The sequence below is a fragment of the Rutidosis leptorrhynchoides genome, chromosome 3 (genome assembly GCF_046630445.1).
Source record: "Rutidosis leptorrhynchoides isolate AG116_Rl617_1_P2 chromosome 3, CSIRO_AGI_Rlap_v1, whole genome shotgun sequence".
NCBI lineage: Eukaryota > Viridiplantae > Streptophyta > Magnoliopsida > Asterales > Asteraceae > Rutidosis > Rutidosis leptorrhynchoides.
In genome coordinates, this window is record NC_092335.1 from 189,830,868 (window position 1) to 189,902,956 (window position 72,089).

The window sequence follows — 72,089 nt, forward strand, 5'->3', positions numbered from 1 at the left end:
AGTCCAAGTTCATGGACTTGATTAAAAAAGTTAACATAAATATGCCTTTTATTGATGTTATTGCAGGTATGCCTAAGTATGCGAGGTTTCTTAAAGATTTGGTGACTAACAGGCAGAAGCTGGAGAACGTGTCTTCAGTAAGGTTGAATGCCGCATGCTCAACGGTTGTTGCTAACAAGCTTCCCGAGAAGCTTGAGGATCCTGGAAGTTTTACCATTCCTTGTTTACTTGGTAATCTAGACTGTATGAGGGCTTTGGCGGATTTGGGGGCTAGCATTAATTTAATGCCTTATTCTATTTACTTAAAGCTAGACCCCGGGGAGTTAAAACCCACGCGCATGGCTGTTCAGCTAGCTGACCGCTCTATTAAATTCCCTCGTGGAATCATAGAGAATATGCTAGTTAAGACCGGGTCGTTAGTTTTTCCGGCGGATTTCGTGGTTTTGGATATGGAAGTGGATGAAAGGATTCCACTTATTTTGGGTCGGCCCTTCTTAAATACTGCTAGGTGTATGATTGATGTGTATGGCCAAAAGTTGACCCTTAGGATAGACGATTTGAGCGCAACATTCTCAATCGACCATGCTTTGAAATACCCTGGCTACACTGATGATACATGTTATTTTCTTAACACTGTGAATGTCCAGTCTGAGTTTTTGCAGGAATTCCCAGAGTTACAGGGTTCAGGAGAATGCTCATTGGTTGAGATTAATGAGGATGTGCAGGTTGAGGAGGTGGATATTTTAACCACCTTGATGGAAAACGGCTATGAGCCGACTGAAGAGGAGTTCAAAGAACTCGAACGTGATTCAGATTACCGGAGCAAGTCTTCAATTGAAGAACCTCCCGAGCTTGAATTGAGGCCACTTCCAGATCATTTGGAATACGCTTACTTGCATGAGGAATCTAAGCTTCCGGTAATTATTTCTTCTTCTCTTTCAGCAGGTCAGAAAACTGAGCTTGTAACCATGCTAAAGGCCCATAAACCGGCCATTGCATGGAAGATTCACGACATTAAGGGTATTAGTCCCTCCTATTGCACCCACAAAATCCTAATGGAGGATAACTCCAAACCTGTGGTGCAACGTCAAAGGAGGTTGAACCCGCATATGCAAGATGTCGTGAAGAAAGAGATCATAAAGCTCCTTGATGCAGGTCTGATTTACCCGATTTCTGATAGTCCGTGGATTAGCCCGGTACACGGTGTACCTAATAAAGGTGGTATGACTGTTACCACCAATGATAAAAATGAGTTAATTTCCACCCGGACTGTCACGGGGTGGCGTGTTTGTATCGACTACCGTAAGTTGAACGACGCCACACGTAAAGACCACTTCCCGCTACCTTTCATGGATCAAATACTAGAGAGGTTGGCGGGAAACAGTTTCTATTGCTTTCTCGATGGTTTCTCGGGCTATTTTCAAATTCCTATCTCGCCCGAGGACCAAGAGAAGACTACTTTCACGTGCCCGTATGGCACGTTCTCTTATCGACGCATGCCCTTTGGCCTTTGCAATGCTCCGGCCACTTTTCAAAGGTGCATGATGGCCATATTCCATGACATGATAGAAGATTGCATGGAGGTGTTCATGGATGACTTCTTGGTCTTCGGTGACACTTTCGATTCATGCCTTCTTAATTTAGAACGGATGTTGGTCAGGTGCGAAAAATCTAATCTTGTGCTCAACTGGGAGAAGTGCCATTTCATGGTTCAAGGGGGCATCGTTCTCGGGCACAAGATTTCTAAAAACGGTATAGAGGTGGATCCCGCAAAGGTTACCGCTATTAAGAACCTTCCACCCCCTACCGATGTTAAGGGTGTTAGGAGTTTTCTCGGGCACACCGGTTTTTACCGGCGATTCATTAAAGATTTTTCTAAGATTGCCAACCCGATGAATAAACTCCTTGAAAAGGACACCCCGTGGAACTTCTCCGATGAGTGCCAAAAGGCATTCGAGCTTTTGAAGGAGAAACTCATCAATGCGCCAATCATAATTGCTCCGAATTGGTCCCTTCCGTTCGAGCTTATGTGCGATGCATCTGATTTCGCTGTTGGCTCAGTTTTGGGTCAAAGGGTCGAGAAGCATTTCCGACCCATCTACTATGCAAGCAAGACCTTGCAAGGAGCGCAATTAAATTATACTACCACTGAAAAAGAGCTCCTTGCGGTGGTCTTCTCGTTCGATAAGTTCCGGTCCTACTTAGTCTTATCTAAGACTATTGTTTTTACGGACCATTCTGCTCTAAAGTACCTTTTTGCTAAACCGGATGCAAAACCCCGACTTCTTAGATGGATCTTGCTTTTGCAAGAATTTGATGTTGAGATCCGGGATAAAAAGGGTGCTAAAAACTTGGCGGCCGATCACCTTTCACGTCTTGAGAACCCCTCCCGTGAGGTTCTCGATGAGACTACCATTCATGATGATTTTCTAGGAGAATATCTCATGAAGGTGGATAAGGTTGATGAGCCGTGGTACGTGGACATTGCTAATTATCTAGTTGGGAGATTCTTGGAGAAAGGGTGGTCACATCAAAAGAGGAAGAAATTCTTCAGTGACCTTAAGTACTATTTCTGGGAGGATCCCTATCTTTTCCGTTGTTGTCCCGATGGGGTTATCCGCCGGTGTGTTTCCGGTGATGAGTGTATGCGTATTTTAACCGAGTGCCATAGTGGGCCTACCGGTGGGCATTTTGGACCCCAAATTACGGTGCGTAAAGTCTATGATGCCGGCTTTTATTGGCCGACAATCTTCAAAGATGCCCACCTGGTTTGTAAGTCATGTGATTCGTGCCAAAGGGCCGGTAAAGTCACCAAACGGGATGATATGCCTCAACAAAGCATCCAAGTTTGCGAAGTATTTGACGTTTGGGGAATTGACTTTATGGGGCCATTTCCGAAATCTCAGAATTATAGTTACATACTCGTTGCCATTGACTACGTGTCTAAATGGGCCGAAGCGCAAGCTTTACCCACAAATGATGCACGAGTTGTGATTTCGTTCCTTAAGCGTTTATTCTCTCGATTTGGAACTCCTAAAGCTTTAATTAGTGATAGGGGTACTCATTTTTGTAACGCCCAAATGGAGAAGGTATTGAAGCGATGTGGAGTTCTCCATAAAGTTTCTACTTCATACCATCCCCAAACGAGCGGACAAGTTGAGAATACAAATCGAGCTCTTAAAAGTATTCTTGAGAAAACTGTGGGTTCGAATCCGAAGGAGTGGGCAATTAAGCTCGATGAAGCTTTGTGGGATTTTAGAACCGCCTTCAAAACGCCAATTGGTACCACTCCTTATCGGTTGGTTTATGGGAAAGCGTGCCATCTCCCGTTGGAGATTGAGCACAAGGCTATGTGGGCACTTAAAAAGTGCAATTTAGATTTGAAGGAAGCCGGACGCCTAAGGGCGGGGCAATTGAATGAGCTTGGTGAATTACGCCTTGATGCGTACGAGAATTCATTGATTTATAAAGAAAAGACCAAGCAATGGCATGATAGGAAGTTAAAGGGTCCAAAGGAGTTTAACGAAGGCGACCGAGTGCTTTTGTTTAACTCTAGATTAAAGCTTTTACCGGGAAAACTCAAGTCCCGGTGGACGGGACCATTTGAGGTTGTTAAGGTGTACCCATACGGTACGATCGAGTTAAAAATGCTAATGGTATCACCTTTAAGGTTAACGGACATCGTGTGAAGAAGTATTTTGATGGTCCGTTAGAGATTAATGATGAGGTTCACGTTGAACCCGATCCCAACGTCACTTGAAGTTGGGGACGAGTCGCGTGAACGACTCGTTAAATAAGGTTCACGTTGTTGTAGAGTTTGTATATTTTTGTGCTTGTCTGATAATATGTGCAATATGATCATGCTTGAATTTTTATTGGGGTTAGTTTGGTGGTTTTATGGTGCGAAAATTGGGTTTAGAGGCTTAAAAATGCGAATTTTAGATGTTTCAGTAGGTGGAGCGCCGCTCCAGTTAAGGGCGCGCCGCGCCAATGTTGGGTACCTGATGTAACAGATTTAGGAAAAAGCTCGACATCATTTTGTAGTTATTCGGAGCGCCGCGCAAGCTTTCGGCGCGCCGCGCGATAAACCTGCGCGCCGCGTGAGATATTGGAGCGCCGCGCCATTTATCTGTCGGCCAGCGGTTTTTGGGTTTTTAATTAAAGTCAACCCGAATTTTCACAACCACATAACTTTAAATCGGGTACCAGCTGTCTTTTATGCCTTTTTACTTCAATTATTTTCTTTCATCTACATCTTTTACTCTTACAAATCCTTTGATCTTCAAAACCCTAAATCTTAAAAGTTTGATCTATTGTTTCAATTAACCTCAATCTTTCAAGAATGGCACCCAAAAAGGTCCGAATTTGTTTCCTTCCTTACTAATTTCATCTTATTATATGTAAATTGCTTGTTTAATTCTTAATTATCATGATGAATTAGTGTGGGGTTGCTTTAATTTGGGTTATGTGATTCAATTAGTTATGGGTTTTGTTAGATAATGTTTATATGCTTTGATTTCAAGATGAATTTTGTGTTTTTGGAAGTTTAACATGAACCTAGGGTTTGTAGGGTTTAAAGTTCGAATTTTGGAAGTGAAAAGGGGATATTTGCTTGAAAGTGTGGTGGTTTTTGAATTGTTCATGTGTTTTTGAGCTAGTGTGGGGTAGTGTCCATATGGGCGGGTCAAATTGTTTTGATTGACTTGTGCTAAATTGTTCCAATTATGATTATGCCATTCTAGTGATGATTAAACATATGATTTTTAATTGTGATGAAGCTTTTTGTTAATGGTTGTTGAAATTGATAAAAGTTGCTAACATGATGAAGTTTATTGGATTTTTGGAATTTAAAAGAGTGATAAGTAATCATGTTAGGTTTTGGTTATGTTGATTGATGAATAAGGTTATGAGTTATTTGTTTTAATGGATAATGTGATTTGGTTGAGAGTGTAGTTTTTGAAAAGTTTTCACAAGAGTTATTTGTTTCATTGGTGGTTGTTTTTGAAAGTGAATTAACATGAAGCAAGGATTGATTGTAAAGGTGTTTGGTGCTTAATATGATGACTAACACTAACTTTTGAGTTTTGTGTTTGTTTTCTTACTTGTTTCATGAATGTAGAGAACAAGAGGTAACCAACCACAGCAACCACCGAACAATCCGGAATTGTGGTTGACTCAAGTTGCTAATATGGAGGATCTAGAACAAAGGTTTACCATAAATCTTGCTCGTCCAATTGAGCAAACTTACTACTTGGATTGGTCGCATCTTCGAAATGAGAATATTCATGCATATCGACAATTGTGTGGTTACTTATGGGTTACTTATAGTGGTAATGAGTTGAGACCGTATGAGCGATTGTTTGAGATTAACGAAGACGTTTATGAGCAGTTGACTGTTGAGTTCTTTTCGACCGTAAGTTGTCGCCCCCGAGTTGCTCCTCGTGAGTCGGACTTTTTGACATTCAGGCTTGGCGGGGCGGACCGTCGAATGAGTAAGGTTGAGTTGGCTCGGGCATTGGGTTTGTACCCCGAGTTAAATGATGATATCGATTTACAGTACCATTTGTTGGGATGCCGGGTTTTTGGTGAAGGTGCTTTTAGTGAAAGTGAGTATTGGCCAACGGTTATTAATCCGGGGGTTAGAGCTTTTAGCTATAGTAGGAGCATTCAGTCAAATCTTCGACGTCCGGAGGACCGGATTCTTTTTAAAATGATTGCTACTATGTTTATGGCCCGGAGAAATGCAAACAAAATTAAACGAAAGGATCTTTGGATCCTTCAGCAGATTAAGGCTAGAGAGGCGATAGATGTCCCTTGTATGTTGGGGGCCTGGTTTCAGGAAATTGGTGAGGATAATCGTCCCGAGCGCCCGTTGTTAGGGGGGCATTTAGTGACACGTTTGGCTGAGGCATTTTCGGTGCCAACTGATAGGTGTAATGTTTCGGGGGCCGAAGCAATGGTATCGAATATTTTGTTTTTCGCTAAAGCCGATTTTATTAGGCGAGGTCCAAACGGTTGGGTTTTGGTAGGTGAGGAAGAACAACAACAGGGTCAACAACAACAACAGGGTCAAGGTCAGCAAGGTCAAGGTCAAGGTCAAGGTAGAGGACGTGGTACTGGGTCCACGTATGAAGCAGGGAGTTCTAGTGGTAATGTTCGGGGAGTATGGACTCCCGATGAGGAAACTTTTAATGGGTTGGTGAATAGTGTTGATGGGTTGCATCTTGAGTTCCAAGATAGTCGTTCATTTTATAATGCTCAGATTGAGCATAATCAGCGTATGTATGACGAGCAGCGCCGTCATAATCAGGAGTTGATGACGTGGCACCAGGGTAACTATGGGTCGCTTAACACGAGTTTGGGTCAGGTTCGGACAGAGGTTGGTAATTTGGGCGAACGTGTTAGCAGGATAGAGTATGATGTTCAAGGGATTCGGGCCCACAATCAGTGGGAAATTCATCAGAGGCAGCTCCAACGGCAGATGCGTCGTGTGCCGGATGCGTACATTCCTACGCAAACCACCATTCCGGACTACACCGCCGTGACGCCTCCGAGACCGGATCCATCTTATGACCCGTATCAAGCGTGCCAAGATACTTATGGCGTGACTTGGGACCCGATGAGAGATTTTTGGCCGGGAAGCAATTGATGTGTTGCACGTATTATTGTTGTATTTGTTTTAGACTATTTCCGTTTCGATTTGGTTGTACTTGATATTTTTATTTTTCGTATGATGTACTTTGAGACCTTATTAGGGGCAAGGCGTTTCGGTACCGGGTGGTACCACCTTGTCCCATTTATGTAGTTTGCTTGTTTTTCTTTTCTTAGGTGTGTTGGTGAAACAGTTTTTCAAGTCTGGAATTAAGTTCAGCAAAACTACTTGAGTGATGATATTGGTGTGAGGATCGGGAATGGACGATGTTCTTATGCTGGCAGTCAGTTCAGCGCCATCTGTCACTGTCATTCCACGATCTGTGGTTAAGCTCGATAAGTTTTTATTTTTCTTACCCTTTCGATTTTAATCCATTTTTGATCTCAAATAATGGGGACATTACTTGATCTCAAGTGTGGGGTGGGGGATGTAAAATCTCTCGGGTTGGTTATTAATAGAATCATCATTATTTTGGTTTTGATATCTAAAAGACTTGACGTTTCACGGGGTTTTGGTCGTAAAAAAAAATGAAAATTAGTTAGCGAAAAAAATATATATATATATATATATATATATATATATATATATATATATATATATATATATATATATATATATATATATATATATATATATATATATATATATATATATAAAATATAGTTAAAAATTCGACCAAAACCCTTGTTTAAGTATGGCTTGGTATTTATATTTCATGATGTTTAAAGAAGCCAAGGTTGTTCCACATGTTCATTACCATTGAACATGAAATCCTACGAGTTCGGGGAACTCAATAGTAGGTCACCTGTACGAAAACGGGTGTAAACCGTGAGAGAGCGGTGATTGCATAGCGTGATTGTGACCGAATCACGTGCCAGATCAAAAACTTTTGGTTACTTGGTATAGCATACTTCCGAAACTATATCATTTTATTATTGCATCATTTAATGATGTGATACTGTGGGAAGAGGAGCCTTGAGTTTCACCAGTGTTGTCCTTTTTAGGAGCAATAGCTACGTGCTTGTGTTTGCTTAGACAACACAACCCATAGCCAAAAGCTATGGCACCCGAAGGTTTTCGGGATTTACCGGAAGTAAAGTCTTCCGAAAGTGCTTCAAACCCGGTGTCAATTGAAATAGATTGGCACTTCCGAGTGACTCAGATCCACTCATTAAGGAAGTAAAGTCTTTCGACCGTTCTACTTGGTTCGTATACCTCTTAAGCGTGCCATTTCATTACCCATCATTTCACGATGAGGTACTGTTAGAGGAGAAAGTCGTGAACTTTCAAAACACGTTCATTATTTTGAATGTGAAATCCTACATGAACATTCAGTTCATACGTAGGTCACTTGTACAAAAACGGGTGTCAACCGTATGAACGGAGATTAGATCGTGTGGTCGAAGCCGGGCCATACGCTAGATCGAAAACTTTATAGGGTGGTCTTCATTGTTTCTCCTAACAAGGACAATGTATGCGCTCGACCACCTTTTATGACCATACAGGATGAATCCACTCCATCCTAAAGGGAGTCAAGTCTCCCGAACGACACACTTGCTGATTTATTTCAGAAGTTGTAGTCCATACCAGTTGTAGGGTGACGAAAAGTCTTGAAAAGTCATTGCTAAAATCGACTGGAAATCTACCAGGCCTCAACATCAAACAGGGGAACTGGTAGTCAAAGCTTATCTCAATGAGGGAGATTTGCTAGCCAAATGGGAAGTGCACCATGATACACAAAATGTCAGTGATTGATCAGATTCCCAATGGATAACCTCCGGAAAGGTAATATATCAGCTTTTAAGTCTGATGACCCTCAATCTTTATGGTTGACTTAACGGATTAGACGGTTACCTCATAACCATCGATGATATCCGGACGTAATGTGTATCCTCCTAAGCACATTATTTTCTACCGACATCTCGCGATGTTAGGTACTGTGGGAGGCTTGGCTTGACCAATTGCGGGGTAGCCCGTACGTTCTCTTGGCATACGTGTTCGATTGTTTTATCTTTGGTGCTCGGTTCCCACTTGATTCCCGATGCTATTGAAGACTTATATTATGACTCGAGATTCTCTACTTCATCATTATGGTACGTAATCGAGATTATTTTTGGTTTCTTTATCCGTTACATATTGTTTGCGGTTTGGGAAGTTTCAAGGGGGAATGCAAGTGGGAACCATGGTTGTTATTTACTCCAAATCGTGCCCACGCTAGTTGCTTGTTTGGTTTCTTGTTCGTTTGGTTCTACATATATTTTTGAAGACATTATTTTATTGAAGAAGATTATTATCGAGTTTCATTGCTTGAGGACAAGCAAAACTCTAGTGTGGGGTTGTTTGATATCGCATATTTCGTATGCGTTTTCCTTAGCGATATCGGGTACATTTTGGTCCTTTTGGATACGATTTGGAGTTATTTTGGTTAAAGTTGTGAAAGTTTGATTTCCAAGTCCAAGGAGGTTAAATTTGAGGTTATTTGATGGTTTTGGATGTTTTTCGATGTTAACGAGTGAAAAGGTTTGATTCGATTCGAGTTTTGGTGTTAATATTGAGTTTTTCAGCTAGTTTCAGCATTTTCAGCATGGAGCGCCGCTCCAAATGGTGGCGCGCCGCGCCAATTAACTGGAAAAACAAGTCGAGCATATTCAAAAACCAAGGCTCAGATCACAGTGAAACGGCGCGCCGCGCGGGGTATCTGGCGCGCCGCGCGACTTTCAGCCCGGGTTCAGGATTTTCTCATATTTAAGCCCGAAAAATACCCTAATGTTTCATTATCGTATCTTGACGAATTCCAGCCACTTTTTGACGAACTTAGGTGATTTTTGGAGATCTTCAAGGTCATTCTAAGGTACCAATCATTCCGGAAACAAGTCTTGATTCGTGTATCTTTCAGGATTCAATCTTTGATTAGTTTTATCTCTTTCTAAACAACAATGAATTTCTCTATTTCTTTGATTGTTATTTTGGTTTTAGCCATGATTGTAGGCTAAACTCTTAATGTTTGTCTAGATTGAATATTTGCAAGTGTTTGGATGTTACTTTGATGTTTTATTAATTGATGCATAATAATTATGAGTTTTGATTAAGAACCATTCTTGTGGGTGTTGATTATTGTTACTAGGTTGATTAGTGAATCTTGTTTGAACAAAGGGAACCCTGTTTCAATTTAGTGATCTAATTTCCAATTGATTTGTCTTAACCGATTGGGTGCTTACTGGACCAAGGGGGTAAACCGAGTAACGTAATTGAACAAAATAGGGGTGAATTGTGTGGAGCGAACGCGTAACCAATTGAATCTTAATCTTATAATTAGCTAGTTACTAAGTCACAAACGAAAGATGGTTTTTGGTGAAAGGGAACCCTAAGCCAATAAATCCTAGTTTGACGTGTTTGCTAAAAGAGAACTCTGGGTAAACCGACTATGTAATTGCGTGCATTGATTAATAGAACTAGTGCTTAATAACAAATCATCCAACACTGCGAATAGGAGATCTAGGCGAACATTCTTCTATCCATTGAATTCCAATATCTTTATTTTCCCGTTGAGTCTGTATTTCTTTTATCTAAACTTAAAAATCCAAAAATATTATCTTTTACTTTTAAAGCTATCTTGATTTGGCTAATCGTTAAATAGCCGCAAAACAAACTATCTCGTAATTTCAATTTTCATAGTTTAACTTAGTTTCCTTTTATTAGTTTCAAACTTAATTCTCACGTTAATACTGTCCTTAGAACGATACTTGGAATTACCATTTTTATACTATTACACGATCGGGTACACTGCCCGTAAGTGTGTAGTAATCTTTAACCAGGCATATTTCGAGAGATAATTTATATACTAGATTTCACACATCAAGATTCTTATTATTGATCTAGTAACATGGATCATCAATATAGTATTCCTTGAATACCTCAACATCTTGTTTAGTAATTGATAGTGCTCCAAATGAATATATATTTAGTAGCAATATCCTCCCAATTTGTAAATTATTTAGTTGTAATTGTCCTATTTTAAGTTGTAATCGTTTATATAAAATAAGTGCGAAGACAAAAGGCGAAAACGATGATTTGAAGACGCAAATGACCAAAAAGCTCAAATGTACAAGATACAATCCAAGTGGTTCAATTTATTGATGAGAAACGTCTAAAAATGACAAAAGTACAAGTTGCGGAACGCAAAGTACAAGATATTAAATTATACGAAAGGACGTTCGAAAATCCGGAACCGGGACCTGAGCCAACTATCAACGCCCGACGCAACGGACCAAAAATTACAAGTCAACTATGCACAAGAATATAATATAATATTTAAATAATTATATAAATTATTTATATATTATATATATTTAAATAAAACGTCGACAAGCAAGGAAACAAATCAAATGTGGCTGGATCCAGCTGGCCATGCGATCGCATGGCCTGGAAGGCAAAAATCCATGCGATCGCATGGGGCCAAAATCCTGGCCACATCTATAAATAAGCAACGAGTTTAGCCAAATAATAACACCACAATATATATTACTCCCTCTGTTTAATTTATAAATATATATATATATATATATATATATATATATATATATATATATATATATATATATATAAAATATATATAGTATAGGGTAGTTTTATATTAGTTAGTTTGGGTTATGTAAAGGTTATGTTAAGGGTTTTAAAGTCAAAGTTCTGTCTGTATAAAACTACGCGATAAATACTCAATGTAAGTTATGTTCTCCTTTTTAAATTAATGTCTCGTAACTAAGTTATTATTATGCTTATTTGAGCCGAAGTAATCGTGATGTTGGACTAAATATTAAAGACGTGGTTATTGGACTTTGTACCATAATTGGGGTTTGGACAAAAGACCGACACTAGTGGAAATTAGACTATGGGCTATTAATGGGCTTTATATTAACTAAATGATACCTTATTAAATTAATATAGAGATTTACAATTTGACGTAGCTATAAATATCCACTTACGTTCGATCGGATACGATGAGCGGGATATTTATAAATGTCAATGGACTCATTAAAACAGGGGTGGATTACATTCAAGGGTAATTGGTGTAATTGTTAACAAAGTATTAAAACCTCGGATTACACACAGTCGATAACCTGGTGTATTCATTAAACAAAGTATTAAGACCTTGTTACAGTTCGAATCCCTAATTAGTTGGAATATTTGACTTCGGGTATAAGGTTAAATTTGCCGAGCATTTTATAATTATGACCGATGGACTATTATGGGCAAAAACCAGATAGGTTTCAAATAATCCAGGACAAAGGACAATTAACCCAGGATAATTAATTAAAATCAAAACGTCAAACATCATGATTACGGAAGTTTAAATAAGCATAATTGTTTTATTGTATTTCTCATCGTACTTTCATTTACTCGCAATTTTATTTACTGGTATTCTAATTATCGCATTTTAATTATTGTCGTTTATATTTACGCTTTATTTAAAATCGACAAACCGGTCATTAAACGGTAAAAACCCTCTTTTATATTATTACTACTTATAATTATATATATTTTATATAAATATAGTTGTTAAAAATATAGTATGCAATCACCAGCTCCCTGTGGAATGAACCGGACTTACTAAAAACTACATTACTCTACGATTAGGTACACTGCCTATAAGTGTTGTAGCAAGGTTTAGGTATATCCATTCTATAAATAAATAATAAAACTTGTCTAAATTTGTAACGTTTTCCGTAGTAAAAATAATAACTATTTCCTAGTACGCCTCGTACACATCAAGTTTTTGGCGCCGCTGCCGGGGAGTCGGCGAAACACAATATTTTTAATTTATTTTTGTATAAATATATTTATATATATTTTTAGAAAAACAATATAAAGTTATTAAAAAAAAACACTGTACTTACAGGCCCATGCGATCGCATGAGCCAGAAGCCTCAACACCATGCGATCGCATGGCCTGCCCTGATAGGTCTGACTCGAGTATTAAATACGTTTAGGGTTTATAAATAATTATTATTATTAATTAGGGTTATTTATTTTAATATTTAGTTTTAAGTTTTATTTAAAATTAGTAATATTAAGTTTTAATTAGTTTTATTAATATATAAAATTAATACTTTTATAAATAATTATATAAAAATAATATTTTTATAAAAATAGGTAATTTTATCATTTTTTGTCTCTTTTTATAATTTGTATATTTTAATCATTTGTATATTTTTCGTTCGCAATTAGTTTTAAAATTAGTTTTTCCGTAGTTATTTTATATTTATAGATTCTTAGGCTTTGCCGTAAAATCCCTTAGGTGCTTTTTCTTTAGATTAAGATTTAGGTGCTTTGAAATTTTGCGACGCCGTTTTTCGATTTAGTTTTAAATAGATTTTAGTACTTTTTAAGTTATTGCCGTTTTGGATATAGAATTCCTTTTAAGCTTTAATACCTTTAGACGCAACTTTTAATATTTAGTTTTTAGACTTTTGTGTTTTGACGTTTTTCTTTCTTATTTTTATTTTTCGACCTTTTATTTTTCGACGTTTTTCGACGCGCTCTTTTTCTTTCTTATTTCTCGACGCTCTAGTTTTTAGGACATAGAATTTTCTATTTATTCTCTAAAATTTCAAAACGAAAAATTATTTTAAGCGGTTAAATTGATAGACATCCAAATTTTCTGGTTCGTAGTAATAGTTGGATTTGGTAGTGGCTGAGTTGTGAGCTTCCGATTTAAAGGGTTCTGGCTCCCTGCTACATCTTTTGGCTATTCGAAACGTGGGCAAAAGCAGAAAAGTCTATTAATTTGATAACTTATATAATTTTTTGTTAGTAAATCCACCACATTGTAGCTAAAATTTGGTAATAAGCGCATTATGGAAAATCTCAAAAATATCTTGGAAACTCTTTATGACATCCGAAATCAATTTCATCAATACTCTCAAACAGGTGTTGATGACAATTCATTCGGTCAATCTTGGATCACGAATGATGAAACAATAACTGGTTGTGAAATCTGTGGAGATTATCACTCAACATGGGAATGTTATTATTACATTCCTATGGAAAATTACGCACCCACGGAACCTGAATGGAATGATTATGAAGAATACAATTCAAATTGGGATTATTCCCAAGAATATATCTAAACTCAACAACCAGAAGACGAGGAGAATTATGTGTCTGAAAATCTTTTAGACAATATGAAAATCAAACTCGAAGAACTCGATGCTCAAAATGAACAAATGAGAGAGTTTGTAAATAGGCAAGCTGAAACTCTATCAGACTACACACCTGTTGATCTGAGGAGTCATGTACAAGAAAATCTCATATCATCGAATTTTGTTGAATTCGAGAGCTCCGAAATCACCAACTATCCCGATGATACTTTTTATTCAGCTTTACCAATTTCATAACATATCGACACATTAGCCTCTACCGACGAAATCATCGATCCATTAATGGATGAAGAAGAAGTAAGGGTGATAAATTGGTACTCTTGGGAAAACGATAACATTGAAAACTTTACCCTCGAGACCAAAGTGGTGGGACCGATAAGTACCGTTAATGAAAAACAATCTGCTTCGATCCCGAAATTCACCATTCCACAACCTTCTAACCCAATATTCTCAATAGACAAGTCATCTACTGAAGATGAACTACGAGTTGTAATAGATAATGACACCTCAGATTTCACCCAATTGGGTAATAGAGGTGAAAACTTTGATCCCGAGAATAAACGGAAGGAAATGTTAGGAATTGTCCACCCTATAGAAATATGTATGTCGGTGTATATCTATCCATTTGACCAAGAACCAGAAAAGAGACGTATCCATTTACTAAAAGCTACACTTAAAAAAGAATTAAGTAGTGACGATCGGGTGGTTCTAAACTTTAAACCCATTGATATATTATACACCACCCGAGATGTAAATAACTGGCTCACTATTCTAATTCGTAGAACTTATTCTACCGACTTCACATATCGTCAGCTAAGTGTGGGGAAGTCTAACCCCACTTAACGTTAAATTAGGAGTTCGGATTAGTTCATAACTCGTTAATAAACATGCATAATAAGTAAGGGTAAAAGACGCATTTTCAAATATTAACAAACAGCTCAGAAAAGCAGCCGTTTTTGAAGGAAAAAAAACATGTGTGATAAAACAAGAAGGGATGAACGATGAGGTGCACCATCTATCATTCGACGAGCTTTGAAAATACAAACTGGGTATTTTTAATCATTTTCTACACTAATCACCCTCATGAATTTATAATTAGAGTCTGATTTCATGCAAATGAGGGCATTGCATGATCTCAAGTGTGGGGAATGGTTATAAATTCTCTCGGGTTTATACTTGGCTTATTTTCTAAATTTTGTGAAAATTTTAAAAAATTTCAACTAAATGAATTCAAAATCATGTTTAAACATATTTATAAACGATAAAACTAGGTGTTAATGCCGAAATTATTGTTACTTCGGAAAGGACATAAATTGAGAGACAACTAAAACGCTTGAATTTATTTATTAAGATATAAAAAGACGCATGAAAAAAGCCAAGTGTGGGGAGAATGTACCAAGTTATTCAATTAAAAACTATCTATCACATGTTTTTGTAAAGTTATTGCAGGTGCTTTTATTTTGGACTAAATTAACTGGTTTACCCGATTTACTGTAATGAAAGATTGATCTACACGATGAATCAATTCCATCATTAAAAGGAAGTAAAGTCTTTCAAAAAAGACACGCGCTTCTTGATTTAGGTCAGGAAGTTGTCGTCCAGACCAGCTGTAGGTTGACGAAAAATCTAGAAAAGTCATCTCTAAAATCAGCAGGAAATCCACGGACCTCAGCATCAAACAGGGTCGCCAAGTGGTCAGACTTATCCTAACCATGAGAGGATCTGTCTCGTAAAATGGGGAGGGCGTCGTGCAAATTAGCTTGATAAGACTAATGAATCAGACCCCCAGAAAGGATAATCTCCTAAAAGATTAAAAATCAGGTTTTAAGACTGATATTACTCAATCCTTGAGATTGACCTTAAAGATTGAGAATTACAAACTCATGGAATTCAATGATATCTAAACTTGAGCTTGAACGAGAAAATATTTTGATCAAAATTACAAACCGATTTATTTTCTGAAAAACCCATTTTTAATGCGTTCATTACCAATGAACGTAAAATCCTAGGAATTCACCTGGAATTCATTAGGTCACCTGAACTAAATCGGGTGTCAACCGTAAGAACGGTGGTTGAATAGCATGGTCGAAGATAGGACCTTGTGCCAGACCGAAAAACTATAGGGTGAGCTTTACTATTGCTCCTACCAAGGATAGTAATTGCATCCTACACGCTATAGACCATAATTAAAAGCATGTTAGGGGACATTGCCTTAACAGTTGCTTGTTCATCGCTTTCCTTTACAACCGGACGGTAGTTTACCGAAAGGTAACATACGGAGCAAGTATACTGGACGTGTTGCTTTCCCAATACAAGGTTAGCAAGTGGGTGACACAAAACCATAAGTTTTGAGCTAAAATTTTCAAATATGAAACCCACCAAACCCACAAAAAGATTTTGCAAACACCGGTGAAGGGTTATTCTAAAAAACTTATCTAGGGTAAAAGCTAGATTGAATTTTCAAAAGATCAAATGTTTTCATAAAGATCCAATTTCCTTAAAGGATCTAAATTTTCATAGTCGTGTGGGACAGTAAACCACATCGTTACTATCATTTTTATACCACTGTATCAAAATCACGGATGTATAAAGTGTGAGAATAAAAAAGTGATTCGAGTGAAGTGTGATTTTATTTCAAGTTATGTATTGCTTGAGGACAAGCAAGTTCAAGTGTGAGGATATTTGATAGTGCTCCAAATGAATATATATTTAGTAGCAATATCCTCCCAATTTGTAAATTATTTAGTTGTAATTGTCCTATTTTAAGTTGTAATCGTTTATATTAAATAAGTGCGAAGATAAAAGGCGAAAACGATGATTTGAAGACGCAAATGACCAAAAAGCTCAAATGTACAAGATACAATTCAAGTGGTTCAATTTATTGATGAGAAACGTCTAAAAATGACAAAATTACAAGTTGCGGAACGCAAAGTACAAGATATTAAATTATACGAAAGGACGTTCGAAAATCCGGAACCGGGACCTAAGCCAAATATCAACGCCCGACGCAACGGACCAAAAATTACAAGTCAACTATGCACAAGAATATAATATAATATTTAAATAATTATATAAATTATTTATATATTATATATATTTAAATAAAACGTCGACAAGCAAGGAAACAAATCAAATGTGGCTGGATCCAGCTGGCCATGCGATCGCATGGCCTGGAAGGCAAAAATCCATGCTATCGCATGGGGCCAAAATCCTGGCCACATCTATAAATAAGCAACGAGTTTAGCCAAATAATAACACCACAATATATATTACTCCCTCTGTTTAATTTATAAATATATATATATATATATATATATATATATATATATATATATATATATATATATAAAATATATATAGTATAGGGTAGTTTTATATTAGTTAGTTTGGGTTATGTAAAGGTTATGTTAAGGGTTTTAAAGTCAAAGTTCTGTCTGTATAAAACTACGCGATAAATACTCAATGTAAGTTATGTTCTCCTTTTTAAATTAATATCTCGTAACTAAGTTATTATTATGCTTATTTGAGCCGAAGTAATCGTGATGTTGGACTAAATATTAAAGACGTGGTTATTGGACTTTGTACCATAATTGGGGTTTGGACAAAAGACCGACACTAGTGGAAATTAGACTATGGGCTATTAATGGGCTTTATATTAACTAAATGATACCTCATTAAATTAATATAGAGATTTACAATTTGACGTAGCTATAAATATCCACTTACGTTCGATCGGATACGATGAGCGGGATATTTATAAATGTCAATGGACTCATTAAAACAGGGGTGGATTACATTCAAGGGTAATTGGTGTAATTGTTAACAAAGTATTAAAACCTTGGATTACACACAGTCGATAACCTGGTGTATTCATTAAACAAAGTATTAAGACCTTGTTACAGTTCGAATCCCTAATTAGTTGGAATATTTGACTTCGGGTATAAGGTTAAATTTGCCGAGCATTTTATAATTATGACCGATGGACTATTATGGGCAAAAACCAGATAGGTTTCAAATAATCCAGGATAAAGGACAATTAACCCAGGATAATTAATTAAAATCAAAACGTCAAACATCATGATTACGGAAGTTTAAATAAGCATAATTGTTTTATTGTATTTCTCATCGTACTTTCATTTACTCGCAATTTTATTTACTGTCATTCTAATTATCGCATTTTAATTATTGTCGTTTATATTTACGCTTTATTTAAAATCGACAAACCGGTCATTAAACGGTAAAAACCCCCTTTTATAATATTACTACTTATAATTATATATATTTTATATAAATATAGTTGTCAAAAATATAGTATGCAATCACCAGCTCCCTGTGGAACGAACCGGACTTACTAAAAACTACACTACTCTACGATTAGGTACACTGCCTATAAGTGTTGTAGCAAGGTTTAGGTATATCCATTCTATAAATAAATAATAAAACTTGTGTAAATTTGTAACGTTTTCCGTAGTAAAAATAATAACTATTTCCTAGTACGCCTCGCACACATCAGTAATACAATAATTCACAAAGGAAAAGGAAACGAGAATGAAACTTTTGAAAAACCTTGATTAAGTAAACCGTGAGCTACCTTCAGACTTAAATGACCTGAATTTTCTAAGATGTAGCTTGTCATGTGTCACCCCTAAATAAATTATTCTAGACCATTATATATATATATATATATATATATATATATATATATATATATATATATATATATATATATATATATATATATATATATATATATATATAAGTGTTATCTTTTATGTACTTCAGATTATAACTGATTTACAAATAATATATTTTTATTATCTTATTGAAATATTTACTCATTATTTACTATCTTATTTGAAGTTTTAATATGGATCCTGCTGGAATACAACATCAAGTAAATGGTGAAGAACTATGTATTGCAGATAGTTGTACCACACACACTATACTCAAATCTAATAATATTTCATTGATTTTAAATCAACTGAACAAATTATAAATGCTATATCAGGTCCTGCAAACTTGATAAAAGGAACGGGAAAGGAAAAATTCATGTTACCAAATGGTACGAATTTTCAGATAAATAATGCCTTACTTTCTCCTAAGTCAAAGAGAAGTTTATTAAGCTTCTCTGACATATACCAAAATGGATATGATTATGAGTCAGTGACAATAGAAAATGATAAATATTTAAGTATCATTGATAAGAATCATGTGATTGAAAAACTACCAAGACTTAACTCTGGTTTACATTATACATATATGAATGTACCAGAAGCACACATGGTAGTTAATGAAAAGACATGTGATCATGTAATGATCAATCTGTGGCATGAGAGGCTAGACCACCCATGATCAACATTAATGAAAAGAATAATTTAAAATACATATGGACATCCATTGACGGATCAAAAGATCCCTCATTATTCACTTATTCCATGTACATCATGCTCACTTGGAAAATCGATAATAAGACCATCACCTCTTAAGGTTGAAAAAGAGTCAACAATGTTTCTTGAAAGAATTCAAGGTGATATATGTGGACCAATTCATCCACCATGTGGACCATTTAGATATTTCATGGTTCTGATAGACACATCTAGTAGATGGTCTCATGTTTGTCTATTATCAAGCTGAAATGTGACATTTGAAAAATTTCTTGCTCAAATTATAAAATTGAGAGCATATTTCCCTGATTATACTATTAAAAGGGTGAGACTGAATAATGCTGGTGAGTTTACATCTCAAGCATTTAATGATTTTTTCATGTCTATTAGGATTGTTGTTGAACATCATGTTGCCCATGTGCATACACAAAATGGTTTAGCCGAATCATTAATTAAAAGCTTACAGCTAATAACTAGACCATTGATAATGAGAACAAAACTCCCAGTATCTGTATAGGGTCATGCAATTTTGCATGCTGCATCATTGATTCGCATTAAACCAAGTGCAAGTCACACATATTCTCCCTTACAACTTGCTTTTGGCCATCAGCCAAATATTTTCTACCTTAGAACATTTGGTTGTGCAGTTTATGTTCCAATTACACCACCACAATGTACAAAAATGGGTCCTCAAAGGAGGTTGGGAATTTATGTTGGATATGAAACATCTTCAATCATAAAATATATTAAACCCATGACGGGTGATGTTTTTACAACACGTTTTGTTGATTGTTACTTTAATGAAACATTGTTCCCTAAATTAGGGGGAGAAATGAAAAATAAAGAAAATGATGTTTCAGGGTGTGAACCTAAATTAAGGTATCTTGATCCTCGCACAGAAGAATGCAAGACGGAAGTTCAAAAAATAATGCATATGCAAGAACTTGCGAATAAGTTGTCCGATGCATTTACAGATACAAAAAGAGTTACTAAATCATATATGCCAACAGCGAATGCTCCAGCTCGAATTGAAATTCCAAAAGCTGGCAATAATGTCACTCTTGAGCCTTTGCCACGCCGAAACCTGGGAGACCAATTGGTTTCAAAGATAAAAATCCAAAACAAAGAAAAACAACTGATAATGAGGTAAACGAAAGTGTTCAAGAAGAACCAAATATTTATACTCCTACTGCAGAGGAGATTGATGATGTCTATATAAAAATTGCAATCAATTATGCACATTCAAAAATATTATGGAACCGAAATAAAATAAAAAATCTTGATGAGAAAGTTTCATATAATGTTGCATATGACATCATAAATGTTGATGATGATCCAGAAACAAAATCTGTCATTGAATGTCAAAATAGACATGACTGGAATCAATGAAAATGAGCAATATGAGCTGAATTTGAATTGTTCAATAAAAGAAAAGTTTTTAGATCTATCGTTCTCACACTTAAAGATGTGAAACCTGTAATAGATGGATTTTTGTGCAAAAAAGAAATGAGAAAAATGATGTTACAAGTTATAAAGCTAGAGTTATAGCTCAAGGTTTTCTCAAAGACCAGGAATTGATTATGAGGGAAAACTTATTCTCCTGTTATGGATGCAATTACTTTTAGATACTTAATCAGTCTGACAGTTTCTAAAAATTTAAAATTGCGTATCATGAATGTTGTTACTACTTATCTATATAGATCACTTGATAGTGATATATATATATATATATATATATATATATATATATATATATATATATATATATATATATATATATATATATATATATATATATACACCTGAAGGATTTAAGGTATGAGAATCATCAAATGCGAAACCCAAGGAAATGTATATTAATTTACAAAGATCTTTATATGGGTTAAAACAATCGGGATGTATGTGATATAACCGATTAAGTGATTACTTGATAAGTAAAGTGTATACAAATAACTTTATTTGTCTGTGTGTTTTCATTAAGAAAACAACATCCGGATGTGTGATCATAGATGTTTATGTCGGTGATCTCAACATCATAGGGACAAATAAAGAGATCCATGAAGCCATTTAACTTCTAAAGAAAGGATTTTAAATGAAAGATCTCCAAAAAACTAAATATTACCTTGGTTTGTAGTCTGAGCATATGCCTAATGGTTTACTTGTACATCAAATATAGAAATGATTTTGAAATGTTTTAATATGGAGAAGGCAAAACCATTATGTACTCATATGGTTGTTAGATCACTCAATGTTGACACTGATTCATTTCGTCCCCGTGAATATCATGAAGATATTCTTGGTTTAGAAGTTTCATATCTTAGTGCAATTAGAGCTCTTATGTATCTTACAATTTGTACAAGACCTGAAATTTCTTTTGTAGTTAATTTGTTGGGAAGGTTCAGCTCAACTCCTACCAAAAGACAAATTTTAGTTGGTTATGTAGATGCAGGTTATTTATTTGATCCACATAAAGCTAAATCTCAAACTGGATATGTATTCCTAAATAGAGGTACTGCAATATCATGGTGTTCTCAAAAACAAACACTTGTTGCAACATCATCGAATCATCCCGAAGTGATTGCATTACATGAAGCTACTCTGGAATGTGTTTGGTTGAGATCAATGACACAACTTATCATTGATTCTTGTGGACTATAACGCTCTAAAAGTCCAACAACTATCTGTGAAGATAATGCAGCTTGCATAGCACATATGAAAGAAGGGTATATCAAAAGTGATAGAACAAAACATATAGCTCCTACATTCTTCTAATATACTCAAGATCTCATTAAAGACAACTATATTAAAATGAGATATGTTCAATCCTACAAAAACTCTGATGATCTTTTCACCAAAGCACTTCCAACTGCTATTTTCAGAATACGCATTCAAAATATTGGCATGAGACATGTTCAAAAGATGTAACAGCTCAGCGATGTCTACTTGAGGGGAGTCAACTCTCTGATGCACTATTTATCCCTTAGCTAAATTTTTCCCAATAAGTTTTCTTTAGCAAGGTTTTTAATGAGGTAGTACTAGTTGCTCTCAAATAAAAAATTTATCATCCAAGATGGAGTGTTATGATACTCAAAATCTTGGGGGAGAATGTTGGTTTATGCTTAACAGTAATATTAATCTTAACCAACGGTAATAAATATTTTGATGATGACATACACATAGCCAAAAGTGATGATAGACATCTTGATATACATATACAAGTTCACTAATCCACACTTACTCCGGCAAATGACCAAACCAAACGAAGCTTAGAGTGAAAACTTTAGGTAAACAAAAAAGATACAAAACTCAGATAATTGCACGGTTAGGTCCACGGTCGACCGCATGTCTGACCGTGGGTGTTTTGTACCATGGTTTCTAAGAAACTAGGCACACATTCGACTCTACGTAGACCGTGGTTCGACTGCAAATCCTTTGATCAAAATGGTTTATCAAATAATGTTTGACCATTTCGGAGCATCTATAGTTCACGAAACCTTTTTCAACATACTTAGAATAGTTGCCTCTTTCATATCAAAAAGAGTTTCGGTCACTGGAATGCTAATCTTGGTTAATCAAACCTAATAACATCTTAATGACATTTTAGCTTTGATTAAGGATAACACATAAGTGTTACAAAATATCTCATGTTCCTAAAATGTATCTAGACATACTTAGGATGATCATCAAGTCCCAACCAAGAGTTGCTCTTCCCTTGTACATGTGTTGGACATTAATGTATATTTATACATTAGTCTTGCAATGTGCTATATTGCAAGTAAACTTACATAGCCTTAGTGTATTGCTATGTCATCACTATGTGTTTGATTTTTGATTAATCACTAGTGAATTCTTGCTATCATTACTTGACTATGTGCTAATTGTCAACTTGATTATACTCATTTAAATATGTATGAATGATAATATGATCTTTATCTTGTTATATGCTATATGATAGGAAACCATAAATGCATGCTTAGCCTACTCCAATGCATTAGTGTAACTTGGTTCATAACAATTGAAGGTTCATAATCAAATGGTCTTGTATGCTTAAAGGATTATTAACACACACACACACACATACACACACACACACACACACATTGAAATATCACAAGAAACATGTTTAAGTCTAGCAACATGTCTAAGTATAGTTTAGTCTTGATTAATATGATGTCTTTCTTATAATGTGCTTAATTGAACTTATATGTTTCACTTGCTAAGATATCATAAATACGCCAACTTAATCTATGTGCAAGCTTCAAGATGAATTATAATATGCATAGTGATTAATTAGGATAATGTTGTTAATGACATGTTGACTAACCAATAGTACTTTAGCATGGGTGTTAAATACAAACAAGAGATTATGACAAATCTGAGATTATTTCAAATGGGTATCAAGAAATGTATCCAAGAAATATAGACTTGCCTCTTTGGATATGACAAGTGATAATGCTAAAAACGAACATATATTTCATAGCATTATTTCTCAAGAAAGACAAGCTTTTAGTTGCAATTGTTCTATTTACAAGTGATATTCGTTTAAATAATAAAAGGTGAAGACAAAAGACAGATTCGACGAATTGAAGATGCAAACGACCAAAAAGCTCAAAAGAACAAAAGACAATCAAAGAGGTTCCAATTATTAATAAGAAACGTCTCAAAATTACAAGAGTACAAGATTCAAAACGCAAAGTACAAAATATAAAATTGTACGCAAGGACGTTCGAAAATCCGGAACCGGGACCAGAGTCAACTCTCAACGCTCGACGCAACGGACTAAAAATTACAAGTTAACTATGTATATAAATATAATATAATATATAATTAATTATATTAATTATATATATATTATATTTATAAATAAAAACCGTCGGCAGAGAAAGACTCCAAAGTTGTGAGCTGTAATTTCAATCTCCGCGACTCGCGGAGTTTGAAGGCAAAAATGCCGCGAGTCGCGGAGCCCCAAAATGAAAAACTGCCTATAAAGCCAACCGAATTCTGATCATTTTAATCATCTTTTTTCTCCTCATTCATACGATATATTTATATTTATAATTTATATTTTAATTTTAATTTTAATTATAATTCTAATAATAAGGGTATGTTAGCGAATATTGTAAGGGTGTAAGTCGAAATTCTGTCCGTGTAACGCTACGCTATTTTTAATCATTGTAAGTTATGTTCAACCTTTTTACATTAATGTCTCGTAGCTAAGTTATTATTATGCTTATTTAAAACGAAGTAATCATGATGTTGGGCTAATTACTAAAATTGGGTAATTGGGCTTTGTACCATAATTGGGGTTTGGACAAAAGAACGACACTTGTGGAAATTAGACTATGGGCTATTAATGGGCTTTAAATTTGTTTAACTAAATGATAGTTTGTTAATGTTAATATAAAGATTTACAATTGGGCGTCCCTATAAATTACCATATACACTCGATCGGACACGATGGGCGGGGTATTTATATGTACGCATAATCGTTCATTTAACCGGACACGGGAATGGATTAATAGCCACTAGAATAATTAAAACAGGGGTGAAATTATGTACAAAGGACACTTGGTATAATTGATAACAAAATATTAAAACCTTGGGTTACACTCAGTCGACATCCTGGTGTAATTATTAAACAAAGTATTAAAATCTTGTTACAGTTTAAATCCCCAATTAGTTGGAATATTTAACTTCGGGTATAAGGATAATTTGACGAGGGCACTCGCACTTTATATTTATGACTGATGGACTGTTATGGACAAAAACCAGACAGACATATTAAATAATCCAGGACAAAGGACAATTAACCCATGGACATAAAACTAAAATCAACACGTCAAACATCATGATTACGGAAGTTTAAATAAGCATAATTCTTTTATTTCATATTTAATTTCCTTTATTTTATATTTAATTGCACTTCTAATTATCGCACTTTTATTTATTGCTATTTAATCGCACTTTTAATTATCGTACTTTTTAATTATCGCAATTTTATTTTATCGCACTTTTATTGCAATTTCATTATCGTTATTTATTTTACGCTTTAAATTAAGTCTTTTATTTATTTAATATTTTACATTAGGTTTTAACTGCGACTAAAGTTTTAAAATCGACAAACCGGTCATTAAACGGTAAAAACCCCCTTTATAATAATAGTATTACTTATATATATGTTTGTATTTTTATAAAAGTAAACTAATATAGCGTTGAGCTTTGTTTAAAAAAAGATTCCCTGTGGAACGAACCGGACTTACTAAAAACTACACTACTGTACGATTAGGTACACTGCCTATAAGTGTTGTAGCAAGGTTTAAGTATATCCATTCTCTAAATAAATAAATATCTTGTGTAAAAATGTATCGTATTCAATAGTATTTCCTGCTAAAATTAATAACTATTTTATATACACCCCCTACGACATCAAGTATTTTTGGCGCTGCTGCCGGGGACATCTTCTTAAAAGCCGGAAGCGCAACGCTATATATAAAAAAAAAAAAAAAGATTTTTTGTTTACTTTTATTAAAATTCGCTTTTGTAAAAATACGTTTTGAATATTCGAAAATATAAAAAGAAAAACAAAAAAATTTATATATTTTTAAGAGTTTGTTAAAAGTTTTATAAGTTTCTTTATTTTTATTTTAGTTTATAAAAATATAAGTTTTATTTAAATATCTTTTATTTATATTAAAACAGAAAATTAAAAAAATAAATAAATAAAAAAAAAACGCGTCGAATTTAAATAAGCTGTCATCTGAATTTCTGAACCCCGCGACTCGCGGGGTTTGATGTTTTAAATACCGCAACTCGCGGAGTGACTCTGACACGCGACAGAACCCTAATTCAGCATTAATTACGGGGTATTTAATAATTATTATTATTATTAACCCTAATTATTATTATTATTATTATAATTAATTTTATTTTAACTTTTACTTTTTATTTAATTTATGTATTTAGTATTAATTAGTTTAATTAAATTATAAAATTAATAGTTTTAATAAACAAATAATATAAAAATAATATTTTTATAAAAATTGTAATTTTTACAACTTTTTGTATATTTTTATATTTTGTCCCTTTTTAATCATTGTAGCGTAATATTTGTATTTTTCGCTCATATTTAATTTTAAACTTAGTTTTTGCCATAGTCATTTTTACTCCTAGATTTTTAGACTTTGCCGTAGAATTCCTTAAGTGCTTTTTCTTTAGACTAAGATTTAGGTGCTTTAGAATTTTGCGACGCCTTTTTAAGTTTTAGTTTCTTTTTAAGTTATTTCCATTTGGGATTTAGTTTTTCTTGTAAGCTTTAATATTTTTAGACAACTTTTACCTATGTATCAATTATCATTCCAATTAGTAATCTCAATTTGCGATTATAATTTTAAGTTAGTTGTAGTAATAAGGTTAGGTTAGTCAAGTATTTTTAAGTTTTATAAGTTTCTTTTATTTTTTCCGTCACCTTTTATTTTTCAACCATTTTTCTTTTTCGACCTTTTTCGACGAACTCTTTTTCTTTCTTATTTCTCGCTATTCTAGTTTTTAGGACATAGATTTTTATTCTACTTCTTATCTAAATTTCTTAAAATTACGAAAATTTATTTCAAGTGGTTAAATTAATAGACATCAAAATTTTCTGGTTCGTAGTAATAGTTGGATTTGTACGTGGACCGGGTTATTGGAGCCAAACAGTCCTCAATTATATTGAGACCAAACGAATCCTGCCCCTCTGCTGCATCTTTTGGCTATTCGAAACGTGGGCAAAATCAGAAAAGTCTATTGGTTGGATAACTTATTATAATTTTTCTTTTCTTTTTAAAACTAATAGGATATTCAGTGAATGCACCGAGCAAGACGTTCACCACCTTTTGTACGTTCACCACCTGTAACTAGATCAAGACATTTAGCAAATATAACCGCCGTTGATTTTTCTTTAGAATCGTCATCCAGTCGACCAAGTACTTCAGTTCAAATTTCCGATAATCCATTTTTTGAACCCGACCTCACAATTGAGAATCCGGAAAATATTCAGGAACGGTTCGTAGATCCTGAACCATTAAACTTTCCCCCGGAACCACCAATCATTCAAACAGAGATTGTTGAGGAACGAACCATTAAATCAGAATCATCTAGTGATACCGATTCAACAAATTCAATTATGGAGAATCTGGAACCTTTAAGTATGGAAGACCGAATGAGAGCTAAACGCACTGGCCAAGGTCACGCAATTACTCATCCAGACATTAATGCGCCAGATTATGAAATCAAAGGACAAATTCTACACATGGTGACTAATCAATGCCAATTTAGTGGTGCGCCGAAGGAAGATCCAAATGAACATCTACGTACCTTTAATAGGATCTGCACACTATTTAAAATCCGAGAAGTGGAGGATGAACAGATATATCTCATGTTATTTCCCTGGACTTTAAAGGGAGAAGCCAAAGATTGGTTAGAATCGTTACCTGAAGGGGCGATCGATACATGGGATGTTTTAGTTGACAAATTTCTTAAACAATTCTTTCCTGCATCTAAAGCCGTAAGACTTCAAGCAGAAATTGTTACGTTCACACAGAAACCAAATGAAACTCTATATGAGGCGTGGACTAGATATGGAAAGTTGTTAAGAGGATGTCCGCAACATGGTTTAGACACCTGTCAAATAGTACAAATATTCTACCAAGGATGCGACATCACTACAAGAAAAGACATAGATATAGCAGCTGGTGGTTCTATTATGAAGAAAACCGAAACTGATGCTTACAAAATTATTGATAATACTGCTTCCCACTCACATGAGTGGCACCAAGAAAAAGATATCATTAGATCATCTAAAGCAGCTAGAGCCGATTCTAGCCATGACTTAGATTCCATTTCCGCAAAGATAGATGCTGTGGAGAGACGAATGGAAAAGATGACTAAAGATATTCACTCAATACGAATTAGTTGTGAGCAGTGTGGAGGACCACATTTGACAAAAGATTGTCTCAGTATTGAATTAACAATGGAACAAAGAGAGAATATTTCATACATAAACCAAAGGCCTGGAAATAATTATCAGAATAATTATCAACCGCCAAGACCGATTTACAATCAAAACCAGAATTATAACAGAAATATTCCATACAACAACCAACAAGGTCCTACCAATCAACAAGTATCCAATAATACTTATAATCAGCAAAGACCTAATTTTCAAAACAAACCACCACAACAAACCGATGATAAAAAGCCAAATTTAGAAGATATGATGACGAAGCTAGTTGAAACTCAAACGCAATTTTTCACATCTCAAAAACAAACCAATGAACAAAATGCTCAAGCATTTAGAAATCAACAAGCTTCTATTCAAAATCTAGAACAAGAAGTAAGTAACCTAGCAAGGTTAATAGGTGAAAGAAAACCGGGAAGTCTACCTAGTGATACAAATGCTAACCCCCAGAATGAAACAGCTAAAGCAATTACCACAAGAAGTGGTACAACACTTAAACCACCTGAAATACCTGTAACTTCTGATGAAGCTATTCCTACTCCACAAGAACCACAACCTGATCAAGATAAGGAAAAAGAACCGGTAGTTGAAAAGGTTAATGAAGATAACACAGTTAAGGATAAACCTTATGTTAAACCATACCAACCACCACTTCCTTACCCGAGTAAAATGAAGAAAGAGAAACTTGAAGCCGAGCAATCCAAATTCTTGGATATGTTTAAACAGATAAATGTAAATCTTCCTTTCATTGATGTGATTTCAGGAATGCCTAGATATGCTAAATTCTTGAAAGATCTAATCTCAAATAGAAAGAAAATGGAAGAACTCTCGGCTGTTACTATGAATGCTAATTGTTCAGCAGTGCTGTTGAATAAGATACCAGAAAAATTATCTGATCCAGGAAGTTTCACAATTCCATGTTTTCTGGGTAGTCTTAGTTCAATAGAAGAATTGGCAGACTTAGGTGCTAGTATAAATCTAATGCCGTATTCACTATACGCTAAACTAGACCTTGGAGAATTAAAACCAACCAGAATAAGCATACAACTAGCCGATAGATCAATAAAATATCCTAGAGGGATAATGGAGAACATGCTAGTTAAAGTTGGTACTTTAGTATTTCCAGTAGATTTTGTTGTTTTGGACATGGAAGAAGATTCTCAAGTTCCTCTCATATTAGGAAGACCATTCTTAAACACGGCTAAAGCAATGATAGACGTGTTCGGTAAGAAACTGACCCTAAGTATAGAGGATGAGAGTGTTACCTTTTCAGTTGATAGAGCAATGCAACAACCGCAATCTGCAGATGATACATGTTATTATATTCAAACTATAGATGCACATGCAGAATTATTAGAAGAATTTCCAGAATTACAAGGAACAGGAGAATGTTCTTTAGGAGAAGGTAATGAACCAATTGATGAAGCTGAAATGTTAGCTACACTTATAACTAATGGATATGAACCAACAACAGAAGAAATCCAAATGCTAAAAGAAGAAGACAGATATCGATACAAATCATCGATAGAAGAACCTCCGAAATTAGAGTTAAAGCCACTTCCAAACCATTTGGAATACGCTTATTTACATGGTGAATCTGAATTACCTGTAATAATATCGTCTTCTCTTACTGAAAATGAGAAATCACAACTCATTTCTGTGTTGAAAGCTCATAAACCAGCCATTGCATGGAAGATTCATGATATTAAAGGAATAAGTCCTTCGTATTGCACACATAAAATCCTTATGGAAGAAGGTCATAAAACGTATGTGCAACGTAAACGAAGACTAAATCCTAATATGCAAGATGTAGTTAAGAAAGAAATTATTAAACTGCTAGATGCAGGTTTGATATATCCAATTTCTGATAGTCCATGGGTAAGCCCAGTTCAATGCGTGCCTAAGAAGGGTGGCATGACTGTCATTACAAATGAGAAAAATGAGCTTATTCCTACTAGAACCGTAACAGGATGGCGTGTGTGTATTGATTATAGAAAATTAAATGACGCCACCAGAAAAGATCACTTTCCCTTACCTTTCATAGATCAAATGTTGGAAAGATTAGCCGGAAATAGTTACTATTGTTTTCTAGATGGATTTTCCGGATATTTTCAAATTCCAATAGCACCCGAAGATCAAGAGAAAACCACATTCACATGCCCTTATGGTACTTTTGCTTACAAACGCATGCCATTTGGACTTTGCAACGCCCCTGCAACCTTTCAAAGGTGTATGATGGCGATTTTTCATGACATGATAGAAGAATGCATGGAAGTTTTCATGGATGACTTTTCAGTCTTCGGTGATACATTTGAATCATGTCTAGTTAATCTGGAACGAATGCTTCTTAGATGCGAACAATCAAATCTAGTACTTAATTGGGAGAAATGCCATTTCATGGTTAAAGAAGGCATCGTTCTTGGACATAAAATTTCAAAAGAAGGAATTGAAGTGGATAGAGCTAAAGTAGATGTAATTGCTAAACTTCCACATCCCACCAATGTTAGAGGAGTTAGGAGTTTTCTAGGGCATGCCGGTTTTTACCGACGTTTCATAAAAGATTTTTCTAAAATTGCCACTCCTATGAATAAACTCCTAGAAAAGGATGCTCCATTCATCTTTTCAGATGAGTGTATCAAATCTTTTAATATTCTTAAAGAGAAACTCACTAATGCGCCGATCATGATAACACCAAATTGGAATCTACCATTTGAACTAATGTGCGATGCAAGTGATTTTGCAATGGGAGCCGTTTTAGGACAAAGGATTGAAAAACGATTTCAACCTATATATTATGCTAGTAAGACATTACAAGGAGCACAAACGAACTATACAACTACTGAAAAAGAACTCCTTGCTATTGTCTTTGCTTTTGACAAATTTCGATCATATCTCGTTCTAGCAAAAACGGTGGTCTATACCGACCATTCTGCTCTTAGATACCTATTTTCAAAACAAGATGCTAAACCAAGATTAATCCGTTGGATCTTACTCTTACAAGAATTTGATATTGAAATCCGAGATAAAAGAGGAGCAGAAAATCTCGCCGCTGATCAACTTTCTCGTCTTGAAAATCCCGAATTAGAAGTTCTGAATGAATCGGCCATACAAGACAACTTTCCTGATGAATATCTATTGAAGATAGATTATAAAGAAATCTCATGGTTTGCAGACTATGCAAATTATTTAGTATGTGGATTCCTTGAAAAAGGATTATCATACCAAAGACGAAAGAAATTCTTCAGTGATATAAAACACTATTTTTGAGAAGATCCACATCTGTTTATGTGATGACCCGAAAATTTTTGACTTATTTAAACCAATTCTCTATACGATTTATTATTTTAACACGCTAAACAAAGTCTGTTAGATTGAGTCTCAAAATTTTAGAACTGTTTCATATATACAATTACCTTTGATTACTCTCGACGATTCATGAACAATTATATGTATGTATATATATATGTACAAGTAAAAATGACTTTCCTATAGTAAAACCCTATTTGCTACAGTAAAACACTATTTGCTACAGTAAACCACTATTTGCTACAGTAAAACACTATTTGCTACAGTGAAACCGTATTTTGCTACAGTGCTACAGTGAAAAACGACTTTGCTACAGTAAACACTATTGCTACAGTAAACACTATTTGCTACAGTAACACACTATTTGTTACTGTAAAACACTATGAGCCTAGGTCTGCTGGTTCTGAGAGATCACAAGCTGGTACTGATTCTACTGATATTGATCAGCAACCTTCTGTTGCTGCTCACTCATCTGAACCAGCTGATGATCAAGATGCTGTGTGTTCTACAACCAGCTATTTGATGAACCAGCATCCGATTGAGCAGATTATTTGCTACAGTAAAACACTATTTGCTACAGTAACACTATTTGATGTCGACAAACTACCAAACAAAAACAGAAAAGGCGGCCATGCGATCGCATGGCAAAAACACTGAAAACTCATGCGATCGCATGAGCTACAGTAAACGGAAAAGTAATATAAATACGCCTGTTTTGCTCGACGAATTATCACATATTTTTTTCTTCAGTAATAAAAATTTATATTTAAATTATAATTATAATTTTAAATTTAAGTTTAATAATAATAAAGTATATTCGAGGGTGTTTTAATTCGGGTTTTAAACCACTTTAAGCTAAGGAAATATTGGGTATTGTTCGGGGTATTGTTCTTGAATCCAAGGCCAACCATACAGTCGTCTACCATCATTACGTCTACGCAATTTGCCTACAATATTGAGTCTCAATATTGAACTGTGAGTTTATAGTCTCCCTTTTTAAATACTTTAAATATTTTTGGGCTGAGAATATATGCAATTTATTTTAAACGCGATAAGACACAAGTACATACTAAATTCTACACTGAGTTAAACCGAAAATCCCTTAGCTTTGGTAACTAGTAGCTGCCAGTACATAGGATATGGACTGGTGGGCGCGAATAATTGTATATGGATCCATAGGGCTTGACATCCCCGTCCGAGCTAGAGCACTAGCCTTTTAACGGACGTATGTTATTTGAGTTTAAGACACGTTGGTTTGCATGTATTAAAACGAATGGGGTAATTATCACTATAGCGTTAAGTTTAGTTACCAGGGTGCTCTGTTACGTAGAATCTATTGATAAACTTTTGATGAAATCTTGTGGTCTATCTTTATATATGTTTATGACTCGAGCAATTAAACCTATAACTCACCAACATTCGTGTTGACTTTTTAGCATGTTTTATTCTCAGGTCCTTAGAATGCTTCCGCTGTGATGTGCTTGTTGCCTGCATGGAGTCTCTCATGCTTTGTACAAAGTTTATTGCATTCAAAATAAAACTGCATTGTGTAATAAATAATTGGACTGTGATGTCAACCTGTAAATTAAAGACTTATGTATTTCGGGGTTTTGCTTATACCTAAGCACTCGCCCACATGTTTATAACTTTCTATGTTTAGAAAGTTACTTATTTTAATGAATGCAATATTTTATCAAAACGTATCATATAGAGGTCAAAACCTCACTGTGAAATCAATGATTAATGTGCCGCGTCAATAGCGATTTTGACGGGTCGTTACAGTTGGTATCAGAGCTTGAGGTCATAGGGAACCAGAAATTACATTATTGTGTTTAACTGGTAATTGTTAGGATGCATTAGTGAGTCTGGACTATGACCATATCTGTTTTTCCTGATTTTTGCTTATTATTTGGTCAAAAACATTATATGTGATATATTTATATGCTAACGTAATTGTTGTTTCAATTATGTGATAGATGACTTCTTCTAATCCTATCATTTTGTACGACTCGGAATCGGACACTGAATCTATTCTATCCACAACTGAAAAGGGCGTTCCAATACCTATTAAAGAAGAAATTGTGTTAGCCGGGGAATCTCAACTCCCGGTAAACCCAGAGGAGGTTCCAGCTCCACCCAGCTTTAGTTTTCCGGAGCCACAATATCGTTGGCATGGACCCATGATCCCTGGAGTAAAAGAGGATCGTCCATTTCTAAACAAATATGGACATTGGTCCAGATATACCGCCGACGGGCGGGTTGTGCCGATTACGCCTGGCAGATTTCGGTTCATGACCACCGGTACATATTCTTGCAGTTCGTCATCATATTCTCCTACACATGACTCAGACAGTTCATCATCAGACGAGATCAGTAAGGAGGAGGATTTCGCTAATGAAATAAAAGAGATCACTAAGGAGAAATTCCAACTTGCTATAGATAATAAAAACAACCACGATAATAAAATGTCCTTAATTATTAAAAAAGAACAGGACCATTCGATCCGTAACCACCCTTATTGTATTAAACCTACTGAGGCAACGGGTACCTCAAAACCCCAACTAAAAATAAAATACACTGCCAGAATGTCTGTCGGACCATGTGCACACAAACAATTGGCAGAGAGAACCAAATGGGAAGAAGTTTCTGATAGTTCTGAATGAACGACCTCGCAACCATAAATCTTCCATGCGCTATTTTATTGCTTATGTGTGCTACTCTATCTTGTTATATAAAATAAGCATATGTAAAATATCAGTATTGTATGGTATTGTATTATTTTGGTTTATTAATAATAAATGCATGGAATGATTATTTGTATTATTACTACTTCTTATTATTATTATTATTACATAATAATGTAGTAACTCGCTATAATTTTTTATAGTGGAATATTATTAGGATTTTAGTAGTTAATTCCTTGTACTAGCTATTATGTATGAACTTAACGGGTAGGTAATACCCTAGAAATAATTATAAAATGCTAATAAGAAGAAAAGGCTTTTATAATAATTGGTTCATATTATTAATATGCTACGATTAACTATTGACAACTCATTTTACCTATAATATTCTATATGATTAAATTATATCTGTTGTGTTTATTGAAGAAACATGTCTCAAATGTCGGATGCTGAGTTTGAGCAACTAGTCGAGAAACGTGTGAATGAAAGAATTGCTGCAACCGAAGCAGCAAAAGCAACAGCCGAAGCAGCAGCCAAAGCAGCAGCCGTAAACACAAACTCACGAAACGGATGCTCATACAAAACTTTTCAAGGATGCAAACCACAGACGTTTAGTGGAACCGAGGGACCAGTCGGTCTAACCCGATGGTTTGAAAAGATGGAGTCCGTTTTCAAAATCAGTAATTGTGCGAACGGAGACAAGTCAAAGTATGCTTCGTGCACGTTGCAAGATGGTGCACTTACTTGGTGGAACAATTATGCTAAAGCAGAAGGAATAGATACGGCATATGATATCTCTTGGGAAGAACTGAAAAAGATGCTAATCGAGGAGTACTGTCCTCGAAACGAGATCAGAAAAATGGAATCTGAGTTACGTAATCTGAAGGTTATCGGCGCGAATCTCAATAACTATGAAAAGCGTTTCATGGAACTAGCCTTGTTGTGTCCCGAATTGGTGCCAAACGAGAAACGAAAGATAGAAATGTATATTGACGGTTTATCGATCAATATCAAAGGAAATGTTACATCGTCCAAACCAAATACGATGCAGGAAGCCATGACTATGGCACACCAACTCATGGACCAGATCACAGAGAGTTCGATTAAGGCACCAATTACCGAAGTCAAGACAACTGAAGGAAAGAGGAAATGGGAAGACTATAAGGGCAAAAGTACTCACCTGAAGAAACAAGAAACTTTTAAAGGTAAACAAGATGGGGCAACTGCAAGTCCAAACTATAAGGGACCCCATCCGTTCTGCAAAAGATGTTACACACATCATGCAGGTTATTGTCAAGTGGTCTGTGATAAGTGCAACAAGAAAGGACATGTGGCGAAAGATTGTTATGCCACCGTTTCTGAAGTAAAGACAAAACTGACCGATGTCAAGAAATGTTTTGGGTGCGGGAAGTCTGGTCACTTTATAAATCAATGCCCTGATAAGGAGAAGAACAAAGAACCCGCACGTGGGAGGGCATTTAATGTTAGTGCCAGTAAAGCACGTGAGGATCCTAATCTTGTCACGGGTACGTTTACCGTTAATAATCAACTAGCTTCTATTATGTTTGATACGGGTGCTGATAGAAGTTATATGTGTAAAGACTTTAGTTTTAAACTAAAATGTGCATCATTACCTCTAGACGATAAATATACTATTGAATTAGCTAATGGTAAACTGATAAAAGCCGATAAAATTTGCCATGGTTGCGAAATGAATCTCGCTGGTGAAACCTTCAAAATCGATTTGATACCCGTAGAATTAGGAAGTTTTGACGTAATCGTTGGCATGGACTGGATGTCCAAAACAAGAGCGGAAGTTGTTTGCGCTGAGAAAGCAATTCGCATCCCTCGTAAGGATGAAACGTCATTAATGATTTATGGGGAGAAGAGCAACTCAAAGCTGAACTTTATCAGCTGTATGAAGGCCCAGAAACTTATAAGAAAAGGTTTTTATGCTATTTTGGCACATGTAAAGAAGATCGATACTGAAGAAAGAAGCATTAATGACATGCCGGTTGTAAGAGAATATCCCGGAGTATTTCCAGAAGAATTACCGGGGCTACCTCCACACAGATGTGTAGAATTCCAGATTGATCTCATATCAGGAGCTGCACCTGTAGCCCGATCTCCATATAGACTTGCACCTTCAGAAATGCAAGAATTACAAGACCAGTTGCAAGAATTATCGGACCGTGGATTTATTCGTCCTAGTTTTTCACCTTGGGGTGCTCCTATTCTGTTCGTCAAGAAGAAGGATGGATCTATGAGAATGTGCATAGATTACCGAGAATTAAACAAATTAACGATCAAGAATCGGTACCCATTACCGAGGATTGATGATTTGTTTGATCAATTGCAAGGATCAAGTGTTTATTCCAAGATTGATCTACGCTCCGGATATCATCAGCTGAGAGTGAAGGAAGAAGATGTTCCTAAAACCGCGTTCAGAACCCGTTACGGTCACTATGAATTTCTAGTCATGCCTTTTGGATTGACTAATGCTCCAGCAGTATTCATGGATCTAATGAATCGCATCTGTAGACCGTATTTAGACAAATTTGTCATTGTTTTTATCGACGACATATTGATTTACTCGAAGAACAAGGAAGAACATGAGCAACACTTAAGACTGGTACTAGAGATACTCAAGAAAGAAGAATTGTACGCAAAATTTTCGAAGTATGATTTCTGGTTACAAGAAGTACAATTTTTGGGACATGTTGTCAGTAAACATGGAATTAAAGTTGACCCTGCCAAGATCGAAGCCATTAGTAAATGGGAAACACCGAAGACTCCAACACAAATCCGCCAATTCTTAGGTCTTGCTGGTTACTACCGAAGATTCATTCAAGATTTCTCTAGAATCGCCAAACCCTTAACTTCATTGACTCAAAAGGGAAAGAAGTATGATTGGTCCACGGAACAGGAATCCTCATTCCAGTTGTTAAAGAAGAAGTTAACGTCTGCACCCATTTTGTCATTACCAGAAGGAAATGATGATTTCGTGATCTATTGTGACGCTTCGCGCCAAGGTTTAGGATGTGTATTAATGCAACGCACAAAAGTTATCGCATATGCCTCACGACAACTGAAAATTCATGAAAAGAACTATACAACACACGATTTGGAACTTGGAGCTGTAGTTTTTGCACTCAAAATATGGAGACACTATCTATATGGCACCAAGTGTACAGTGTACACTGACCATAAGAGTCTTCAGCATATTTTTGATCAAAAACAACTCAATATGAGACAACGTCGCTGGGTAGAGTTGTTAAACGATTACGATTGTGAAATCCGTTACCACCCTGGAAAGGCTAATGTTGTAGCTGATGCCCTAAGTCGAAAAGAAAGAGTAAAACCTCTTAGGGTCCGAGCTTTGAATATTACAATTCGTACCGATCTCACAAAGCAAATTCAAGCAGCACAGTTAGAAGCTTTAAAAGAAGAAAATGAAAAAGGCGAAATGAGCAGAGGGTTAGAAAAACAGCTTGAGGTAAAAGCCGATGGAACCCTGTATTTTGCTGATAGGATATGGGTACCAAAATATGGTAATCTAAGGCAACTAGTACTAGATGAAGCACACAAAACGAGGTACTCAATTCACCCAGGAAACGGGAAAATGTACCACGATCTCAAGAAGTTTTATTGGTGGCCTAATATGAAGACAGAAATTGCTACTTATGTAAGCAAATGTTTGACGTGTGCAAAGGTCAAAGCTGAGCACCAAAAGCCGTCAGGATTACTGCAACAACCAGAAATTCCGCAGTGGAAATGGGAAAGAATAACTATGGATTTCATTACGAAATTGCCAAGGACTGCAAGTAGTCATGATACTATTTGGGTGATAGTTGATCGTCTAACTAAATCAGCTCACTTTCTACCAATAAAGGAGACAGACAGTATGGAGAAATTAGCACGCCTATATTTGAAGGAAGTAGTTTCCAGGCATGGTGTACCCATCTCTATCATATCTGATCGCGACACCCGATTCACATCACGTTTCTGGCAGTCATTACAAAAAGAATTGGGAACTCGATTAGATATGAGCACCGCTTATCACCCACAGACAGATGGTCAAAGTGAAAGAACAATACAAACATTGGAAGACATGTTACGGGCATGCGTGATTGACTTTGGAACCAGTTGGGATCGACACTTACCGTTGGCAGAATTTTCATACAATAACAGCTATCATACGAGCATCAACGTAGCGCCATTTGAAGCACTTTACGGTAGAAAGTGCAGATCTCCTATATGTTGGAGTGAAGTAGGAGAAAGACAACTTACTGGACCAGAAATTATTCACGAAACCACCGAAAAGATCATTCAAATACAACAGCGATTGAAAACGGCCATGAGTCGCCAAAAGAGTTATGCTGATGTAAGAAGAAAACCGCTAGAATTTCAAGTGGGCGACAAAGTCATGTTGAAAGTGTCACCCTGGAAAGGCGTTGTACGATTCGGTAAACGAGGAAAGCTAAGTCCTAGGTACGTAGGACCCTTTGAAATCACCGAAAGAATTGGAACAGTTGCTTATCGATTAAAGCTACCGCAAGAACTTAGTAGTGTTCACAATACATTTCACGTGTCAAATTTGAAGAAATGTTTAGCTGAAGAGGATGTCGTAATTCCTCTTGACGAAATACGAATCAATGATAAACTTCATTTTATCGAAGAACCTGTTGAAATCATGGACCGTGAGGTCAAACAATTAAAACAAAGCAAAATACCGATAGTTAGGGTTCGTTGGAACGCAAGACGAGGACCCGAGTTTACTTGGGAACGTGAAGATCAGATGAAGCAAAAGTATCCACATTTGTTCACTGATATCGCTCATGAAACAGGTACTACTCAAAATTTCGGGACGAAATTTTCTTTAAGGGGGAGGTACTGTGATGACCCGAAAATTTTTGACTTATTTAAACCAATTCTCTATATGATTTATTATTTTAACACGCTAAACAAAGTCTGTTAGATTGAGTCTCAAAATTTTAGAACTGTTTCATATATACAATTACCTTTGATTACTCTCGACGATTCATGAACAATTATATGTATGTATATATATATGTACAAGTAAAAACGACTTTCCTACAGTAAAACCCTATTTGCTACAGTAAAACACTATTTGCTACAGTAAACCACTATTTGCTACAGTAAAACACTATTTGCTACAGTGAAACCGTATTTTGCTACAGTGCTACAGTGTAAACCACTATTTGCTACAGTAAAACACTATTTGCTACAGTGAAACCGTATTTTGCTACAGTGCTACAGTGAAAAGTGATTTGCTACAGTAAACACTATTTGCTACAGTAAACACTATTTGCTACAGTAACACACTATTTGTTACTGTAAAACACTATGAGCCTAGGTCTGCTGGTTCTGAGAGATCACAAGCTGGTACTGATTCTACTGATATTGATCAGCAACCTTCTGTTGCTGCTCACTCATCTGAACCAGCTGATGATCAAGATGCTGTGTGTTCTACAACCAGCTATTTGATGAACCAGCATCCGATTGAGCAGATTATTTGCTACAGTAAAACACTATTTGCTACAGTAACACTATTTGATGTCGACAAACTACCAAACAAAAACAGAAAAGGCGGCCATGCGATCGCATGGCAAAAACACTGAAAACTCATGCGATCGCATGAGCTACAGTAAACGGAAAAGTAATATAAATACGCCTGTTTTGCTCGACGAATTATCACATATTTTTTTCTTCAGTAATAAAAATTTATATTTAAATTATAATTATAATTTTAAATTTAAGTTTAATAATAATAAAGTATATTCGAGGGTGTTTTAATTCGGGTTTTAAACCACTTTAAGCTAAGGAAATATTGGGTATTGTTCGGGGTATTGTTCTTGAATCCAAGGCCAACCATACAGTCGTCTACCATCATTACGTCTACGCAATTTGCCTACAATATTGAGTCTCAATATTGAACTGTGAGTTTATAGTCTCCCTTTTTAAATACTTTAAATATTTTTGGGCTGAGAATATATGCAATTTATTTTAAACGCGATAAGACACAAGTACATACTAAATTCTACACTGAGTTAAACCGAAAATCCCTTAGCTTTGGTAACTAGTAGCTGCCAGTACATAGGATATGGACTGGTGGGCGCGAATAATTGTATATGGATCCATAGGGCTTGACATCCCCGTCCGAGCTAGAGCACTAGCCTTTTAACGGACGTATGTTATTTGAGTTTAAGACACGTTGGTTTGCATGTATTAAAACGAATGGGGTAATTATCACTATAGCGTTAAGTTTAGTTACCAGGGTGCTCTGTTACGTAGAATCTATTGATAAACTTTTGATGAAATCTTGTGGTCTATCTTTATATATGTTTATGACTCGAGCAATTAAACCTATAACTCACCAACATTCGTGTTGACTTTTTAGCATGTTTTATTCTCAGGTCCTTAGAATGCTTCCGCTGTGATGTGCTTGTTGCCTGCATGGAGTCTCTCATGCTTTGTACAAAGTTTATTGCATTCAAAATAAAACTGCGTTGTGTAATAAATAATTGGACTGTGATGTCAACCTGTAAATTAAAGACTTATGTATTTCGGGGTTTTGCTTATACCTAAGCACTCGCCCACATGTTTATAACTTTCTATGTTTAGAAAGTTACTTATTTTAATGAATGCAATATTTTATCAAAACGTATCATATAGAGGTCAAAACCTCACTGTGGAATCAATGATTAATGTGCCGCGTCAATAGCGATTTTGACGGGTCGTTACAGTTTAAAAGTTGTCCCGATGTAATAATACGCCGATGTGTATTTGGAGATGAAGCTAGTAAAATATTAAACCATTGTCACACAGGACCAACAGGAGGGCATTATGGGCCTCAACTAACAGCAAGAAAAGTTTATGAAGCTGGATTCTATTGGCCTACAATTTACAAAGACGCACATCTTCTTTGCAAATCCTGTGATGCATGTCAAAGGGCCGGAAAAATAAGTCAACGTGATGAAATGCCACAAAATGTCATCCAAGTATGTGAAGTATTTGACATTTGGGGTATTGACTTTATGGGTCCATTTCCAAAATCTCATAATAATCTATATATACTCGTAGCCATTGATTATGTATCTAAATGGGCGGAAGCACAAGCTCTCCCAACTAACGATGCACGAGTTGTAGTCAACTTTTTAAAACGTCTTTTTGCAAGGTTTGGAACACCGAAAGCTTTAATAAGTGATCGGGGTACTCATTTCTGTAATAATCAACTTGAGAAAGTTCTTAAAAGATATGGAGTAACTCATAAAATCTCCATCGCATATCATCCACAAACAAGTGGACAAGTTGAAAATACCAACCGAGCTTTAAAACGTATTCTAGAGAAAACCGTAGGATCAAATTCGAAGGAATGGTCCATTAAATTGGAGGATGCACTCTGGGCTTTTAGAACAGCCTACAAAACTCCAATTGGAACCACACCTTTTAGACTTGTTTATGGAAAAGCATGTCATCTTCCAGTAGAAATTGAACACAAAGCATTTTGGGCTTTGAAGACATGTAATCTTGATTTACATGAAGCCGGACGTCTACGATTAAGTCAACTAAACGAATTAGAAGAATTAAGACATGAAGCATACGAAAATTCGTTAATCTATAAAGAAAGAACGAAGAAATGGCATGATAAAAGAATCAGAAGTTCAAAAGAATTTAAAGAAGGAGACAGAGTTCTTCTTTTCAATTCACGATTCAAGCTATTTCCTGGAAAATTAAAATCAAGATGGTCTGGACCATTCATAGTCAAAAGAGTTTTCCCATACGGAACGATAGAATTAATAAATTCAAATGGGATTGAATTTAAGGTTAATGGTCACAGAGTTAAACATTACATACATGGTCCGATGGAAGTCGACAACGAAGTTAATCACAATTTCGATACCACAGCTAACTAAGTGTGGGGAGAATCAAGTCTTTAAAGGATAATATGTATTTCTGTTAGAGTTAGATTGTCTGTTTTCATGTAGTTCTCGAAAATGGAACCCGAATGGTCTTTCCCTAGCAGACCCTAAAGAACTAGTCTTCTCCCCCCATTCTGAATTTTTATTTTTTTTAGGTTTTTACGAAATGAAGACTGCCTGTGAACTAAACCATGGTCTAATGCTACACGCTTTGATCACTAAACGTAATAATGACATACTCCCGAGTGAATTAGTATCAGTAATCAGAGAAAGAATGGACGGAGTTAGAAAAGAATCCAGATGCGAAGATAATAAGTTACAATTTGGTAAAGGAAAATCAAAATCCGCAGCAAAAAGAAGAGCACGACACCTAGAAAGATGTCACAAATGCGGAAAATGGTCACATGGAGGTAAATGTTCAAATAATCAAACCTATTCAAATACCGAATTTGTTACTTTATGCAGAGACGGACCGTTCATATGTTTAGAAGAAAAGACACTGAATGCTCGAGGTTACGCCTATGTAGCCATGGAAAACCAATTAAACCGACTATCTTATGAATGGGATAGATCATATAACTAAGAAATCTATCTCACAGGTATGTCTGTACAGTTTTTATTTTTATTTTTATTTTTAACCTTTTGATAATAAACGCTAATTTGTTCGCTAAAAAGTATTAAATTGGTATTGAATAAAATTAGGTTTGGCGACCGAAATTATTGATATCATTCAAAAATTTATTACATCACTGCGAAATTTAACGTTTATTCTTAAGGTATAAATATCTTTAAACAATCAACCCAAAATATTTGAAAAATTCGTCATGAGTTAAATTAGGTTTTGGAACCGAAATTACTTTACCGAAAAGAGGGGCGCATATTTTTGATAATATTTGATTGATTAAAGTGGGATAAAAAGACAAAAAGATTTTAAATTTTATTTTTACCATGTTTTTAAAATTAATATTTAAATCTTAAATTAATATTGTAAACTTTGTAAAAACAATATATTTAAAATTGTAAATATTTGAAAAATTAATATAAGTTTGGTGTGAATTTTTAAAGTATGAATTTTTAATTTTATGCATTTTAAGTTTGGTATGAATTTTTAATATTAATTTTGAATTTTATATTTAAGTTGTGTGAATTTAAAAACAAAAATTTACTTTATCTTATTAAGTTAAAAATATGATTTTTAAAATTCGTCGTAAGTTGAAGACTAGGTCTTTGAACCGAAATTGCTTTACCCGAGGGAGGGACGAGAACTTTTATTATCATTATTTTTAATCTTATTGAATTAAAGTATGCCAAAAACATTAAAAAACCAAAAATCTTAGCTTTTAAAACAATCGCTACAAAAAGACAAATTTTAAAATTTTGTCGAGGGACGGACTAGGACATCGATTCGAAACGACCTCGTCCTAAATAACAAGGGAAACAAAATTTTAAAATTAATTACTTAATTGTTTTAATAAGTTAAAGTTTATAAAAAAAAAAAAAAATTACCAAACTCCGCGACTCGCGGAGTTTGGAGGGTTAATCCCCGCGACTCGCGGGAGGACCGGATTACAGAAAAAAAAAATAAGAGCTGAACCAGCTCATTCCACACAAAACCCACAGAAAAAAACTGCGAACATACTGCCGCAAAAACACGAAAAACACCCCCAAAAATCACAATTTTTAACCGTTAATCACCAAATTTTTTACTAAAATCATGTTGAGAAGGATGCTATCTAGGAATTACTCAAGAAAAACGGTAAATTTCTACACCTAAACACCATTTAATTCGAAATTTGGTGTTCTTGAGCCATTTTTTCCCAATTTGATTTTGATGCTTTTTAGTGTAATTAGGCTTAAATTGTTTATGTATTATGCTTGTATAACCTAGATTGATGCTGTTTAACATGATTAGAAGCCTTAAACTTCAAATTTAGAGTAATCTAGGGTTTGTGTTCTTGAGCAAATTTGGGGCTTTTTGATATAAACAGGTTATGGCCGATTTTTGTCATGAATTATTGTTAAATTAAGTAGTATAACATGTCTAGGTAGTTAAAAGATCCAAACTTTGAGCCTAAACATGATTTTGAGAATTAAAGTGGACTTTTTCAAGTCTAAAAATTCATGAACTTGATTTTTGAAAGATAATGCCATTTGAGACTTGTTTGATTGCTAGTAATGATTATTTTGACATGTTGTTTGAGTTGAATGCTTATGAACTTGGCGAACATTTTCGTATATGCTTATTTGAAAAAGTGTAGATTTGATGAAAATATGAAAATAAGTTTAAGTTTGATATAAATTGATAATGTCATTGTAATTATTTTGATTGATGATTTTGCTGACACTAATGCATATTTGGATGCACAAAAATTGTGTTTGATGTGTTTTGCAGACTGAAAGGGGTGAATCTTCATCCCAAACCCGCAATGCTCCTGCTGAGAATATGGAACAACAGGAGGTGGATAACTACTACAAGCAGGATATACCTCATCCAGTCATGACCTTTTCTGATATGCACTTGGAAGAGTTGCACCCGAACCTGAGATTTGACAGACTTTGGATAGATTATCCAAAATATCAAAGGGGTTTGCATACTCTTCATTCTAAGGTTGTTGAGGTACCGAGGGTTATAGAATGGGGACCCTTAGAAGCTGTAGAATTGGTCGGGCCAATTAGGGAATTACTTGTACAGAGGTATGATAATTCTTCTTTTAATGACTGGGTACGTTTATTCACCATGCGTAGACCTGTATATAAAGTATGGTGTGAAGAATTGTTGTGTAGTATAGAGTTGAATGATCGGGTAGCTAGTTTAACCGATCGTTCTTTTATTAGATTTTTGTTAGGCGGTTCGATGCGCCACATGTCTTTACTGGACATGGCTCAGGCTTTACGTATATATACGCCTGAGGAGTTAGCATCCGCTGATTGTAGAGGGTTGATACTAAACGGTAGAAAGATAGATGAAAATTTTGATACACACGGTGTGTGGAGTCAAATGACAAGCCATCACCGTTTCAAAGGGGGGAATTACTCTTATTTGGATATAGATAGAGCCGAATTAAGAGTGATACATAGGTTTTTAGCTAATTCGATTACACAAAGGGGTAAGAACAAGGAAAAAGTAAATGAACAGGATTTGTTTTACCATATGTGTATTCGAGACCCACAAAGCGCTGTAAGTATACCATATTGTGTGGGTTATTATTTATCAGCTATGGTTCGGGGGATGCGACCGCATAGCATAATAGGAGGTGGTATTTTTATTACTTTGATTGGTGAATATCTCGGTGTGGATATAAGTCGGGGGGGATTATTAGTAGAAGAACCAGAACCCCGCGATACTATAGGTTTAAATGTATACCATGGTGCGAAAGTTTTGAAGAGGCGAAATAACGCCGCAGTACGATACCATGGTAGACATCCACAGGTGGAGAGAAACCAACAGCAAGGTAATGTAGGAGGGGGGAATGAGATGCAAGAAATGCAAAGGTTTATAGCTTCTCAGGAATACGAAAATGCTAGACAGAGAGCATTTGAAGATTGGAAAGTTCATCAGAACCAAATCATAGCTCATTGCCAACATATAGGTAGAAACTATATTCCTACACCGAAACCCATATTCCCTCCCTGGTCTATAGAGATGCAGCCACTGTATCCTACGTATGACCCTGCCGAAGCATTCTATAGCACCTATGGTTATTCCTGGAACCCCTATTGGTACCAGTATCATCCCTAGTATACTTAGTTTTATTTATTTTGTAATTTGTAATTATTGATACGTTTAATACTTTTGTTAATATTGTAATCATTTTTATAATTATCTAACTTTTATTCTTAGATTTTAATAATTTTTGAATGTGGGGTAATATACCAAACTTCAAAAATATGTATATATGTTTGCAGTTTATCTTATGTACACAACAGGGTAAAACAACGCATTTTCAAAGACTGGCATTAAGTTCAGCAAAAGCAACTAATTTTGACGACAAGATGCAAAATATATGTGAAATAACAACAAGACGGAATGAACAAATGATGTGCACCATTTATCATTCAGCAAACAAACGCCAATATATTTGGAAACTTTGGTAAAAATTTAATCATTTTCACACAAATCACCCTCAATAATTTAAATTGTTACTGATTTTTTGCAAATGAGGGCATTGCAAGATCTTAAGTGTGGGAAGGGGTTAAATTCTTTCGGATTTTAAAAAATTTTTTACTTTATACACTTGGTTACCATTAAAAATACTAGTAAAGCAGTAGTTGTATTAGAATCTAGTGCTCTCTGATAATAAAGAACAGCCCTGGTCTTATATACTGACTACCCAATTCTAGTAAAATTTTTCAAAATTTTCAATTAAATGAACTAAAAATCATGTTTATACATATTTATGAACGATAAAACTAGGTTTTTAACACCGAAATTATTGTTACCTCAAAAAGGACATAAATTGAGAAACAAACCAAAATGTTAAAATTCATTTAAAATGGAATAGAGGACGATAAAAAGGAAAATAAAAGCCAAGTGTGGGAAAATTTACCAAGTTATCTTAAACATATGTCACATATATCTGTAACAAATAAAAATACTTTTGCTTTGGACTAAACTAAACTGTTTTACCCGATGAAAGAAAAGAAGAGATGGATCTACACGATGAATCAATTCCATCATTAAAAGGAAGTAAAGTCTTCCGAAAAAGAAACGCGCTTCTTGATTTAGGTCATGAAGTTGTCGTCCAGACCAGCTGTAGGTTGACGAAAAATCTAGAAAAGTCATCACTAAAATCAGCAGGAAATCCACGGACCTCAGCATCAAACAGGGTCGCCAAGTGGTCAGATTTATCCTAACCATGAGAAGGATTTATTTCGTTCAATGGGGGGCACCGTGCAAATTAGCTTGATAAGACTAATGAATCAGATCCCCAGAAAGGATAATCTCCTTAAAGATTAAAAATCAGCTTTTAAGTCTGATATTACTCAATCCTTGAGATTGACCTTAAAGATTGAGAATTCAAACTCATGGAATTCGATGATATCTAAACTCGAGCTTGAACGAGAAAATATTTTGATCAAAATTACAAACCGATTTGTTTTCTGAAAACCCTATTTTCAATGCGTTCATTACCATTGAACGTAAAATCCTAGGAATTCACCTAGGAATTCATTAGGTCACCTGAACCAAATCGGGTGTCAACCGTAAGAACGGTGGTTGCATAGCATGGTCAAAGACAGGACCTTGTACCAGACCGAAAAATCATAAGGGTGAGCTTTACTATTGCTCCTACCAAGGATAGTAATTGCGTCCGACACGTTATAGACCATAATTAAAAGCATGTCAGGGGACATTGCCTTAACAGTTGCTTGTTCAACGCTTTCCTTTACAACCGGACGGTAGTTTACCGAAAGGTAATATACGGGACAAGTAAACTGGACGTGTTGCTTTCCAAATACAAGGTTAGCAAGTGGGTGACACAAAACCATAAGTTTTGAGCTAAAATTTTCAAATCTGAAACCCACCAAATCCACAAAAATATTTTGCAAACACCGGTAAAGGGTTATCCCGGAAAACTTATCTAGGGTAAAAACTAGATTTAATTTTCAAAAGATCAAATGTTTTCATAAAGATCCAATTTCCTTAATGGATCTAAATTTTTATAGTCATGTGGGACTGTAAACCATATCGTTACTACCATTGTTTATACCGCCGTATAAAAAAATCACTGATGTACAAAGTGTGAAGAATAAAGAAGTGATTCTAGTATTTCAAGACGATATTGCTTGAGGACAAGCAACGCTCAAGTGTGGGAATATTTGATAATGCTAAAAACGAACATATATTTCATAGCATTATTCCTCAAGAAAGACAAGCTTTTAGTTGCAATTGTTCTATTTACAAGTGATATTCGTTTAAATAATAAAAGGTGAAGACAAAAGACAGATTCGACGAATTGAAGATGCAAACGACCAAAAAGCTCAAAAGAACAAAAGACAATCAAAGAGGTTCCAATTATTAATAAGAAACATCTCGAAATTACAAGAGTACAAGATTCAAAACGCAAAGTACAAAATATAAAATTGTACGCATGGACGTTCGAAAATCCGGAACCGGGACCAGAGTCAACTCTCAACGCTCGACGCAACGGACTAAAAATTACAAGTTAACTATGTATATAAATATAATATAATATATAATTAATTATATTAATTATATATATATTATATTTATAAATAAAAACCGTCGGCAGAGAAAGACTCCAAAGTTGTGAGCTGTAATTTCAATCTCCGCGACTCGCGGAGTTTGAAGGAAAAATATGCCGCGAGTCGCGGAGCCCCAAAATGAAAAACTGCCTATAAAGCCAACCGAATTCTGATCATTTTAATCATCTTTTTTCTCCTCATTCATACGATATATTTATATTTATAATTTATATTTTAATTTTAATTTTAATTATAATTCTAATAATAAGGGTATGTTAGCGAATATTGTAAGGGTGTAAGTCGAAATTCTGTCCGTGTAACGCTACGCTATTTTTAATCATTGTAAGTTATGTTCAACCTTTTTACATTAATGTCTCGTAGCTAAGTTATTATTATGCTTATTTAAAACGAAGTAATCATGATGTTGGGCTAATTACTAAAATTGGGTAATTGGGCTTTGTACCATAATTGGGGTTTGGACAAAAGAACGACACTTGTGGAAATTAGACTATGGGCTATTAATGGGCTTTAAATTTGTTTAACTAAATGATAGTTTGTTAATGTTAATATAAAGATTTACAATTGGGCGTCCCTATAAATTACCATATACACTCAATCGGACACGATGGGCGGGGTATTTATATGTACGCATAATCGTTCATTTAACCGGACACGGGAATGGATTAATAGCCACTAGAATAATTAAAACAGGGGTGAAATTATGTACAAAGGACACTTGGTATAATTGATAACAAAATATTAAAACCTTGGGTTACACTCAGTCGACATCCTGGTGTAATTATTAAACAAAGTATTAAAATCTTGTTACAGTTTAAATCCCCAATTAGTTGGAATATTTAACTTCGGGTATAAGGATAATTTGACGAGGGCACTCGCACTTTATATTTATGACTGATGGACTGTTATGGACAAAAACCAGACGGACATATTAAATAATCCAGGACAAAGGACAATTAACCCATGGGCATAAAACTAAAATCAACACGTCAAACATCATGATTACGGAAGTTTAAATAAGCATAATTCTTTTATTTCATATTTAATTTCCTTTATTTTATATTTAATTGCACTTCTAATTATCGCACTTTTATTTATTGCTATTTAATCGCACTTTTAATTATCGTACTTTTTAATTATCGCAATTTTATTTTATCGCACTTTTATTGCAATTTCATTATCGTTATTTATTTTACGCTTTAAATTAAGTCTTTTATTTATTTAATATTTTACATTAGGTTTTAACTGCGACTAAAGTTTTAAAATCGACAAACCGGTCATTAAACGGTAAAAACCCCCCTTTATAATAATAATATTACTTATATATATGTTTGTATTTTTATAAAAGTAAACTAATATAGCGTTGAGCTTTGTTTAAAAAAAGATTCCCTGTGGAACGAACCGGACTTACTAAAAACTACACTACTGTACGATTAGGTACACTGCCTATAAGTGTTGTAGCAAGGTTTAAGTATATCCATTCTCTAAATAAATAAATATCTTGTGTAAAAATGTATCGTATTCAATAGTATTTCCTGCTAAAATTAATAACTATTTTATATACACCCCCTACGACATCAAGTATTTTTGGCGCCGCTGCCGGGGACATCTTCTTAAAAGCCGGAAGCGCAACGCTATATATATAAAAAAAAAAGATTTTTTGTTTACTTTTATTAAAATTCGCTTTTGTAAAAATACGTTTTGAATATTCGAAAATATAAAAAGAAAAACAAAAAAATTTATATATTTTTAAGAGTTTGTTAAAAGTTTTATAAGTTTCTTTATTTTTATTTTAGTTTATAAAAATATAAGTTTTATTTAAATATCTTTTATTTATATTAAAACAAAAAATTAAAAAAAAAAAAAAAAAAAAAGCGTCGAATTTAAATAAGCTGTCATCTGAATTTCTGAACCCCGCGACTCGCGAGGTTTGATGTTTTAAATACCGCAACTCGCGGAGTGACTCTGACACGCGACAGAACCCTAATTCAGCATTAATTACGGGGTATTTAATAATTATTATTATTATTAACCCTAATTATTATTATTATTATTATAATTAATTTTATTTTAACTTTTACTTTTTATTTAATTTATGTATTTAGTATTAATTAGTTTAATTAAATTATAAAATTAATAGTTTTAATAAACAAATAATATAAAAATAATATTTTTATAAAAATTGTAATTTTTACAACTTTTTGTATATTTTTATATTTTGTCCCTTTTTAATCATTGTAGCGTAATATTTGTATTTTTCGCTCATATTTAATTTTAAACTTAGTTTTTGCCATAGTCATTTTTACTCCTAGATTTTTAGGCTTTGCCGTAGAATTCCTTAAGTGCTTTTTCTTTAGACTAAGATTTAGGTGCTTTAGAATTTTGCGACGCCCTTTTAAGTTTTAGTTTCTTTTTAAGTTATTTCCATTTGGGATTTAGTTTTTCTTGTAAGCTTTAATATTTTTAGACAACTTTTACCTATGTATCAATTATCATTCCAATTAGTAATCTCAATTTGCGATTATAATTTTAAGTTAGTTGTAGTAATAAGGTTAGGTTAGTCAAGTATTTTTAAGTTTTATAAGTTTCTTTTATTTTTTCCGTCACCTTTTATTTTTCAACCATTTTTCTTTTTCGACCTTTTTCGACGAACTCTTTTTCTTTCTTATTTCTCGCTATTCTAGTTTTTAGGACATAGATTTTTATTCTACTTCTTATCTAAATTTCTTAAAATTACGAAAATTTATTTTAAGTGGTTAAATTAATAGACATCAAAATTTTCTGGTTCGTAGTAATAGTTGGATTTGTACGTGGACCGGGTTATTGGAGCCAAACAGTCCTCAATTATATTGAGACCAAACGAATCCTGCCCCTCTGCTGCATCTTTTGGCTATTCGAAACGTGGGCAAAATCAGAAAAGTCTATTGGTTGGATAACTTATTATAATTTTTCTTTTCTTTTTAAAACTAATAGGATATTCAGTGAATGCACCGAGCAAGACGTTCACCACCTTTTGTACGTTCACCACCTGTAACTAGATCAAGACATTTAGCAAATATAACCGCCGTTGATTTTTCTTTAGAATCGTCATCCAGTCGACCAAGTACTTCAGTTCAAATTTCCGATAATCCATTTTTTGAACCCGACCTCACAATTGAGAATCCGGAAAATATTCAGGAACGGTTCGTAGATCCTGAACCATTAAACTTTCCCCCGGAACCACCAATCATTCAAACAGAGATTGTTGAGGAACGAACCATTAAATCAGAATCATCTAGTGATACCGATTCAACAAATTCAATTATGGAGAATCTGGAACCTTTAAGTATGGAAGACCGAATGAGAGCTAAACGCACTGGCCAAGGTCAAGCAATTACTCATCCAGACATTAATGCGCCAGATTATGAAATCAAAGGACAAATTCTACACATGGTGACTAATCAATGCCAATTTAGTGGTGCACCGAAGGAAGATCCAAATGAACATCTACGTACCTTTAATAGGATCTGCACACTATTTAAAATCCGAGAAGTGGAGGATGAACAGATATATCTCATGTTATTTCCCTGGACTTTAAAGGGAGAAGCCAAAGATTGGTTAGAATCGTTACCTGAAGGGGCGATCGATACATGGGATGTTTTAGTTGACAAATTTCTTAAACAATTCTTTCCTGCATCTAAAGCCGTAAGACTTCAAGCAGAAATTGTTACGTTCACACAGAAACCAAATGAAACTCTATATGAGGCGTGGACTAGATATGGAAAGTTGTTAAGAGGATGTCCGCAACATGGTTTAGACACCTGTCAAATAGTACAAATATTCTACCAAGGATGCGACATCACTACAAGAAAAGACATAGATATAGCAGCTGGTGGTTCTATTATGAAGAAAACCGAAACTGATGCTTACAAAATTATTGATAATACTGCTTCCCACTCACATGAGTGGCACCAAGAAAAAGATATCATTAGATCATCTAAAGCAGCTAGAGCCGATTCTAGCCATGACTTAGATTCCATTTCCGCAAAGATAGATGCTGTGGAGAGACGAATGGAAAAGATGACTAAAGATATTCACTCAATACGAATTAGTTGTGAGCAGTGTGGAGGACCACATTTGACAAAAGATTGTCTCAGTATTGAATTAACAATGGAACAAAGAGAGAATATTTCATACATAAACCAAAGGCCTGGAAATAATTATCAGAATAATTATCAACCGCCAAGACCGATTTACAATCAAAACCAGAATTATAACAGAAATATTCCATACAACAACCAACAAGGTCCTACCAATCAACAAGTATCCAATAATACTTATAATCAGCAAAGACCTAATTTTCAAAACAAACCACCACAACAAACCGATGATAAAAAGCCAAATTTAGAAGATATGATGACGAAGCTAGTTGAAACTCAAACGCAATTTTTCACATCTTAAAAACAAACCAATGAACAAAATGCTCAAGCATTTAGAAATCAACAAGCTTCTATTCAAAATCTAGAACAAGAAGTAAGTAACCTAGCAAGGTTAATAGGTGAAAGAAAACCGGGAAGTCTACCTAGTGATACAAATGCTAACCCCCGGAATGAAACAGCTAAAGCTATTACCACAAGAAGTGGTACAACACTTAAACCACCTGAAATACCTGTAACTTCTGATGAAGCTATTCCTACTCCACAAGAACCACAACCTGATCAAGATAAGGAAAAAGAACCGGTAGTTGAAAAGGTTAATGAAGATAACACAGTTAAGGATAAACCTTATGTTAAACCATACCAACCATCACTTCCTTACCCGAGTAAAATGAAGAAAGAGAAACTTGAAGCCGAGCAATCCAAATTCTTGGATATGTTTAAACAGATAAATGTAAATCTTCCTTTCATTGATGTGATTTCAGGAATGCCTAGATATGCTAAATTCTTGAAAGATCTAATCTCAAATAGAAAGAAAATGGAAGAACTCTCGACTGTTACTATGAATGCTAATTGTTCAGCAGTGCTGTTGAATAAGATACCAGAAAAATTATCTGATCCAGGAAGTTTCACAATTCCATGTTTTCTGGGTAGTCTTAGTTCAATAGAAGCATTGGCAGACTTAGGTGCTAGTATAAATCTAATGCCGTATTCACTATACGCTAAACTAGACCTTGGAGAATTAAAACCAACCAGAATAAGCATACAACTAGCCGATAGATCAATAAAATATCCTAGAGGGATAATGGAGAACATGCTAGTTAAAGTTGGTACTTTAGTATTTCCAGTAGATTTTGTTGTTCTGGACATGGAAGAAGATTCTCAAGTTCCTCTCATATTAGGAAGACCATTCTTAAACACGGCTAAAGCAATGATAGACGTGTTCGGTAAGAAACTGACCCTAAGTATAGAGGATGAGAGTGTTACCTTTTCAATTGATAGAGCAATGCAACAACCGCAATCTGCAGATGATACATGTTATTATATTCAAACTATAGATGCACATGCAGAATTATTAGAAGAATTTCCAGAATTACAAGGAACAGGAGAATGTTCTTTAGGAGAAGGTAATGAACCAATTGATGAAGCTAAAATGTTAGCTACACTTATAACTAATGGATATGAACCAACAACAGAAGAAATCCAAATGCTAAAAGAAGAAGACAGATATCGATACAAATCATCGATAGAAGAACCTCCGAAATTAGAGTTAAAGCCACTTCCAAACCATTTGGAATACGCTTATTTACATGATGAATCTGAATTACCTGTAATAATATCGTCTTCTCTTACTGAAAATGAGAAATCACAACTCATTTCTGTGTTGAAAGCTCATAAACCAGCCATTGCATGGAAGATTCATGATATTAAAGGAATAAGTCCTTCGTATTGCACACATAAAATCCTTATGGAAGAAGGTCATAAAACGTATGTGCAACGCCAACGAAGACTAAATCCTAATATGCAAGATGTAGTTAAGAAAGAAATTATTAAACTGCTAGATGCAGGTTTGATATATCCAATTTCTGATAGTCCATGGGTAAGCCCAGTTCAATGCGTGCCTAAGAAGGGTGGCATGACTGTCATTACAAATGAGAAAAATGAGCTTATTCCTACTAGAACCGTAACAGGATGGCGGGTGTGTATTGATTATAGAAAATTAAATGACGCCACCAGAAAAGATCACTTTCCCTTACCTTTCATAGATCAAATGTTGGAAAGATTAGCCGGAAATAGTTACTATTGTTTTCTAGATGGATTTTTCGGATATTTTCAAATTCCAATAGCACCCGAAGATCAAGAGAAAACCACATTCACATGCCCTTATGGTACTTTTGCTTACAAATGCATGCCATTTGGACTTTGCAACGCCCCTGCAACCTTTCAAAGGTGTATGATGGCGATTTTTCACGACATGATAGAAGAATGCATGGAAGTTTTCATGGATGACTTTTCAGTCTTCGGTGATACATTTGAATCATGTCTAGTTAATCTGGAACGAATGCTTCTTAGATGCGAACAATCAAATCTAGTACTTAATTGGGAGAAATGCCATTTCATGGTTAAAGAAGGCATCGTTCTTGGACATAAAATTTCAAAAGAAGGAATTGAAGTGGATAGAGCTAAAGTAGATGTAATTGCTAAACTTCCACATCCCACCAATGTTAGAGGAGTTAGGAGTTTTCTAGGGCATGCCGGTTTTTATCGACGTTTCATAAAAGATTTTTCTAAAATTGCCACTCCTATGAATAAACTCCTAGAAAAGGATACTCCATTCATCTTTTCAGATGAGTGTATCAAATCTTTTAATATTCTTAAAGAGAAACTCACTAATGCACCGATCATGATAACACCAAATTGGAATCTACCATAATGCACGTAAGAATAATCTTGTAAAAAAATTTCTAAAGTAATGAAAGATTTTCTTGCAATTAAAAGGTATGGTTAAACAAGAAGGGAATATGATAGCATATCTAAAACTCAATGGTGCTTGAGTACGTTAGTGAACATATCCCTCTTCATAATCAACCTTAAAAATATCACATTCTCAAAATGATCATAAAAGACAATTAATGTGAATAAACTTAGCATAGGAATGAATGTTTAACTTGAAAAGATGAAAAATCCTATTGCATTCTAAATATAAATCAAAGTGCTTTATGTGTATAATATAGTATATGTATGTATATATATATATATATATATATATATATATATATATATATATATATATATATATGTGTGTGTGTGTGTGTGTGTGTGTGTGTATGTGTGTGTGTGTGTGTATGTGTGTGTGTATAAACGTTCCTTCATACACGTCATTGATGATCAAACATCGGTTGGATGCGATCATACAATGTTAAGCAAAGAAAACTTGTCCTCAAATGTTCTATAGAATGATAAAATCACCAAAACGCACTCGACTTGAAGACGCAGTCAAATTTGTAACACCGGCCTTTTTTTTAAATCACAGCGAAAGACTCAATTACCACTTTACCCTTTTATACAAAACAAACACACATACATTTATTACAAATCTGATATAGACACCTTGCATTATTACAAACGACCTGATTAACATTTAAACGTCTGTTTTATAATATAAAACACACGACATCAGAGTAGCTTGTCCGACATATCATCAGCCCGACTCCCGACCCTACCAGTACTAAGATTCGGAACCTACAAGGGAGGAGGTGAGGGGTTAGCACAAGGCTAAGTGAATGGAACTATCACAGGGTTTAGCATACAGTACCAACTTGTACTCCTACAACAACACCTATATACAACCACATACAACGTACAACAACTGGTAACTATGCTCCAACTAGAGGACTGACGGCTTGTACGGGCACACGACCACTAGATGATCAGGCTAGAGTCTATCGATAATTCTTACTACTGAATCCTCATTATAGTCATCCGTACGCAGGTGATGGTCATTCAGCACTATACTCAACAACCAGTATCCAACAGGACCCAACCACGACTAGGTTGACCTCTCTGAGCTGAACCTAACAGATCAAGGTTCCAACAACAACAACAAGTGCACATACAACCAGTCAACAACTACTACTACAGACAATAAATACTTACTACAATCATGGCAACCCTAAACTGCGATCAACGGTACAATATAACTACTAAACCTGGAAACTAACAACAATATAAACATAGTAGCGCAACTTGCTACTCTATACTACACCAGGAGATAATCCTATTCATCGATTACCAGCAACAGAAGGCACCCAGAATTCTAATCTTAATGAGCCTTCTCTTCGTCCTTATCACCTGAGAATAGACATAACACAGTCATTAATCATGTCTTGATAACAACCCGACAATAAGAAAACAACACCAATACCAACACTTAATCACTTTAAAACTGGTCTGCCAACCGTATGAGTAACACCATCACACACACTTTTGAGAACACTGAACCTTGCGGTTGACAACTCACGTGTATGTTTGGTCTATGACCAAACATCCTAGGGTGAATCGCCTGCTCCATACGGTTCATCACACGAGTGACCAGTGACTCGTACGAGTCACGTCTCAACCGTACGTATCATCACAATAAAAAAATAAGTTCCCCATCACCACTCACTCGCATGGTTCACCACAAGGTTGACTACCTCAATTGTACGAGTGAATGCTCGCTCGTGCGAGTGATGAAGAACAGTAGCAGCAACTATTTAGACATGTTTCAGCCCAACATGCACAACATCAAACATTAATACATACTCTAAATCAACACATACAATCATGTATTCACTATATGATAAGTCTACATCATGACTTCAATCATTAACGACATTCAAATGCGCGCAAAACAAGATATACACGCTAAAACCCCTTTTTTGACCAAAATTAAATTTGATATAGCTTCGTAAAACCTTATAATTGGAAAGTAGACCTCAATACGATTCCAATGATAGTTTATTCATAAAAAATGGAGTTACGGTTTTAAAGTTATGCTCTTTTCAATTTTACCAAAAGCTGACAAGTGCTCAACCGCGTGGTTGAGCCCTCAACCATACGGCTGAGCCCTCAACCGCGTGCTCAACCACGTGGTTGAGCTATCAAAAGTGTGGGAGCTGAAGAACAGCTCCAGCTCACTGTTTTCGCATTTTTTGACCCCAAGTCATGATTTTTGCTTGTTTTGATCATGATACTCACTTACAAACATCATATAACAACTATATAACATATTTCTAACATCCATTAGCACTAACAAACACATTTCATCAAGATTCAAGCATAAAAACTCACTTTTTACTCAAGAACATAAAAACCCAATTACACAAGAAATCAAGGCTAGATTCAAGCACACCTAACCTGGTTTGATGTTTACAAAGATGATAAAAATCAATCTTTAAGACTTCTTGATCTAATTTTTCACTTGAATTTAACTAGGGTTTGAGATGGAGATACAAATTAGGTACAGGTTTCTTACTTAGGAGAGTTCTAGAATGTGCTAAAGAAAATAGATACAGACACTTAAGGGGGTTTAAAACTCATACCCCACAACACACGGGTATTTATCAGTTATCTGATATTTTCGTACTTCGTTAGGTGGCCCTAATGGAGTCTAAAATAAACAAACAAACATGTTTTGTGACCCGTGTCATAAACTGGTCTTAACCAAACAATCAGATAATCATAAAAAATAATTGTTAAAATCACTAATTAACACCAAATAAGGGTAATTTGGTCATTTCATTTGGGTCCGATCTCAGGGTGTTACAAAAGTTCTCTATCTGAAGCTACACAGTCGAACCACGGCAGATCGCACACTCAATCGCAGAGTGTTTCTCCTCCACGGTTGGATCCACGGACGACCGCAGATCGACTGCACGACTTCCGATGGCTTTAAATCTTAAAATAAGCCCCCACTTTTCATTTCCCTCAAAATCTAATACACTCTGTCTCTCACATGGCTCAAGGCTTCAAACCGCACACCGGAGAACTCGCTATCACTCAATCTTAATCTTCACTCTTGATAAGATTAATCTATGAATTTCGTTCATTCAATTGTGTTTGTATGATGTAATCTTCAAACATTATTTGAAGAAACCCTAACTTGAAAATTCTAAACTTTGAATTGATGAAAACAATCAAATATGTTCTTGAAACATCCAAAATGATTGAATTTGCAATCATAATGTATCAATTCAAGGTATGAATTCTAGGGTTCATCATACAATTAGATTAGATTTTCATAAAATCATTGTTCATATGTTGCAGGTACATTATCACTAAAAGAGAGTGATAATGAAGAGAATGTTAACATCAAAACACTCGTGTATTGATGATAACCAAGTTTGCATATCATTAACACATATGAACATCATGAAAATTGGTGTTCGTACAATTGCAAACACATTATCACCAAAAGAGGGTGAGAATGTGAAGAAAATTAACATCAAAACACTCATGTATTGATGATAACTAAGCTTGCAAAACACTTAACATATATCCACAATTAAACCATTTGCATGTACACTTTAAATTGAGCTAAAGTGTTATTGTATAAGAAATGGCAAAGATAAAGGATGCATAATTAAGAGATAAAGGCATTTATGATCCACCCAAAAGTGCAAACGCACGAATTACTTATTACAAGAGATGGATCAGTTCCAGAAAAATTATAGAAGGGAGAACGGTAAATTGCATTGCATTTCTGGTAGCAGTTGATAAGTTTGTTCATCTGGGACCAGCCGTATTCATTCTCTTAGAAGGACTCGTATATCCTGAGCTTATGAAGGAATTATATGCCAACTTTAGTTTCGAGAATGACAATGTGAAATTCCATCTCAACAAACAATGACATGAATTCTCTTTAGAGGAATTCCCACAATTTTGGGTGTTCCTACCAAAGGGCTTCACTTCTACAGTAAGAAACACAAGTTAGAAAATTTTCATGAATTCATAAAACCAACTGATGTCCTGAATCACTTCTGCAAATCGAATGCTGATCACTCAGAGATTCTTTCTAGGGGATTGATGGGAAAAGATCTACTACCTAAGTTTGATATCTGTAACAAAATAATATATCACAACATCTATTGCAAAGCGGGAAATCATGCAAATGTTCATGTCACAAAGATATTTATCATGTGGGCTATTGAATTTGATAAGACCATCAATGCATCTTTCATTATGGCCTTATGAAAGAACAAAGTGCTCACTGAAATGACTAGAGCACTTCCCTATGATCTACATCTCAACTCACTGTTTGCACATCTCAAGATCACCAATCACATCTCACATGCTCCCTCTCTTGAACCAATCAACAAACTCACTGTTATCAGAAGCAATCATCAACCATGAACATCTCACAAGAGACATGCAAATTCGTGTAGTGATTCGGAAGATATTGAAAAATACGACCCTGGTGACGCTGTAATACCCCGTCAGAATCCACTAACGGCGCATCAACTCTGGTCCCAATGCTTGGCTTGACTTCTACATAACAGCAATGTTCTACAGCGGAAGCAACTAATACCTGAGATAAAACATGCAAAACGGATCAACATAAAGTTGAGTGAATCTACAGGTTTGAGTAAATAGTTCTCGTAGGTTTCATAAAACAGTTTCCATAAATTGTTTCTCGAAAATTATTTCTGAAAATCGTTTATCTGAATAAACCGCTAAGGTTTAATCTCGAAAGTTTGCATATAGCAAATGCTAAGTAATAAACTGTTTGTAAAATGTCAAGTTTCAACTGTGAGTGACATCAAAAAGTTCTTTTTGTTTCATCTGTTTGTAGACATAACCATGTCTAGTTTCAAGTTTGTAAACATTATCTTTAAGTAACATTCATCGTAAGTTAGGCCACGAGATTTCTGAAAAGCTTCGTAATAATATACACTTATCATGAGCACTTAATTATAAAGCTTTAACCTTTGCGTAGGCCGAGCCCACGTCTACAGTTTACCCTATACTGGCGATATACCGATCAAGTGTACGTGTAACAACTACATAAGCACCTGTTTAATGTTGCGGTGAGGTTTGTCAAACCTAACGGTACCGTCCCTATAAGTCGAGCTTACAAAGTAACTAATATAATCAAGCTAAGGGATTTTTTGATCTGAACTCATATGTATATTCTTGGTAAGTTACTCGTGCCTAATATGTAATATCGTTGTAAAAACAGTTTAAGAAATAGTTTCAAAAGCAGCATGTATCTCATCCCAAAAATGTTGATGAAAAAGGGACTGTAGACTCACCTTAGCAAAAGCACTTGAATATCTTAGCAAAACGTACTGTAGTCGAACAATCTCGACCGAACAACGCAACCTAACCATGTAAGTCATCTTAAGTATACACATATAGGTCATGCTATGTCAACCCATAGTGTACGCAAAGTCCTAGTGCTCAGACTGACTCAACGAATAAGTTAAAGTCAACTAATCCAAGCAAGTCAACAAAAGTCAACCAAAGTCAACCCTAAAGTCAACTCGGTCAAAGTGGTCAACTAAAGTCAAACATCCCAGTAGGTCATGCAAACATGGTCAACAAGTCAAACCTAGGTCAAGTATCACTTTACAAGTCATAATTAAGCATATTGCACTTTCGCACTTTAAAGCACGTCTTAGAAATTCGTACGTCGTAGAAAGATCCAACTATAGCTCATAGCACATAAATCAATTAATCATGAACAACTCTAGATCTTAACTACACTTAAAATAAATTCCAAAAAGTCCATCCAAAGCCTCATACGATAAATAAAAGTCCAATATCAGAAAGGGTCTAATCATAGTTCGTTACAGCAATTTCTGCCCGCGCGTCAGTTTTTAAACATTTTTCAAAAAATATAGAAAATAGATTTTGATGAACGACAAATTGGAGTCATCTCAAAACATCTCAAAGTTTTTGTGATTAAATAATCAGGAACATTGCTTTAGCCCATTTGTACAGTTTTGCAAATCTTTACAGACTCATCAGTTTTTAATCATCAACCAGACACATCACTTAGACGAGCATATATCTCAAGGCAAATCACGTTCTCTCAAGTTCGTATACAAATGAAACATGTCAAGGAACACTTAAAATAACATATTCCAGAATATAAAAGTATCAATCATTTCCTAGTTCACTCTAGCAATTTTTATGTAACTTTGAAAAACGATTTCAGCTCACTTTAAAATCAAATCTTCGTTTTGACATAACGGGAGCATTACATAACCTTTTGACGCAAATGTTAAGTCTAAATTGTAAAACTTTTCACAAGGAATACAGTAGTATACTTTATATAAACTAAAACACAAAGCATGCAACTCAGAAAATTTAGATTACATGTGAAACCCTAACGAAACTTCGATTAATCATAACTGAAGCATCCGATAACGAAATCATGCAAATCCAAATTCCAAATTTATTAATTTTTCGAGATCTATATATCTAGATACATTATATGATTATTAAATAAACTCACATAATCATATTCATAACAATCAAATTCGGTTTTCATAACAAAGACAACAATCAAGCAAATTAACGATTAACGACAACTCTAACTGGAATCAATTGATCACTAGACTCTTGTACACCATGTAATTGAACAAAATTAGATCTAGAAAATGAAGGTTAGTGATTTTATACCTCTAGAGATCAAATTGTTTATATCAATGCGTAGAGGACGATAAAAGCAACAACGTTCGTGTTGATGGCAAGAGCAAACGAGCAAAATTGATGAGGATTATGTGAGTGATGATGATCGATGATGGAGAGGGGTTTTGGGGGCTGCAAATTTCATGGATGGGGTGAGGGAGGAGAATGTGTATGTATTTTTGTGGTTAGGTCTAATTATGCATTGGTTTATATATGGCAGGAAGTTTAATTAAGCAAAGCCCATAATTTAACAAGTATGGTAGCCCCCATGGAATGGATTTCGGCCAAAGGGCTGTAAAAGGGAGTCCATAGGCTCACAAATGTTGCTAGAAAAGTTTCCTAAGTGTACTCATTAAGTGTCGTTAGCTGAAAACGCAAACCGGATCGATAAACGTTAATTTCTCGCATTTTTAACCTATATAAATTCTAATAAATTGAAAGTATGTTTAAAACATAATAATTAAATAAAATAATGATTAAAAGTGAAATACCATTCGTTTCATTATTTTCTTGTACGTGCGTTGTCCGTTTCAAGTGCCGTTAACCGTATCGGATCCCCGGAACGTTAACTAGTCGTTGAAACGAATTCACCGGGTTTAATTTACTAAATAAATAATAAATTAAATTAGTTTTTCTTAAAGTCAATAATTATTAAAAATAATTATTTTATCGTTTTTCTGATTTCCGTAAACTGAAAAGCTTTCTAGGCGATTAACTTAATTGTAACGTTTTCTAGGTATTTCGTTATCCGAAACATGTTCATCAATTAACATAACCATATTAACTCAAGTAATCCACTAGGATAAACTATGCATTTAAATCCATCAAACACATAAAGTTCTAAGTAATCACCGTTAAATATTTAACGGATAAGTAACGATAGTAACGGAAAAAGTCGGGTTGTTACAGAGGCATACGAAGAAAGGGAAATTGCTTCTGAAAGCGAGGAGGACAACATGAAGGAAAACTATCAAGAATTCCTGAACATGAACATGAATGCAAGGGTTGAAAAAATTCTTCATAATGAAGTAAAGCTTAGAAAGAAATACTCCAAAATCAAGAAGGTCATGAAAGACATGATGAAGGCGCTTTCATGCAAAGGAGTATAGAAGGAAGAAAGGAAATGTGTTTAAATTTTTATTTGTGAGACTTATGCTTAAGTATTTACTTGAAAAAATGTTGGTTTATGAAGATAACTATGTGTTTAAAATTGATTAGCATGCTTAAGTAACAAAAAGATCAATAAGTCTAAACCATAAAAATTAAACAGACTCTGTGCGGTCAACACCATGGTCGATCGCAGACAGAACTGTGGACAGTCTGGGAGAATGTATTTCTCCTTGAAAAGAAATTAAAAACACCACAAAATTACAAACATCAATTAAAGTGCTTTCAGAAGTCAGAGAAAGGTTAATTCACATACATAATCTCTCATTTCTAAATATGACTTTTCACATCAAAAGACTCAATTACACCAAATTGGAAAGAAAGTCTTGAAGTAGACTATCTTTGGTGTTATCCAAAATGCTTATAAAATTCACCCATTCAAGAAAACAAGTCCTCCACCATCCTAATCAAATTCAAAGGATGAGAATCATAGCAGAAGGACGAGAAGTTTTCACCGATGAATTCTCGACATACTTTCTTGCTAACTTTTTCACAATAAAATGGGATGCTTTTCTCAATCTAAAGGGAACATTGTACTATCTTCACGTCTGAGAATTCTATGCAAACTTCCAATTTTCACATGATGAGAAAATACTATTTTCTCTCTATGGAAAAAGCTACTCTTTGTCACTTCAAGAATTTGGAAACATCATGAATGTTCCAAGTAAAGGACTAAAGTTGTTTCTAAATCCAAACTCTTTTAACAAATTCCGTGATTGGATGGAAAGAGATAGTGTTCTTGAAACATTTTGTGATGGATCATTCTAACTCAACTCTATCAATAGTGATGGACACCTACGTATTCATCTCTCTTCAACATATGATCTTTGGCAACAAGTCATTACCATGAATGTCTACGGAAAGAGAAAACAACTCTCGCGACTAAATACCAATGAAATTACTCTTTTATGGTGTCTCTCGAGATCTTTTAAAGTAAATATTGCATACCTTATGGTGTCAGGAATGCAAGATGCTGCTCAAAACTCTCATCTGCTTCTTCATTACGGCTGATGTTCGCAGAGGTGTATACGAAATAGTTATATTTTTATACGAAATACTATTAAATACGATATAATTTTATGCAAGTTATTTATTTATTTATAGAGTTGATATACTTAAACCTTGCTACAACACTTATAGGCAGTGTACCTAATCGTACAGTAGTGTAGTTTTTAGTAAGTCTGGTTCGTTCCACAGGGAGCTAGCCAAGTTTAACGCTATATTTTTAAAACTATATTTGTATAAATATATATATATATATATATATATATATATATATATATACATATATATATATATACATATATATATATATATATACATATATATATATAAGTAGTATTATTATTATAAAAGGGGGTTTTTACCGTTTAATGACCGGTTTGTCAATTTTATGTCTTAAGTCGCAGTTAAAACCTAATACCTAATGTAAAATATTAAAAATAAATATAACTTAATTTAACGCATAAAGTAAATGACGATAATTAAAATGCAATAATTTAAAATGCGATAAATAAAATGACGATAAATAAAATTGCGATAATTAAAAAGTACGATAATTAAAAAGTGTGATAAATAAAAATGCAATGAATAAAATGACAGTAAATAAAAGTGCGATGAAATATGAATTAAAGGAATTATGCTTATTTAAACTTCCGTAATCATGATGTTTGACGTGTTGATTTTAGTTTATTACCATGGGTTAATTGTCCTTTGTCCTGGATTATTCGATATGTCCATCTGGTTTTTGTCCATAACAGTCCATCAGTAATAAATATAAAGTGCGAGTGTCCTCGTCAAATTATCCTTATATCCGAAGTCAAATATTCCAACTAATTGGGGACTTAAACTGTAACAAGGTCTTAATACTTTGTTTAATAATTACACCAGGATATTGACTGCGTGTAACCCAAGGTTTTAATACTTTGTTAACAATTACGCCAAGTGTCCTTGTACATAATTCACCCCTGTTTTAATGAGTCCATTGACTATTAATCCATTCCCGTGTCCGGTCAAATGAACGATTATTAGTACTTATAAATATCCCGCCCATCGTGTCCGATCGAGTGTATATGGTTATTTATAGGTACGTCTAATTGTAAAGCTTTATATTAAATTAACGAACTATCATTCAATTAAACAAATATAAAGCCCATTAATAGCCCATAGTCTAATTTCCACAAGTGTCGGTCTTTTGTCCAAACCCCAATTATGGTACAAAGCCCAATAACCCCGTCTTTAATATTTTAGCCCAACATCACGATTACTTCAATTTAAATAAGCATAATAATAACTTAGCTACGAGACATTAATTTAAAAAGGTTGAACATAACTTACAATGATTAATAATAGCGTAGCGTTACACGGACAGAATTTCGACTTACACACTTACAACATTTGCTAACATACCCTTATTATTATTAATCTTAAATTAAAAATTAAAACACATCTTTTTCTATCCACACTCTCTCACGATATATATATATATATATATATATATATATATATATATATATATATATATATATATATATATATATATATATATATATATATATATATATATCATGAGAGAGTGTGGATAGAAAAAGATGTGTTTTTATTCGCTGAATTCGTCGCCTTTTATAGATGTGGCCAGCATTTCAGGGCCATAAGATCGCATGAGCTTCCTTTGCATATGCCATGCAATCGCATGGAGTCTAGGGACAGCTCACATAACTTTGTTTTCTTGTTTGCCGACAGTTTTAATTATATAATATAATATTTATATATAATTTTAAGAATTAATTATATATTATATTATATTCATGTTCATAGTTGACTTGTAATTTTTAGTCCGTTGCATCGCGCGTTGAGAGTTGACTCTGGTCCTGGTTTCGGATTTTCAAACGTCCTTGCGTACAATTTAATATCTTGTACTTTGCGTTTTGCGGCTCGTACTCTTGTAATTTTTAGACGTTTCTCATCAATAATTTGAACTACTTTGATTGTACTTTGTACTTTTTAGCTTTTTAGTCATTTGCGTCTTCAAATCGTCGAATCTGTCTTTTGTCTTCACCTTTTATTATTTAAACGAATATCACTTGTAAATAGAACAATTGTAACCAAAAGCTTGTCTTTCTTGAAGGATAATGCTACGAAATATATGTTCGTTTTTAGCATTATCAAATATTCCCACACTTGAGCGTTGGTTGTCCTCAAGCAATATAGTCTTGAAATAAAAATACTAGAATCACTTCTTTATTCTTCACACTTTGTACATCAGTGATTTCTATACGGCGGTATGAACAATGGTAGTAACGATGTGGTTTACAGTCCCACATGACTATGAAAATTTAGATCCTTTAGGAAATTTGATCTTTATGAAAACATTTGATCTTTTTGAAAATTCAATCTAGCTTTTACCCTAGATAAGTTTTCCAGAATAACCCTTCACCAGTGTTCGCAAAATATTTTTGTGGGTTTTGTGGGTTTCAGATTTGAAAATTTTAGCTCAAAACTTGCGGTTTTGTGTCACCCACTTGCTAACCTTGTATTGGGAAAGCAACACGTCCAATTTACTTGCTCCGTACATTACCTTTCGGTAAACTACCGTCCGGTTGTAAAGGAAAGCGTTGAACAAGCAACTGTTAAGGCAATGTCCCGTGACATGCTTTTGATTATGGTCTATAACGTGTCGGATGCAATTACTATCTTTTGTAAGAGCAATAGTAAAGATCATCCTATAGTTTTTCGGTCAGGCACAAGGTCCTGTCTTTGACCATGCTATGCAACCACCGTTCTTACGGTTGACACCCGATTTGGTTCAGGTGACCTAATGAATTCCAGGTGAATTCCTAGGATTTTACGTTCAATGGTAATGAACGCATTAAAAATAGGGTTTTCAGAAAACAAATCGGTTTGTAATTTAATCAAAATATTTTCTCGTTCAAGCTCGAGTTTAGATATCATCGAATTCCATGAGTTTGTAATTCTCAATCTTTAAGGTCAATCTCAAGGATTGAGTAATATCAGGCTTAAAAGCTGATTTTTGATTTTTAAGGAGATTATCCTTTCTGGGGATATGATTCATTAGTCTTATAAGCTAATTTGCATGGTACCCCCATTGTACGAGATAGATCCTCTCATGGTTAGGATAATTTTGACCACTTGGCGACCCTGTTTGATGCTGAGGTCCGTGGATTTTCAGCTGATTTTCGAGAAAACTTTTCAAGGTTTTTCGTAGACTCTACAACTGGTCTGGACGATAACTTCCTGACCTAAATCAAGAAGCGCGTGTCTTTTTCTCGGAAGACTTTACCTCCTTTTTAAATTCTATTACAATATACTGGGTAAAACTTGATTAAAATCGTCCAAAACAAAAGTATCTTCAATTATTTGTACAAAAATATGTGACATATGTTCTAAATAACTTGGTAAATTTTTCCCACACTTGGCTTTTATTTTCCTTTCTTTGCCTTTTTATTTTCCTCTATTCCATTTTAAATGAATTCTAACATTTTAGGTTTTTTCTCAATTTATGTCCTTTCCGAGGTAACAATAATTTCGGTGTTAACACCTAGTTTTATCGTTCATAAATTTGTATAAACATGATTTTGAGTTTATTTAATTGAAAATTTTGAAAAATTTTACTAGAATTGGGTAGTCATTATATAAGACTAGGGCTATTCTTTATTATCAGAGAGCACTAGATTCTAATACAACTACTGCGTTACTAGTATTTTTAATGGTAACCAAGTGTATACGTCAAAAATTTTAAAAATCCGAAAGAATTTAACCCCTTCCCACACTTAAGATCTTGCAATGCCCTCATTTGCAAGAAATCAGTAACAATTTAAATTATTGAGGGTGATTAGGGTAGAAAAATGATTAAATTTTATCAAAGTTTCCAAACATATTGGCGTTTGTTTGTTGAATGATAAATGGTGCACATCATTTGTTCATTCCGTCTTGTTGTTACATCATATTTGTTTTTCGTTTTGTCATCAAAATTAGTAGCTTTTGCTGAACTTAATGCCAGTCTTTGAAAATTCATTGTTTTACCCTGTTGTGTATAATTGACAATATACATACATACAAATAATAACATGCATGGTAATTTGAAATGTTAGTACAACATAATAAAAATGTTAAAACTTACATAAAAGTATCACAATATTATATGTTTAAACATAAATAAATAAAAATAAAAAAAATCATAGAAATCACCAACGGGAACTGTATCAATCTGGATAGGGGTTCCAGTTCATGTCGTTGATCGGGTTCCACGGTTGGTTATAGGTGTACTGATAGGCCTGGTTAGGGTCGTAGAGAGTAAATGGTGGTCGTATATCGGGCTGGTGTGGAGGATAGTAAGCAGGTCGGGTCGGTACGTAGTTATTTGGTACCTGAGGTGATAGCTGGCTCATGATCTGATGCTGATGATAGTGCCATCTATCATGCTGTCATTGCCTAGAATGCTCGTACACATTCTCGGAATGCTACTGCGCGTACCTACTATGTCTAGCCTTGTTTGTCATTTCTACCTCATCTATACGCTGGTAAACGTCAGTAACAGCCTCCCTAATGACATCCCTAATGTCATCCGGTTCCTCCATTTCCTCATATGAACCTCTCTCTACCTGTGGATGACGACCCTCATATGGTACTGCCTGATTGCATCTGCTCTTTAATACCTTTGCACCCTGATAGACCCGCAATCCTAAAGTCTCAACCTGTTCCCTACATACCATCAGTGGACCCCCTTGATCCCTATCTACACCTAAATACTCTCCAATGAGAGTAACAAAAATACCTCCTCCTATTATTCCCCCGTCCTGTATTCCTTCCACCATTTTGGACAGATAAAACCCAACACAGTAGGGGATATTAACAAAGCTTCTAGTGTTTCGAATACACTTAAGGTAAAATAAATCGTGTTGAGTCACTTTCTCTTTGTTGTTACCTCTTTGTGTAATCGAATTAGCTAAAAATCTATGTATAATACGAAGCTCGGCTTTGTTAATATCTAAATAGGAGTGTCTTCCTCCCCGCGTAAAAACATTATAATTTGACATACGCCTCCAGACGGCGTCAGCGTCAAAATTTCTATCTACCCTTTCACCATGATAAATCAAATTTGTACAATTAGGTAGTAGTAATTCACACGGAGTGTAAATCTGTAAAGCACTGGCCATGTCCAGCATGGACATCCTATACATCCTACGGCCAAGTAAAAATCTAAGAAAATTCCTATCGTCTAACCTAACTACATCTGCATCAAGTGATATAGTACTCATAAGCTCAACACACCACTCCTTATATACATGCCTATGAATGGTGAATAAACGTTCCCAATAGAGAAAAGAAGAGTTCCCATACCTTTGGATCAGATGCTCCCTAACTGAGTTAGCTAGTTGGACCCTTTCCAAAGGCTCCCAATCGATTACCCTCGTTACTTCTACATTTTTCGTTACCAGTTTAAATTTGTTACTTTGGTACGTCGGGTAATCTCTCCAACTTCGATCAAATCTCAAATTGGGATGCAACTGTTCTTCATGAATCGTTGGGTGTTCTATTATTGGATGAATCAGAAATTGTACGTAGGCATTAACATATTCTTGCTGCAGATCATAATATGGTATGTGTTGATCATTATGATATTATTGTTCCTATTGTTGTTCCTGTTCAGGTTCTGGTTCAGGTTCGTTTTCAGGTTGTCTGGATGATGATCCACCGCCAGATTTGGTATATTTCTGCAAAACACATTAAACACAAAATTTGTGCATCCAAATATGCATTAGTGTTAGCAAAATAACAACATGAAACAATTACAATGACATGTTTAATCCATATTAAACTCATGCTCATTTTCATATTTTTATCAATTCTACACTTTTTCAAATAAGCATATATGAAAATGTTTACAAAGTTCATAAGCATTCTACTCAAATAACATGTCAAAATAATCATTATTAGCAATTAAACAAGTTTCAAATAGCATTTACATCAATTTAATCAAGTTCATGAATTTTAGACTTAAAAAGTCCACTTTAATTCTCAAAAATCATGTTTAGGATCAAAGTTTGGATCATTTAGCTACCTAAACATGTTACACTACTTAATTTAGCAATAATTCATGATAAAAATCGGCCATAACTCGTTTATATCAAAAAGCCCCAAATTGCTCAAGAACACAAACCCTAGATTTCTAAAAATTTTGAAGTTTAAGGCTTCAAATCATGTTAAATAGTATCAATCTAGGTTATACATGAATAATATACTAACAATTTAACTCTAATTACACTAGAAATTAACAAAATTAAATTAGGTAAAAATTAGCTCAAGAACACTAAAACTGAAAATTTAAAGAGTTTAGGGGTGAAATCTTTACCTTTTTCCCTCCCCATCTAAAGAAAGACATGATTGTAGTTGATTTTAGGAAGAAATTTGGTTAAATTTGGTGAAAAATTGATGATTTTAGGGGTGATTTAGTGTGTGTGTGTGTGTGTGTGTGTGTGTTCATGTTTATGTATGTGTGTTGTGTGAAGAAAGAGCAGGTCGACTAACTTATGCTCCTGACCAGTTTTCTGCCTTCATGTGATCGCATGAGGTTACAGGGTAAATCTCATGCGATCGCATGAGGTCCCTGCCTTTTATTTTTTTTTTTTTATCAAAATCTTTAACTTATAAAACAAATAATTAAATAAATTTAAAATTTTGTTTTCCTTGTTATTTAGGACGAGGTCGTTTCGGATCGTTTTCCTAATCCGTCCCTCGACAAAATTTTAAAATTTATCATTTTTAAGCGTGGTTTTAAAAGCAAAGATTTTTGGATTTTTAATGTTTTTGGCATACTTTAATTCAATAAGATTAAAAATAATGATAACAAAATTTCTCGTCCCGCCCTCGGGTAAAGCAATTTCGGTTCAACGACCTAGTTTTCAACTTACGGCGAATTTTAAATATAAAATTTTTAACTTAATGAAATAAAGTAAATTTTTGTTTTTAAATTCACACCAAACTTAAATTTAAAATGCGTAAAATTAAAAATTTATATAAATATCATTAATATTTTTATACATTAATTTTACAAACTTGTATTAAAAATATTATTTTTTTAAAATATTTAAAAACTTAATAATATTGGTTTTAAAAATTTACATTAATAATTTAATATTTATATATTAATTTTAAAAACAAGGTAAAAATTAAAATTAAAAATCTTTTTGGTCTTTTATCCCACTTTAATCAATCAAATATTATCAAAAATATACGTCCCTCTTTTGGGTAAAGTAATTTCGGTTCCATAACCTAGTTTTACTCATGACGAATTTTTGAAGTATTTTGGGTTGATTGATTAAAGATATTTATACCTTAAGAATAAACGGTAAATTTCGCAGTGATGTAATAAATTTTTGTACGATATCAATAATTTCGGTTTCGCATACCTAATTTTATTGAATATCAATTTAATACTTTATAGCGAACGATTTAGCATTTATTATCAAAAGGTTAAAAGCAATAAATAAAAACAAATAAAAACTGTACATACTTACCTGTGAGAAAGAATTCTCAGAGACCTGCTTTAGCTGACTCATAGGAGAGTCGTGTGATTTGATTTTCCATAGCTACATAAGCGTAACCTCGATTCTTCAATATCTTTTCTTCTAAACATATGAACGGTCCTTCTCTGCATAGAGTAACAAATTCGGTATTTGAATATGTTTGATTGTTTGAACATTTACCTTTGTGTGACCATTTTCCGCATTTATAACATCTTTCAAGGTGTCGTGCTCTTCTTTTTGTTGCGGATTTTGATTTTCCTTTAACCAAATGTATCTTATGATGATCTTTCGTGAGTTCTCTCCTTACTTCGTCCATTTTGCCTCTTATGAATGATACCACTTCACTCGGGAGTGTGTCATTATTACATTTAGTAATCAAAGCGTGTAGTAGTAGACCATGGTTCAGATCAAAGGAATTCTTCATCTCGTCAAACCTAAAAA